This window comes from Humulus lupulus, chromosome 5 (assembly GCF_963169125.1).
Source record: "Humulus lupulus chromosome 5, drHumLupu1.1, whole genome shotgun sequence".
Classification (NCBI taxonomy): domain Eukaryota; kingdom Viridiplantae; phylum Streptophyta; class Magnoliopsida; order Rosales; family Cannabaceae; genus Humulus; species Humulus lupulus.
In genome coordinates this window covers 114,973,261-115,045,349 of record NC_084797.1, presented here as the reverse complement: position 1 = coordinate 115,045,349, position 72,089 = coordinate 114,973,261, and positions in this window count along the sequence as shown.

Here is a 72,089-nt window from a genome sequence, read left to right as displayed (position 1 = left end):
TGGAGTGATCAAAGAAATAGGGTTCAATGAGTTTCACCAACCTCTGAAGAACAAAACAATATATCAAGTATGATAGCTCTTATACACTCGTAAAACTCTAATCTCAGATAATTAGAAAGCCAAAAGTCCCTTCCTTGAGCTATCTTTCTCTATTTATAGGCTCAAGGAAGATTACACTAATTTGTTACAGATATTCTTTCCTAATTAATCGAATAATCAGGAATTATTGGAGACAATCTCGGGATTGACTAAAATCTTTATAAAATTATCTTGAAATACGCGGAATGTACGACCATGCTGGTCGTAGGAAAAACCCAACTGCCTATGCTTGCAATATTTTACTGGTCGATACTCTAACAAATTCTGCCAGGTGTCAGCCATGTGTCCAGAAATCACTTGCCACGTCATCCGTGCCTGTCTTTTGGATAACATTTTCCCCCCAAGTTTATTTATTACGAGCAATAAATAAACTTAAAAGGAAACGACCCTTCAGTTACCCCACCAGACCTGTCAGAATAATTCGTGCAATCTTGGGAAAAGTAACCTACCATTGTCTAATCACGGCTTTTCGGCTCCCAAGTAACCTTTCGACGGCTATCACCCTTCCCAATGCTTCGAAAAAGAGGAAACTGATGATTACTCCCTTTTGATGTCACGGACAAAAATATATATAGTCTCCCCAAAGTCTTCTTTTTCTTTTTACGCAAGCTATTACTCTTCAAGAAACCCCAAAATCAGAGCTTCCATTTTCTTCTGGAGACCGTCTTTCAGAGTTTCAAAATTCAGTCTATGAGTTCTCCGACCTTCGAAAACTCTCTCAAATCTCCACGATCTTTTTTCTAGTAAGTCTCAGAACTTTTATGCTCTATATTTTAGCAGTGCATGCTTCTGTGGATTGACTGTTGAGTTCATTTGTTTCTGGGTTGAGATGCATGACAGTAGGGGGTTTTGTGGGTGATACTGTATAGGATGATATTTCTTCTGCCATTAAGGAGTCACGAGTTAGTTTGATAGTTGAGATCACGACTTTAGGATGTAAAACCGAAGTAAAAATTTGATTTTTATGCCAGTTGAAAAACCAAGTTTTTCCTGCCCTAAAAGGAGTTGAAAAAGCTTTTTCAAAAAACTTTTTGCCTTCACTTTTTGATCTGTTTCTCGAACTATTCGTGCGGAAAAATTAGTTTTTTGTTAGAATGTTGTTGTGTAAAAGCTTAACTTTTATACTCGACCAGTGTTATTCTAAAAAACTTTCAAAATTATTCATCCTCACCTCCCCATTCTTCTGTTCGCAGATTTTAATGCCAGATTTGTGGGGAGGTGAGTGGCCCATCAACGACGATCTTCTTGCACAGCTGCTCGAAGGCGAAGAACAACCGATCTACCGAGTTCACGAGATTCCATTTTCCAGAGTTTCTTCTAGACCTCAACCATCACCACCTCAAATGGCCCGTTCTAAGTCTCCAGGCCAGAAAATAACAAACCCTGAAAACAATCCAAATTCTCCTGCCCAGCCTGATTCGCAGGCTAGGGTTCCCTCGACCAGTGGTCGAGAAAATGCTGCCCCAGACCCTCGTATTCAAATCAGGGCTCGCCCTCGGCATCGAAACCTTCCTGATGTCGAGTGGTATCTCTCTCCTACCAGCCAGGTGACTCCCCGGATGCTTGCCAATTATCGTAGGAAGTATCCTCTTACCGGGGTTAATCTCACAATCCTTGCTGCTGACCAAAGAGCAAACATGCCTGGGGGCGTCTACAGCGCTTGGTCCAAATATCACATAGAGGCGGGGGCTATCCTCCCTCTACATCCATTCCACCAGGGGGTGGCCAACTACTTTGGTGTTGCCCTCTTTCAAATTACCCCAAACGGATATAGAATGTTGGCCGCACTCTATATCCTTTATAAACTCAAAAAATGGCCAGAACCCACTCCTCATGAGGTCAACTTCCTCTTTGACCTTAAGTCCAACCCTCAACAATACGGGACGGGATTTTTTCATCTCTGTCACCAGGAAACAAGCCAAACGTTCCTGAGTGACACTACTCATATTTCCAACGTGGGGCAGTACAATAGAGAGTACTTCCTCACGCCAGATATGACTACAAACAACCTGGCCTTCGCTCAAGGAGGTAAATGCTATTGTCACTGGTCGATACTTTTCCTTAGCAAACTCTTCTGCACTTCTCTAAAGTATATTGTGCCTTTCAGGACCATGGTTACGTCTGAACCCAACACCAGACATGGTGTTGAGGTCCAACGCACTGGCCAGGATGGCAGACGCTGAAATAAGCGTCAAGTCCCTGGTCACTGATGAAAATTTGGGGTTATCTGGCCTCCTGGCTCCTCACCATGAAACAAGAGGACCCATGGTGGCTGATGCCACGGTCGAGAGGGATCTCGAGCAGCAACCTCCAGCGTCTCCTCCCCGAAGGAGGCCAACGGGGGTTACGATCATGGAACCCACTGGCGTCCCTTTAGCAGAGAGGCCTTCTGCGCCCCAAGGAAAGGGGAAACAAAAGGCAACAGAGTCTGTCATAGACCTGGATGAATCCTCAGACGAAAACGGCATTGTTATCTTGCTTTTAAATAGCTTGCCAATTCCCTGTCACTTGTTCGACGGGGACAGCAACTTTACGTATACTCCAAATCTAGGGCCAGACTTCTTCGTGCCAAATAGTGAGTGTATGACTAATAGAGTCAGTAGTATAGCGACCAGTAGTTGTAGCTCGGGTATTAAACTTTGTGACCTCTTTTCTGATTTTCCATGATTTTTTATCCGCCTTTGTCTTACTGTCTGCATGTTTTTCTTTATCTGCAAAGATGGCTTCCCCCAACGTTTTCGATCTGTATCAGACCCAGGAGGAAGAGGAGGTCCCCCTAGTTCGACGGAAATCAGCTAGGAGGCATAATGGCGAATCAAGCAAAGCACCCCCAGCCAAGAAGGGTCGAACAGATGATCCTTCCAAGGACGGACCTACTGGCCAACCTTCTGCCCAGCCTTCTGCTCCTGCTGGAAAGGAGACTACCCCTGCTGCCAACCCTTCGCCTGCGTCCCGATGGGAACAGACCCCGCAAGAAGAACTTCCTGGGACCAAACTCTCGAACCGCTCCATGCGATCAGCTAAGGATCGCCTTGCTCATATCTTGAAGCATGACCGTTGCAGGGAGGCAATGGCTGAAGCTGAGAACATGGGGGTCGATCAGATCCTTAACAGGGCTCTTAATGAAGTGGCCAGTGTAAGTATTCTTCCTCTTGTTCTTTACCTTTCCTTCTTGTAATATAGTCTAACTATTATTCCTTGACTGCAGGCCATGCTGACAATAACTGCCGCTCGCACTCGCGCTTATGCTAGCATCGAGCAGGCTCGGGCAAAGGTCGTCGATGAGTTTTAGGTGAAAGCCATCGAGGAGCTTCAAGCAGTAGAGGCCAGGCATGCTGGGGAGTTGGAGGTGGTCACCCAGCAGAAGGATGCTTTGGTGGCAAAGATGGCGAAGAATGAAGCTTCTCAGGCAGCTTTGAAGAAGCAGAAGGACGATTTCTAGGAGTCCAGTCGAATCTAATATCGTGAAGTCAAGAGACTTAAGGAGGAGCACCTAGCTAAGGAGAAGACCATAGCTGTTCTTGAGAGCCAGGTGGAGCAGCTGAAGCTCATCAATGCTAAAGTTCTGGAGAGGTACAAGAATGCGACACTTCAGTGTTTCTACGACTTTTGGAAACACAACTGGAGTGCCAAATTCAACTACCTTCCAGAGGATGCCAGGAACGCTGAGTTAGCCCACTACACTACTCGGCTGGCTACAGAAGAAGAAAGAGCCAGAGTTCCTGCTTCCCCAAGTATCCAGCCAGCTGCTGGCGCGGAGGAAGGAGGAGTTGTCGAGGATGCGGCTAACCAGAATGCTTAGCCAGACCCTCCTGCTCCTAATGCTCCTTAAACTTTTTATTCTTTTTCTTTTCTTTAATTACACAACCCACGGGTCGTGATGTAAAGACTAAATTTTTATTTTTAAATTTGCTGCATGGGCAGCAAACTTTCCTTTTACTTTAAACAACTACATACAAGCAGTATTGCTCGCGGTGTAAAAGAATGCCTTTTGATATTATAATATTTTTATCTATTATAACATCTGTTCGCATGACCGAACTTAGCATAGTACTTTTGCTTGATTTAACAAAATATAAATTTTGAAAAATACTCTAAGTACCGTAGCATGCTTTCACTCATTTTGTTCATGTGTTTACATACCTCTTGGTATGCTTTGCTATCGATGTACCTTATATGCCCCCAAAGTGATCGAGGAGCTTTAGGTCCTTGGTCACTTGCCTTGACCACGACCTGTGCGAACATTACTGCTCGGTAGGAAACGTAACACTCATAATACAGCAAAACAACACACGTAATGAACAAATACTTGTAAAAATAAATTTACAAAGGTTGGCAAGAATGATTGGCTGCGCAGAGTCCCTTATAATTCTCGTATTAAAAATGGACTAAACATGTCTTTACGAGTGATCTTTAAAAAGATCTTACACTTATAAGCGATTAGCCATACAACGTGGCTAACCTTTTTTTGAAACTTGTAAAAAGTAAAAATTAATATAAGCCAGTCCTTTAAAAAGGATTGTTTATCGGTAAGACTTGTGCAGGTGTTCTCCGTTCCAATAGCGTGGAACGAGATCTCCATTTAAGCGTGCAAGCTTGTAAGTGACTGGATGAAGGACTTCTTCAATCTGGTAAGGTCCTTCCCAATTCGGTCCGAGCACTCCAGCAGTTGGGTCGCGGGTGTTTAAGAAAACTCGTCGTAGTACTAGGTGTCCGACGTTGAACTTTCTTTCTTTCACCTTTGAATTAAAATACCGGGCGACTTTTTGCTGGTACGCAGCTACTCGGAGTTGGGCTCTTTCCCGTTTCTCTTCAAGTGAGTCTAGGGACTCCATCATTAGTTGGCTATTCTAGTCTTGATCGTAAGTAATTCGTCGATGTGAGGGCGGATCTGACTCGACAGGCAACATAGCTTCATACCCGTATGCCAAGGAAAATGGGGTATGACCTGTCGCTGTTCGATGAGACGTTCTATACGACCAGAGTACTTCAGGCGGCTGTTCTGGCCATGCTCCTTTAGCACCTTCAAGTCTTTTCTTCAGGGTATCTTTAAGTGTTTTATTCACTGCTTCAACTTGCCCATTTGCTTGTGGATGCGCAACTGAAGAAAAGCTTTTGACGATTCCATGTCTTTTGTAGAAGTCTGTGAATAAGTTGCTGTCAAACTAGATGTCGTTGTCTGAGACAATTTTTCGAGGCAAACCATATCGGCAAATGATGTTCTTGATGACAAAGTCAAGAACTTTCTTGGTCGTTATGGTAGCGAGCGGCTCAGCTTCGGCCCATTTGGTGAAGTAGTCAACTGCTACGACTGCATATTTTACTCCACCCTTTCCTGTTGGCAGGGATCCAATCAAGTCTATACCCCATACTGCGAAAGGCCAAGGACTCTGCATCTGCTTTAACTCGTTGGGAGCTACGCGTGGGATCTTGGAAAATCTTTTACACTTATCGCATTTTCGCACAAACTCCATTGAATCTTCATTGATAGTCGGCCAGAAATAGCCCTGCCTTAGAATCTTTTTTGCCAAACTTTGCCCCCCAGCGTGATCCCTGCAGAAGCCTTCATGCACTTCTCTCATCAGTTCTTTAGCCTTTTCCGGTGTAATACATCTGAGCAGTGGCATGGAGTATCCTCTTCGGTACAGAACACCATCAAGCAGTATGTACCTAGCAGCCTGTCGTTGAAGAGTTATGGCTTTGTTTCTATCTGCCGGTAATACACCATTCGTGAGATACTCCAAGTATGGTGCCATCCATGTATTCTCCATCCGGATTTCCATATTGGTTTCGTCTGCTCGTATGTTCGGCTCGCACAATCTTTCTACTGGTACAATATTCAAAGTGTCAGCGTCTTTCGCGCTTGCATGTTTGGCTAAGGCATCTGCATTCGAATTCTGATCCCGGGGTATTTGCTGGAGGGTATACTTCTCGAACTGAGCCAAAAGATCTCTAGTTTTGTACAAGTAGGCCACCATTTTGAGGCCTCGTGCTTGATATTCCCCTAGGACCTAATTCACTACCAGCTGTGAATCACTGTAAATATCCAGCACCTTTATACTCATGTCTTCTTCCAATCTTTACCCAGCGAGGAGTGCTTCATTATTTGATACAGTGAAGTCGAACCTAATAGCACAGTGAAATTGATGACCTTCTAGCATTATCAATATCACTCCTGCTCCCGCGTGAGATTCGTTGGATGATCCATCCATGAATAACTTCCACGAAGGAGCTTCAGCTTGGGGCTCAAGCGCTCTAGGCTCTTCGCACTGCTCATTTTCTAGGAGCTCAATGAACTCGGCAATAAGATCAGCCAAGACTTGTCCTTTTACTGCTGCTCGCGGTGAATATGTAATATCGAACTGCCCGAGTTCGACTGCCCATTTTAATAAGCGTCCAGCCGCCTCAGGCTTTTGCAGAACTTGCCGAAGGGGCTGGTCAGTTAAGACTGTGATGGGATGGGCTTGGAAGTAAGGACGTAACTTCCTTGAGGCCAAGATTAAGCAATAGGCTAATCTTTCGATGGGAGGATATCTCAATTCGGCTCTGATTAACCTCTTGCATACGTAGTAAACCGCCTTTTGTACGCCTTCTTCTTCACGTACTAGTACCGCACTAGCAGCAAATTCGGTAATCGCCAAGTAGATGAACAAAGTTTCTCCTTCTATGGGCTTTGATAAAATAGGGGGCTGTGCCATATGGGCCTTAAAGGCCTGGAAAGCCTGCTCACAGTCTCCTGCCCATTCAAACTTCTTGTTGCCTCTAAGTAGATTAAAGAATGGGACGCATTTATCTGTCGACTTGGAGATGAATCTACTTAGTGCGGCAATTCTTCCAGCTAAACTTTGCACATCCTTGATTTTCATCGGCGATTTCATGTCGATCAGGGCTTTTATCTTCTCGGGGTTGGCCTCGATTCCTCTCGAATTAACAATAAACCCCAAAAATTTCCTTGATCCTACTCCGAAGGAACATTTGAGAGGATTTAATTCCTTCTAATACTTGTTCAACACATCGAAACACTCCTGTAAATCCTTCACATGTCCTTCTGCCTTTTTTGACTTTACCAGCATGTCGTTCACGTACACCTCCATGTTTACTCCGATCAACTCCTTAAACATGTGGTTAACCAATCGCTGGTAAGTCGCACTAGCGTTTTTCAGTCCGAAGGGCATTATTTTATAACAGTATAACCCTGTATCGATCTGAAAGCTGGTGTGATCCTCGTCAGGGGGATGCATACTAATATGATTGTATCCTGAGTGTGCATCCATGAAGGAGAGGATCTCATGTCCTGCAGTTGCATCGACCAGCTGGTCGATCTTTGGGAGTGGGAAGCAATCCTTTGGGCAGGCTTTATTAAGGTCTGTGAAATCCACACAGGTTTGCCATTTTCTGTTAGGCTTGGGAACCATTACTGAATTAGAGACCCACGACGGATAAAAAGCTACCCTGATGAACCCATTCTCCTTTAATCTTTCAACTTCTTCTTTTAAGGCTTTCAATCTATCCTTATCGAGCAGCCTTCTTTTTGGTTGCACGAGTGGAAAACTCTTTTCAACGTTCAAGACATGGCTGATAACTGCAGGATCTATCCCAGCCATGTCTTTTTGTGACCAGGCAAAGACTTCCTGGTTCTTTCGCAAAAATTCCACTAATGCATGCTTCGTGGTCGCTTCTAAGTTTTTCCCGACCTTCACAACTCTGGTCGGGTCTTTTTCGTCAAGTTGGACCTCTTCCAGGTCCTTGACGGGTCCAACATCTTCTTCAAAATCCCCAAAGAGAGGATCTAAATCCCTATCCTCACTTTGGGCAACACCCTATTTGGTGACTCCATCACCGGATTGGGCTGGTGTATCAATATCCATCTGCAACCTATCTATGGGAGGGCTCATCGACGTTCCCTTCTTCACCTTTGTGACTGAGGCGTTGTAGCACTCCCTTGCTTCTCTCTGATTACCCAACACGCGTCCTACCCCTGCGTCTGTCGGGAATTTCATGGCCAAGTGCCATACTGAGGTGATGGCCCGAAGATCAACCAGTATGGGCCTTCCAATGAGAGCATTGTACGCCGGAGGACAATCGACCACTATAAAAGTAGCGAGTAATGTCCTGGTAGCGGGCATTGTACCTGCTGTTACTGGAAGTCTGATTGACCCTACTGGGGTGAGTACCTCACCAGAGAAGCCGTAAATTATTTGGCTGCAGGGCTCCAAGTCCTTAACGGAAAACTTCATGTGTTCCAACAAAGATTTATACAGGATGTTCAATGAACTTCCCGTGTCAACTAGCACTCTTTTCACCATCATATTGGAGATTTGAACGTCCATGACCAGTGGATCAGAATGTGGGAACCGGACATGCTGGGCATCGCTATCAGAGAAGGTTATTTCACCCTCCTCTGACCGAGCCTTCTATGATGCCCTGTCCTCCACAGTCATCATCTCGATGTCTTGGTCGTGGCGTAGGGTCCGAGCATATCGTTCCCTCGCCTTTCCACTGCTTCCCGCGAGGTGTGGGCCTCCACAGATGGTGAGTAAAGTGCCAGCTATGGGGTCAGGCGGCAAAGGTGGCGAGCGTTGGCATGTGGACGCATGCTCGTTGCCACCTGGAGCTTCTTGTTGGGAATTTCTCGAGGCCCGTACATATCTGCTCAAGTGTCCTTTTCTAATAAGGAACTCAATTTCATCCTTCAGCTAGTTGCATTCATTGGTATCATGTCCGTAGTCATTATGATAACGACAGAACTTGGTAGTGTCTCTCTTCGAAATGTCTTTTCGAATGGGAGCAGGATTTTTATAAGGCACACTGGAACTCGTGGCCTGATACACCTCTCCCCGAGACTCAATAAGGGTAGTGTAGTTAGTGAACCAAGGTTCATAACGATTACCCTTGGCTCGTTTATTGCCAGAGGTGGAAGGCTCATTATGCGGCTGTTTCCCCCCATTCTTGCCATTGCCATTGCCGTTCCCGTTGCTTTTGTCGTTGTCGTTGGGCTTTGACCCATTGGCGGCTTTGGCGGGCTCGGCAGTCCCCTTATCCTTGCCTGGGGGCTTTCATTCACTGGCGATGGCATCCTCGAGCTTGATGTAGCGATCAACTCGATCCAAAAATTCCTGGGTAGTCCTGACCCATGCTTTCTGAGGCTGTTCCAGAGAGGCGTGCAACGCTTAACCCCTACAGTTATGGCCATCATCTTGCCTTCATCTCCCACAGTTTTCGCTCCAGCAGTTGCTCGCATAAAACCCTGGACATAATCTTTCAATGGTTCTCCGTCTTGCTGGCGTATTTCGACCAGCTGATTTGCCTCAGTTGGGTGCACACGACCCGCATAGAATTGTCCGTAAAATTCCTTCACGAACATCTCCTAGGAAACTATACTTGCAAGAGGGAATTTGAAAAACCACTCTTGTGCAGCATCAGAAAGTGTTGCAGGGAAGATCCTGCACCGAGCATCTTCGGATACTTTCTGAATGTCCATTTGTATCTCAAATTTGTTGACGTGAGATACCAGGTCACCATACCCGTCAAAGTTCAGAAGTGTAGGCATCTTAAACTTCCTAGGAGTTTCTGCCATTGCTATCCTCTGAACGAAAGGAGTGCCCTTTCTCCTATCATGATCGATATAAGATGTTCTTCCCCCGACCAGCTGCTGCACTGTTGGAAATGTGCCCTAAAAGCATATGTAGTAGACATTGTTTTTATGAAATAAATAAATGAATTGAATTTGTTATGCATATATTTTATGGACTATATTATTCTATGATAATATTATGTAAATATCAGGAAAATTCCTAAGTTCATATATGTGATCTCAAACACGTATTGGTACGAGAGGATTGTGTTTGAGATAAATGAACTTGAATAGTTCACAGTAAAATAAAGTTATGGAAACTTTAGATTAATTACTGCAAGTACGGTCCACTAGTATTATGAATACATGTGATCTAGATCTGGATCACTAGTGTGGTCGGACACTTTAGTGGAGGTGCTTTATATATTAGAGAATATATAGAACTGGACCAGATATGTTTATTAATACTTAGTTAAATACCGTTTCGAAGTATTAATCAAATATATCAACTGATGATCATATACAAATAGATCTTAATCCTGAAGTTACTATGAACTCCTGTTTATGTTATATGAGTTCTTTGATTCACTTGTTAGGGTTTGTCAGAATGATCAGGCTAGAAACTTTTGTTTTGGGAACTCATTAATATAGATGGCTGGGGACATAGTACACAGATATGGAATCTATACCTTCTCACAAGAGATTGAATGATGGTTCTCTTAAGGGTTGACTTTTGGGACTGAAAGGTTATTGAGCTTAAATTCATAATTTAGTTATGAATTGACCTTCACTAGTAGAGTCAGCGGTACTTAAGGAAAGAAGAGATAATTAAAAGGGTAAAACGGTAATTTTATTTCCGATTAATTATGAACCATTATTAGAGGGTCAAGTTGTTTGCAATGATTATATCAATGGACGCTTTATGAATATAAAGTACTCAGTAAATGAAATGTCTATAATTATAAGAGTGCACTCTCATATTTATAGTGGAATAATCATGAGATTAATAAATTAAGATTATTTAATTAAAGAGTTTAATTAATAATCTCAAATTTATTGGAGCTTGGAATTATAGGTCCATAGGTCCCCATAGCGGCTCTATCAACACTGTTCAAGGTAAGAGTTGATATGAAGGGAAAATAGTTTAAATACATATTTAAGAAGAAATTTGTTCTTCAGGCCAAATATGCAATTATGTGATAATAGTGATTAATTAATTAATTACAAATTAATTGTAGTTAACAAAATTAATTAATATTTAATTATTTTATAATTTTTGAAATTATATTAAATAATTAAATTAATTTCGAAATTTAATTAAATAAATAATTAATTATAATTCTCGAAATTATAATAAATTAAATATTTATTTTCGAATTTTTGGATTTAATTAATTGGTAGAATTAATTAAATATCTTTATTTGAGTGGGAGAAAATAATCGGATAAGTTCAAATTGGATTTGAATTTAAAAGATTAATATTTATTCAAATAATTAATTATATTTGATAATTAATTAAAGAGATAATTAATTTGAATTCAAATTTGAATTAGTTATCAGGTTGTTAGATCTTATCTGACAAAGTAATTTGAATAAATAATTAAATAAAATTTGAAAAACCAATATCCCTATAAATTAGGAAGCTACACGTTCACACACAGTCCAAGACTGTGTGTGGCGTGTAGGGCCAGCATTTTTAAGGGATGAGATTTTCAATTTTATTTATTTAATTAATGGATAATTCAAAATTTGGATTTTGGATTTTTTCATTAATAGAATAATTAATTAATTAAAAAGTAAATTGTAAAATGGTTATAGATTTATTTTTAAATTTTGAATATTTTCTGTTAAGTATGACTAATCAGAAAATTATTCAGATAAGTGATGTGAGATAGCTCTGTACATTCGCTCTGTGAAAAATAGAACGATAGTTTTCTCTCCCTGAAAATAAAGAACCAATTCTCAGGCCTATTCTCTTGATCCCATGAGTTTAGTACATCAAGTAGAATCACAAATAAACTATCCTTCATTCTCTAAGTGCCCACACATTTCTTGAGGTGTAGAGAACGCTTTGGAAGATCTTGGTGTGAGTACGTGGGAGCGGCTTGGATAGGAAGTTCGTTCTAAATACGAAAAGATAGCAAGGACACTTGATAGGCTTCAAGAGGTATGATTTCTATTATTATCTTGCTTATGATTAATGTATGTATATTAATGGATCTGCATATTTAAAGGTAGTTTAAATATGTTACAAAATTTTTGTTATACACTGGGCCAACCACACCACCATTCCGCTGCATATTAGGAAACTTGTTCCTAACATGCACTGTCTGGTTGAGGGCATCTATATGGGCCTGCACGGCGCCTGGTTGAGGGCATCTAATCAAATTCCTCTTATTAAAACACACTTCACATTTTTTTTTTTACAAAATATCCAGCAATCATATTTATCATTAAAATCACTATTTTAATTTTTTTAAAACTCATATTTTCACCAAAATATAAAAAAAAAATATGTGGGTAATTATTTGTGCAAAAACATCATTTTAAGTGTGAATTAAAACACCATTTTATTCTCACAAACACCACGTATCATTAGAGACATTTCTTATGCATGCATATCATTTTTTCATTAATCTTTTCACCAATTAATCACAAAATCAGCAAGCATAAATCATGGTGAATTTTTATCTTTGACCACATGTCTCACAAAATTCATACAAGGTCATACATGTTTAATTAACATAATAAATCATCAATCCTAACGTGCTCTTATTCAATTACAACCTTACAACACTTTATTCTATTTCCAATGAGTTCATACATGCAACCGAACATTATAATAATAACAACATGCATTAATAACATAAACACCAATATTCATATAGGCCTTTATATTAAACCTAACATGTTTCTATCATTTTTTTCATGCATACCATAATTTATTGTTACATAATCTCATATACACCCTTATCAAATTTCATGGATCCAACCATCAAAAGTCCAAATTATTATTAAACCAAAATTACATAGGTCCTAGAACACGGATCTAACATATTAAAAATCACAAAAACTTAAAACATAGGGAACCCATAGACATGCATAAGTCGAAACCCATATGTACACTATCATGAAATATCATAAATCATCATACATGGCAAATCAATTCTAGATCCCCTTCATGCATTAAACCACAAAAATCCTTCATGCATGATTGCAATAACATACCACCAACAAAATAATAGGAACACTATCAACCTTTTATTTCAATTCATAAACTCTTAATCTCCAAGAAGTCAAGACCAATACATATGTAGAAGGAGGAATCCAATACCTTCCTTGAGAGAACACAAGGACCAACACCCAAAAAGAAACCTCTCTTGAATACCCTAGTTTTTTCAAGAATCAAGGTGGAGAAGAAGATGAACACTAACAATTAGAAATAACCCTAATGATTATACTAGAATTAAAAGAAAGAATCATAAAATAAACACAGAGTCATACCCAAGCTTGACCTCTTCTTCTCCTTTTCTCCCTTTCACGCCTCTCTCTCTCTCCCCCCCTAGGTGGATGGCTGTGGTATAGAGAAGAGATGAGCAAAAATGCTCTCTAGGGTTCTAAGGTTTCATTTATAGTGTCTAGGTTTTTATTTTTCTAAAATAATAAAAGTTAATTTCTTATAAATTTATTTAATTCTAAAATCTAATTAATTAAATAAATACATTTTGATTCACCCAAAAAGGCAGCTGCAATTGTCCACTCCCCCTTTCCTTCCTTGGATTTCTACACTAATAAGGAAAATGTGATTTTCGTAGCTCTAAGGTCCTTTGACTTGGGGCTGGGTTTTGAGCCATTTTAGTTGCGTTTTAGGAAAAGTTTTATTTCATAAAAAATGTAGATAATTTCATTAGCTTTCTATTGGTACTAATTTTGTCTAAATTGAATATACAAAGCCCAAGTTAGGCCTATTTTAATGAGGCTAGGTTTAGGATTACGGGAAATTAGAAAAGGCAACTCCTTTTCTACAATTGTTTCCCAATTCATATATGTGTGAACACAAAAGCTTACCCTATTTACTTTTTCCATTAATTTTGTTTATTCTAAATTACTTAAATAAAATGATATTTCATTTGATATAAAAGGAAGAAAAATATCACTTTATTGTCTATCATCAGTTTTGCATTATCACTATCCACATAAAATAGGAAACTCTCCCCTTAGCATTCCTACTATGCCACACGTCTAAGACTCTCATTTTCCTTTCTTTTTATTTTTTTAATTAATTAATTCCAAATAAAGGAATCTACAAGTGTGTAGAAATTTCTACACATGTGCACCATGCTACCATGCACTAGCACACACTTAATAACTAGGGTGCATCACTACCTACCATGCACCTTAGTACATTCAACAAAAACTCAAATAATCACATTTTAAAACTTAAAATAAATAAATAACATTTAACAAATAATTTCACAAAATTCTACTAAACAATTCTAACAATTAATTTAAACAAACAAACAATTAAATAAAATAAATCACAACACTTAACAATTAAATATAATAAACACAAAAATTCAAACAAAATATAAAAAAAAATTGGTGTGCTACACCTGATCATTCTGACAAGCTTTAACGAGTGAATCAAAGAACTCATGTAACATAAACAGGAGTTCATAGTAACTTCAGGATTAAGATCTATTGATATATGATGATCAGTTGATATATTTAATTAATACTTCCAATGGTATTTAACTAAGTATTAATAAACATATCTGGTTCAGTTCTATATATTCTCTAATATATAAAGCACCTGCACTAAAGTGTCCTACTACACTAGTAATCCGGATCTAGATAACATGTATTCATAATACTAGTGGACGGTACTTGCAATAATTAATCTAAAGATTCCATAACTTTATTTTACTGCGAACTATTCAAATTCATTTATCTCAATCACAATCCTCCAGTATCAATACGTGGTTGTGATCACAAATATGAACTTAGGAATTTTTCTAATATTTACTTAATATTATCATAGAATAATATAGTCCATAAAATATATGCATACCAAATTCAATTTATTTATTTATTTCTTAAAAATAATGTCTATTGCATATGCTTTCAAGGCACAATTCCTAACAATCTCCCACTCGCCCTAAAGAAAACGAGGCATCTCTCTCATTCTCGTTTTTCTTACATGCTCCTTAAAGATTTCATAGATAAAGTCTTTAGAAAAGGATCTGCAAGATTATGCTCTGAAGCTATCTTCGTAACTGCAACATCTCCTCGATGAACTATCTCTCTGATCAAGTGATACTTCCTCTCGATGTGCTTTCCCCTCTTGTGACTCCATGGTTTCTTTGAGTTAGCTACTGCCCCATTGTTTTCATGGTATAGGACTAGTGGCTTATCCACATCTGGCACTACTTCCATATCGGAATAGAAGTTCCTCAGCCACATAGCCTCTTTAGTTGCTTCACAAGCTACTATATACTCGGCTTCCATGGTGGAGTCTGCAATGCTGGTTTATTTAATACTTTGCCAAACTACTGCTCCTCCTCAATGAGTAAACACTGATCCAGAAGTTTATTTCCGACTATCTCTGTCTTATTAAAAATCAAAATCAGTGTAACTAGTGGGGTTCAGGTCTCCACCTGAATATACAAGCATATAATCTCTAGTATTTCTGAGATACTTGAGAATATTCTTCACTGCACTCAAATGACTCAAACCAGGATTGGATTGATAACGACTTACTATCCCTACTGCATAACAAGTGTCAGGTCTTGTACAAAGCATAGCCTACATAAGACTGCCTACCGCTGAGGCATAGGGATACCGTCTCATATCTTCCTCATCCTGAGGTGTTTTGGGACACTGCTCCTTGGAAAGGACTACTCCAGAACGAGTTGTCATTTCACCCTTTTTGGAGTTTAGCATATTAAAGCGTTCTAGCACCTTATCAATATAAGTTGTTTGAGATAGTGCCAAAGTCTATCTCTAAGAATTTGAATGCCCAAAACATACTTGGCTTCTCCCAAATCTTTCATTTGGAATTGTTTATCTAACCATTTCCTTACCTTTGATAATGATGTTACATCATTGCCAATCAGTAATATATCATCAACATAAAGAACGAGGAATACTACTACATTGTTCGTCAACGTTTTGTTCAAAACCAAATTTTTAATTGTGTCATCAAATATAAGATTCCAAGATCTAGAAGCTTGTTTGAGTCCACAGATGGACCTAAGAAGCTTGCAAACTTTTTTCTTTTGAGGTTTTACTTCAAACCATTCTTGTTGAGACATGTAAATGGTTTCGTCAAGGTAGCCATTCAGAAAAGCTGTGTGTAGTCTTTGTCTACAAGCCTTGCTTTGAAAGTCTCTACCTTCCCATCCGCTTCTCTTTTCTTCTTGAATATCCACTTGCAACTAATGGGCTGGATATTCTCAGGTGGATCTTCAAGAACCTGGACAGAATTGGAATACATCGATTTCGTTTCTTGGTTCATGGTGTCTTGCCATTTTTCCTTGTTAGAATCATTCATTGCATCTTTGAATGTCAATGGATCATATTTTTTTATGCCAGACACAAGAATTTGAACTTCATGTTCATAGCATATGGGTTGCTTACTAACCCTCCCAGTACAACGAGGCTCTCTACTATTCTGACTAGAACTAGCAGTTTCCTCTTGCCGTTTTTCCTTGGTTGTTGCTGGTGACTTTGCAACATCAATCGAGACTATCTCCTCCAGTACAACCTTACTGCGATGTTTGTGGTTATTAACATAGTCATGTTCATGAAATGTTGCATTTGTCGATAAAAATGTTTTATTTTCTTTTGGGACTATAGAAAGCTCCACCTCTAGTCTCTTTCAAAGAGCCCACAAACATACACACTTCAGAGTGTGATCGCAACTTTCCGGTCTTTCCTTTTAGCACATGTACAGGACACCCCCAAATGCAAAAATGGTGTAAACTAGGATTACAACCATTCCATAATTCCATGGGTGTCTTTTGGATAGACTTTAATGGAACAACATTCAATATGTATAGAGCACATTGAATCGCATAGCCCCAGAATGATAGTGGAAATGATGAGAAGGTCATCTTTGATCTAACCATATCTAGTAACGTTCTGTTTCGTCTTTCTGAAACTCCATTTTGTTGTGGTGTTCTAGGTGTTGTGAGATGGGATTGAATACCATGCTCATGTAGATGGTCCTCGAATTCAAAATCCAAGTACTCTCCTCCTCAATCAGATCGAAGAACTTTCAATGATTTACCTAATTGTTTTTCAGCCTATGCTCAAAATTCTTTGAACTTTCCAAAAGTTTCAGATTTTCTTTGCATTAAGTATAGGTAACCATATCATGAATAATCGTCAATGAAAGTGATGAAGTATTCGTAACCTCCTCTTGCTTGTACATTAAGTGGACCGCAAACATCCGTATGTACCAGCTGAAGTTGTTCTATGGCTCTTGAAACTTTAGCAGAGAAAGGTCTCTTGGTCATCTTGCCTTCTAAACAGGACTCACAAACAGGGAGAGATCCAATAGATAGTTCTCTTAAAGGACCATCCTTTAGAGGCCTATTCATTCTATCTAGACCAATATGGCCAAATCTCAAGTGCCACAAATATGTTTCACTGTCAAAATCAGTCTTTTGTCGTTTAATAGATCTATGATTAGTTGTTTAAATAATTTAGAATTATAAGCAGATTTCTCTTTAGCTTGCAATTTATAAAGCCCGTCAATAGATTTTGCAGAACATATCTTAAAACCTGTGGATGCTCAAATTCCACCAAGGAGAAATAAGGAGGTCTACCCTCATTAGCCTCAGGCAATCCGAGCCACCCAATATTTATCCCTCAACCCATGTCTCATAGGAAGCCTTAATAAAGATGCTCCAAGAGATCCGAGGGGTCACGCGAGGCCCCGCCTCGCTCCCCAGCACACCCACATGCTCCCCCGCGCGCGCCCACGCAAGGCCCCCACGCCTCGCTCTCAGCGCGCCCACGCGAGGCCCCACATGCTCCTCCACGCGCGCCCACGCGAGGCGCCCACGCCTCGCCCTCAGCACGCCCACGCGAGGCCCCACATGCTCCTCCGCGCGCGCCCACGCGAGGCGCCCCGACTCGCCCTTAGCGCGCCCACGCGAGGTCCCTATGCCTCGCCCTCAGCACGCCCACGCGAGAACCCACACGCCTCGCCCTCAGCGCGCCCACGTGAGGCCATCGGATGCTTACACCCACGCGAGGCCCTCAGGTGTCCACCCTCTCGCGAGGCCGTCAAGCGCGCCCATGCGTGAGGCCACGCGAGGACCCCACGCGCTCCCCCGCGAGGCCCTCGGGCCGTCATCTTCTCGAGAGGCCATCGCGCCATCGCTTCGCACGTCTGGACCCGAACCGCAAGGAGGCAAGTATAGCAAGGCCCCTCGCCACTAGGAGCCTCGCCAGGCTCGGCTAGCGCATGGGTCACTACCGCCTCCCACCTATGCCTCGCAAATAAAGGATACCTGGCGTTGATCTCATGAAGTGAGGTCAACGATTCGCACATAGGTGCCAAGTATTACCGTATACGTGACAGACTTTGATAAAGAGGCCTCAGCTCTCTCCCTAAGATTAGTGCCACCAACGGGGTACCGTATTTCCTATGTGTACGGAATGCACTGACAAAATAAAAGAAGCTGGAGTACGGACATAGTGCCCACACCAGATAAGTAGTGGTAGTACAAGCAAGGTACCTATTGTGGTCCTCACCAGCCACTCCTCTGACACCCGTACTGGGCTAGTAGTGGAGGCACAATCAAGTACTAGAATGGAGGTGCTCCCACCAACCCTGATCATGTATTGGAGCAGATGCCACAACCTCTGAAACCACTCTTCTGATGGTGTACCTATGTACTACCTGGTCCCCTGGACCACAGTGTATCTAGGGCCATTACAGCCTACTATATAATGAACCCCAATTCCCCATGGATGGAGGTTGGAAAATTTATTGTAGCAAGTGCACCATAGTGAATGAAAAACTGATTTCACCAATGATCTTCTGCAATTTTTCTTGGAGTTGACGAGTTCTCACCGTCAACAGTTTGGCGCCGTCTGTGGGAATCCAAGTACCAAGCTACTGTTCCACCATTATTTCCGGCAAGGAGAAATGCCGAGACGTTCAAAGCGACTCAGGGAGCCACGAGAGATGGAGGTCCACCTTAGCGGAGTCCAACTGAAGGCCTCCATGAAGGACCCTCCTCCACCCAGAGATGTAGAGCCCCCAAGGAACCCTGAAGGTCATGAGGGTGATAGAGATGTCACGTCACCGGCCGTCCCGCCTGGAGAGAGTCTTCCAAGGGCACCGTCGGGAAATGCCAACGAGTTTCTGCCTCCTAAACCACCACAAGTACCGTACTCCGGCCGGCAGGACCCGGGCCCCTCAATGCATAAACATGATATGCATCCCCGAGTCCATTCCGTGAGCTCGAGTTCTAAATCTCGGTTCTATGAAGAAGAAATATGTGAGCTCCACCGTAAGAACCAAAGGTTGGAGACCACCCTAGAGAATATGCAAGAGGTGCTGAATGGCCTATTGCAAGGTAAGTCGAGCGTGACCTTGCCCAAGAGAAAAGAGAAAGGTCGGGAGGGGGCAGAGACCACCGTACCAGTAGACGATGGGAGGACTTGACACTCCACCAATATCACCCCCCGAACGAAGCAACGCGAACATCCTGAACCACCGAAGCAGGCCCAGAAACCAGAGTCAAAGACCAATGCTGGCCCTCGCAACGATGACGAGGTCACCTCAAAAAGGGCACCCTCGGATTTACGGGAGGAGCTCAACAAGAAAAGGGCGGGCAAAAGGACCATGCCCCCTATGGTGCCTCGAGAGGGCAAAGGAAAGGGGGATCTTAACCCTTCCGCTTTAAGGGACTCCCTAAGCAAGAGGAGGCAAGACTTGGACACAAAAATGAGGAACCTGCGAAGCAAGATCATCACCGCCTCGGGAGGTCAAGCTGTTGAGGAAGAGTTCGACCATGAGTCACCCTTCATTAGGGAAATCCAAGCCATCCGGCTCCCTGCCAACTTTAAGGAGCCCCATATGACCCCCTACGAAGGAAGCACATATCCAAAATACCATCTAGATACATTTAATGACTTGATGAAGCTGAGGGGAATAGGGAGCGCGGCGAGATGTCATTGCTTCGCCGTCACCCTAAAAGGACCTGCGTACAAGTGGTTCAAAAGACTCAGACCGGGGTCCATCAGGTCTTGGCAACAGCTTTCTGATGAGTTCCTCCAGCAGCACCACGCCGTGTGCGACTACACGATGCCAGGCACCAGCCTCGCAAATGTGAAGCAGGGAGTAAACGAGAACCTAAAGATCTATATTCACAGGTTCAATATGGAGGCAGCTAAAGTAGGAAGCCTGACCCACCGAGAGCTGAAAATGGCCATCACTGTTGGAGTACGCCCAGGAAGCAAGTTATGGGATAACGTGCTCAAGAGGGAGGTCACAGACTTGGATGATTTCTATGAGCGGGCACAAAAATACATTCGCGTGGACGATGGTCATGAGAACCTCAAAGCCGGAAAAGGCCCGTCGCCCCCGAAACCTTCAGCCCAAGAAAACCCAAGCGGTGCAAAGAAGAATGGGATTTATGAGGGAACAAGAGACGATCGACCCTGGAAGCATCAACGCTCTGAGGAGCGCCTACAGGGCCCCTACACCTTTTACACTGACCTCACCCATGCGAGGGAGCATATTTTCGTTGCGAACGAAAACCAGGTCCCTTTCAAAAGGCCCCCGCCAATGAAAAAAGACCGGTCCAAAAGAGACCCCAGCAGGTATTGCCGGTATCACAAGGATGTCGGCCACACCACCGCGGAATGCAACCATTTGAAGGTGGAAATCAAAGAGCTCATTCGCAGGGGACATTTGGGCAGGTACATGCGCAAGGAGAGCCAGAGGCCAGAAGAAGGAGCATCCCCGCCGCAGGCGCAGGAGGTGGCCCTAGAAATACAGGGAGAGGTCAGGACCATATTTGGAGGACCAGGATTCGAAGGCGATTCAAGGAAGGGACAAGATAAATACGTCAAGGAGGCCAGACGAAGTCCACCACCATGCGTTTTAAGTTTTGAGCAACGCCCCCCGAAGAGTTTCAAGGGCGAGAATGACTCAATAACTTTCACTGAAGAAGACGTGCAGGGGGTGTATTTCCCTCATAATGACCCCGTGGTGCTAACTGTCCAGCTTGCAAACATGAGAGTACATCGAGTCCTAGTGGATAATGGAAGCTCTGTGGACATCTTACATCACCCTACTTTGGAGAAGATGGGACTGAGCGTCCGACACTTGAAACCCTGCAATTCCTCCCTTTACGGATTCACAGGGGACTCGATACAGCCCCTAGGTGCAATTGAATTAGCCCTCACCATGGGGGAACAACCCAAGCAAACCACCATAATGGCAAACTTTTTCGTGGTGGATTGTGCCTCAACCTTCAATGCGGTATTAGGGAGACCCTCTCTGAGAGAATTGAAGGCAATAACTTATGTGTATCACCTGGCTATGAAATTCCCAACCCCTGGGGGAGTAGCATGCATGAAAGGGGAACAGAAGGAAGCGAGGGAATGCTATAACATGTCCCTCCGCACAGCCACAAAACCATCGGTGTCGATGGCAATGGTTGTGTATGAAGGCACGATCCACGCAAGTTAGACCCACGAGTTGTAGAACACCTCGAGAAATGGTACCAGTGGGGCTTCGGCCCCCGGTGCACAGAGGACCTATGTTTAAGTTTGTTCTTGGTTATGTTATCATAGTGTGTAAGAATCAAAGAGGCTACCTAGGTAACCTCCTAATTAGATGTCAGCCTTTTTTAAATATGCTGTTGTAAACCACATGCTATGAATGAAACTGTTTGCAACTTCGCGTATTATTTTTCTTCTCTATGCGAGCATCAGTCAAAAGTGCCTGCCGAAATAAATTTCACCAAACACTTGGGGGGCAGGACAGGAGGTAACGACATACAGCAAGCAAAAAAAAAAAAAAAAACGGACCCTCTAACAGGTGGATCCTAAAAAAAAAAAAGGCCCTCAAACAAGAGGAGCCTAAAAAGGTCCCCCCAGCAAATAGGAGGATCCAAAAAATGACCCCTTGCACCAGGATTCTAAAAAGGACCCTTTGCACCAGGAGAATCCTAAAAAGGACCCTCTATCAGGAGGACCCAAAAGGGACCATGACCCTAAAAAGGACCCTTTAATGGGGGGTCCCATAAGGACCCCTTATATCGTGGCCTTAGGCAAGGTCCTTATATGTAGAAAACAAGGAGAGGACCTTGCAAGGCATCCCTTACGTTCACAAGGATTAGCTACCCTTGTGAGCATCAAGGAGGCCAAAGGGTCTTACAACAAAACAAAAATATATATATATAGTAACAACAATAATAAGTCTAGAGCGGCCACCAAGCCGTCTAGCCAAAAAGGGTCCTAAAAGAGACCCTTGCAAAAAATAGTACTATGAATAACGACGAGAAGGACGCTTCTCGCAAAAAATAATAAGCGCGCACAAGAATATATAAAAGGATAGCCAGGACCCAAGGGATTAAAATATCCTTATAAAAGTAATCGAGAGGCACTAAAAGAGGTCCCATTGAACCCTTCCACATGGGCTCCGAAGGACCTCCAGCTTGGTAAATAAAAGAGGGGAACCCGCCGAATCCCATCATACAGGCTCAAAAGGGCCTCAAATGCAGTGGAATAAGAGATAAATAACCACACATGTATATATAAATAAAAAAAAGGGAGTCTTGAGGACATGACAAGATTTACAAAAGAAAAATAGTAATGATAATGATATTACAAAGTCTCGAAAAAAAGCGTACACCCATAGCGGGCTAGCTGACAAAAGTTATGAAATAACAACTTCAGGGCCTCCTACCACGGGCGCTCCACACGGCCGCCCGAGCAACGGCGTGCTCACCGAAAGAAGAAAAATCAAAATTGGGATCCTGCCTCCACACGTTGTAAAGGGCGCGGTCTATGGACCGGTACTCAATGGCAGTCTTCTCCGCCTCTAAGGAAGCATTTGTCTCCTGCAATGAGGCGACATCAGCCCTTGAAGTCTGGAGTTCGCCCCTGGTAGCCTCGACTTCAGCCTCTAAATAAGTAACCCTTTCCTGTGACGCTGCCGCGATAGCCTTGGTCACTTGGAGCTCGCTCTTCAGGCTGGTAACTTGGTCCTTCAGCTTTGTGGCCTTGGCAACCGCCTTCAGCTTCCTTCTCAACGAGGCAGCAAGTTTGGTCCGAACCTTCTTTAGCTCAGTCTGGGTTTCCTCAAGCTCTTTCTCTAGCTCCTGGACCCGGGCCGTAAGGTGGTCCCTCTCAATAGTAGACGCAGAGGGGTTGCTAGACGAGTCAGTAAACCGCAGAGCCACGGTATAGGCCTACACAAGAAAGTTAACAACAACAACAATAAGTAACAAAAAAAAAATGCATGTACATCTATACATAATAAGGCCGACGCAAGGTGCAGGAACTTACCCAAGCCATGGTGCGCCTTAGGGTTTCCCCAAGGTCCGACTGGGCAACGTTCCCGAGACCGTTCCAGTCAGATACGGGGAGGCCCGAGGCAAGTTGGATGTATCGCTGAGCGTAAGACGTCGCCATCCGAGTCACCCAGGGCTCCCCATCCACACCAGGGGCACCTGGCTGAGTGAGGACAGGCGACCGCTCGCCGAAACGGGAAGGGACGCGGTGAAAGTGGAAAAGTGAGGCCCCGGTAGATCAGAGGGAGGCTCCAGAAGATCGGCGAAATAAGTCCCCGATGGTCCAGGGTCGAGAGGAGCCTGAGTGAAGGCGTCGTAGCCCTCAGGGTTAGGACATACAAAACACCCCGGAACGGCCTGCTGGTCTTGAAAATGAGGGGCTATGTCCGGATCATAAAAGTCACATGGAGGGCATCCCCCAGGAGATGGAGGCATCTGGTGAGGTCCCCCACGGTCAAGGGGGGCTTCCTCCTGCTCTTCCTCAGCCTCATCGTCAGCTGGGCAAGGCTCGGCCAATACCCCCTTCATTTTCTTGGACCCAGAGATGGTCCACAGCAACTTGGGGTCCGAGACAAGGGACAATTTATGGAGGTTCAGATTCTTCACGGTGAATAAGTACACCGCCTTTTTCATATCAGGGTCAGCGTGAAGGAACTTCCTCAGATCTCTCGCTTCCGACCCGAAGGCTGTGGGTTTGACAAGTTGCTCTGCACAATACATGCCATGGTCGATATGAGCGTAAGTCATGAAACAATAGGTTGCAAGAAAGTAAAAAAGAGAAAGCGATGCTTAGGGTACTTACTGGGAGTGGCCCGGAAGACCTCGCGGACAGAGAAGGGGCCTTCCACGAAGAAAAAGTCATGCTTCCAAGACCCCGGGTTGGACACCGAGCCCTCTATCAAAGAGGCCTCGTTGTTGGCATTTTACAAATAGTAAAAGCCCTTTGACTTGGGAGTAGGCATGAGGTTGTAGAGGAAATGCACCTCTGACGTCTTAGGAGCGCATTCAAACAGTTTCCTAAACCCAATGAAAAGGCAGCTCAAAGTCAGCCAGCCATTGGGTGCCAGCTGAAGCGGTGCCAGGTCAAAGTAGTTGAGGACCGCAACAAAAAATGGGTGTAGCGGGATGGTACCACCCGCTTTCAGGATGTGCTCGCTAAGGGCCACATGACCAGTCTTGGGGCAGTTGGCCCGGCATGTCTCCAAAGGAGTGTATAGAGCATACTCCAGGGGAACACGATATTGATGCACAATTTCCCTTAGTCTGTTCTCGGACACATGCGACACCAGTTCGGATGCCAGTAAAGGAACATCGTCTGGTTCATGGGAGGCTACCTGTCGTCGTGCCCTCGGCATATCTGCAAAACCAAAAGAAAAAGGTAAGAAAGAGACAGAACACTTGACTCTCCATTTTTTCTTCCTAGCAAGAGTCTTCCATCGGGGGAGCGAATGCGAAAGTGCTAGGCTAGGAAAAACTGAGACTAAGGGCTGAGGAGAAGCGGAAGCAGCCCCATGACAGTCATCAGGCGAGGATGGGCTGGAGGGCTCAGGCGGAAGGAGTCCCTCCATAAACTCCAACTCCCTTTGCAACTCTAAAAGGGTCACCCTAAGGCTCGCTACATGGTCACTAAGGTCTGGGGTGAAAGGTGCTCTGTCTCCTCTCGACACCGAGTCAATTTCGCTCTCCACCACCCAAATTTTACGCCTAAGTTCAGCCATGTGCTCAAGATGGCGGATACGGGCCTGCCTTAAGGAGTCATAGTCCTGGTAAGGGTTTTCCTCAGGGGACTCTGAGTCTAAGGACAGGTCAATAAACTCAACCCCTGGAGGTGTGTCGAACGGACCATCACTAGCCATGAGGCCTCGTCCTGAAAGCTAAAAGGGGTTCGCGTGTAAATGAGGGGATGGCTACAAAACACAAAGGAATGGGCTTAGAACCTCTAGATGCAAACGCCCTAGATGATTCGCTACGGGGTACAAAAAAGAGGGGCATGCAAATGGGCAGACTCACTGCAAGCTTAGGCCAAGGTACCCCATCCCGAGTAATGTTAATTTGGACCCAATGAACGTGAGGGAAAAAGAAAATACACCTCAGGCAGGTGAAATGGAGCGCTGTCAAGGTCAAAAGGAGGTCGAAGGCCAAAAGCACCAAATGGTCGAAAATACGCGTCTGCCAAAATAGACAAAAAGGATGTGTTAGCCTCCAAATAGACATACCAAAAATTAGCTCATATGTAAAAAAAAAATTGAATGAAATGAAATGAAAAAATAAAATGAAGGAAACTATGGAAAAAATGAGGATGTGGGGGATTGAACCTCTCACCTCTTGAAAGAGGAAGGATTCTCAAAACCACTAAACCAAGGGAGTAAGGTGAAAATAATAAGCCATGCATGAAGGCCTATTTATAAGAATCAAGGAGAATAGTCTACAAGAGCACCTGAAGGTCCTCTCCTAGACTGGGGGGCAAGTGTGAATGTTCAAATTCCACCAAGGAGAAATAAGGAGGTCTACCCTCATTAGCCTCAGGCAATCTGAGCCACCCAATATTTATCCCTCGTCCCATGTCTCATAGGAAGCCTTAATAAAGATGCACCAAGAGATCCGAGGGGTCACGCGAGGCCCCTGCCTCGCTCCCCAGCACACCCACATGCTCCCCCGCACACGCCCACGCGAGGCCCCACGCCTCGCCCTCAACGCGCCCACGCGAGGCTCCACATGCTCCTCCGTGCGCGCCAACGTGAGGCGCCCACGCCTTGCCTTCAGCTACGCCCACGCGAGGCCCCACATTCTCCTCCACGCACGCCCACGCGAGGCGCCCCGACTCGCCCTCAGCGCGCCCACGCGAGGCCCCTACGCCTCACCCTCAGCGCGCCTGTTGCGATATTTTTGCTATGCAAGTGCACACAGTCGGAAACTTGTAATAAAATGGTAAAACCAAGTATCGTCCTCAATGACTGATTTATCAATTACCAGTCAATTAATTTCTTGTTCTATTTAATGAATTGAAATTCTTGATTTTTTTGTAAATACACCACAAGAAACTATAAATTGCAGAAACAATAATTAAAAATTGAATAACAACTAATAGAAATACTTTTTAATTTAATCACTGAGAAACAATTAAGATATTCAATCTCATCAACTATCCTCCCTATTATTCCCTAATGCAAAGTGTGAATTCTTCTTCTTTTGACCTAATTCAATTAACAAGTTGATATAGCAGCCTATAATCATACTATGAATTATAAACTCAACCTAGGTGACAATTTCCTATATTTCTATGGTAAATTGAACCACACAGATAGCATTAATCTCACAACTTAATAACAGTTACACAATTAATTCAGATACTTTCGTTCTAAATTGGAATTATGTCCAATATAACCACAGCATAATTAAATCTCACTTCTCAGATTTTGACTTAAAAACATATGTAAATGACTAAAGATGGCCAATCAATAATCAATATATAAGAACAGGTTATATGGAATTGAAGAAGATTGAAGAAGAATAATATAAAAATTGCATTAGTTCATAACAGGGATTCAAGTGATTCAATTAAACATCCTAAACAGAAAATTAGTTCATAATCATAATGCTAATCACAACCAAAATTAAAGATAACATCAGGAAGAAGAAGAAAAACATGTAAAAATACTCTAGGTCTTCAGCCTTCAAAACCAGCATTCATCCACAATCCGTATGTGTCTTCTTTCTTCTTTTTCGCCAAGTTAAAAGCTAAGGTTTCAAATTTTAAAGAGGCGGGCCGCGGCTCTACATACGCTATGTCGCGGCCCGTGTCCAAATTCCTAGGCAAAAAGCCCTTTCCATGCCGCGGCCCTCTGAAGCCATGCCGCGGCCCGCATCAACGAGTTCTGGGCAAAATGCCCATCTATGCCGCGGCTCTCTATAGCCATGCCGCGGCCCGAGGATTTCCTCAAAAACAATGCTTCTGTTTCCCCCCCTAGCCGCGGCTCCACTTTGCTCATGCCGTGGCTCTTAAGGAATTTCTCACTTCTTCAAGTTTTCATCCCAAAATTTCACCAACACTTCCAAATTGTGTTGAGAACCATTCTTTATCAAAATATGATGAAAAACTTGATTATTTCTTCCCTTTCTTTGGCATTTTCTTCCACATGCTCAATTCTTCCTGATATTCACAAAGACAAACAAACAAAGCATAAACCCGCACTAAATGAAAGAAAAACGAAATAAAAAACTACTAAAATCATCACCAAAACATAACAAAAACTAGACTCAACAGCGCCCATGCGAGGCCCCACACGCCTTTCCCTCAGCGCGCCCACGTGAGGCCCTCGGGTGTCCACCCTCTCGCGCGGTCGTCAAGTGCGCCCATGCGCGAGGCCGCGCGAGGCCCCCACGCACGCCCCCGCGAGGCCCTCGGGCCGTCATCTTCTCGGGAGGCCATCGCGCCATCGCTTCGCATGTCTGGACCCGGGCCACAAGGAGGCAAGTATAGCAAGGCCCCTCACCACTAGGAGCCTCACCAGGCTCGGCTAGCGCATGGGTCACTACCACCTCCCACCTATGCCTCGCAAATAAAGGATACCTGGCGTTGATCTCATGAAGTGAGGTCAACGATTCGCACATAGGTGCCAAGTATTACCGTATATGTGACAGGCTTCGATAAAGAGGCCTCAGCTCTCTCCCTAAGATTAGTACCACCAACGGGGTACCCTATTTCCTATGTGTACGGAATGCACTGACAAAATAAAAGAAGCTGGAGTACGGACATAGTACCCACACCAGATAAGTAGTGGTAGTACAAGCAAGGTACCTATTGTGGTCCTCACCAGCCACTCCTCTAACACCCGTACTGGGCTAGTAGTGGAGGCACAATCAAGTACTAGAATGGAGATGCTCCCACCAACCCTGATCATGTACTGGAGCAGACACCACAACCTCTGAAACCACTCTTCTGACGGTGTAAACAAGCTTCTAACACAAGTAAATCAAATTTACCTTTCTTTTTCTCTTTCAGGTCAGCGAGATACTTTGGACAGTTTCTCTTCCAGTGACCATCTACTCCACACTACAAACAAGTCTCTTTAGGTTTCTTCTTTTTGGAGTTCTTGGTGTTCATGTTCTTTTTACCTTTGGATGATTTGTTAGGCTTCTTTGAATTCTTGTCTTTTTCTTTCTCCTTGTCCTTTCTGTATCAATTTTTCCTCTTTTTGTTTTAGCCTTTGAAGAGGATGGGCCAGAATAAGCAATATTTGCCTCTTCTTCTTTCTCAAAACCTTTGTTAAAATATTCATAAGTTTCCAACTCATTCAACAGCTGTGTCATGTTATAGACTAATTTTTTCATGACATAGTTGGTTGTGAAACCTTTAACAGCTGGAGAAAGCGATTCACTTGAGTCCTTTCATCAATGGTTTCCCCATGGATAATGGCATCATTCATTATATTGATCATGTCTAATACATGTTCTCTGACAGAAACTCCTTTCTTCATTTTCTTGGTCATGTAGGATCTGGTGGACTCATGCCTGCACTGATTTGACTGCTGCTCAAACATATCTTGAACTGAATCCTAGATCTCATAAGCATTCTCAATGTCTTCAAACTTCTTTCTGAGCACGTCGCACATACTTGAAAGCATATAACACTTTGCTTTATTGTTTGATAAGATCCAATTATCAAACTTTTCCCTTGCAGTTTTAGCAGCAGTAGCGGAAGGCACTTAATGACACTCCTCAGTCAAGACAAATTTGTGGTTCTCACATATTATTACAATGTTCATGTTTGATTTCCATTTCATGTAGTTTACACTAGTCAACTTTTCATTAGCAAGTAAAGAAGATACATGATTTGAGCTAGACATGATTGCTGAAAATAAATAAATAAACAAAAATGAATTTATGCATATAATAAATATCAGTAATTTTCGGAATAGTAAATGTGATGCATGAATGCAATAATTAAAGAACACATAAAAAAATAATTACTAATTCCACGACTAATTAATTTGAACATTGATGGACCAGCCTTAGGGTAGGTCAGACTAATTCCAAATTAATTTTGAGACAATTTCTCAAATTTATAAGTGAAAACTCAAATCAACATTTCTCATGTGACTTATAAATAACCGCTTGTTTGGTGAAGGATACACTAATCCATTTGAAAGCTTAATGTACCTTGTGAGTGTAACTCATTATTTTAGATCAATGACTTAACTCAAGAGTGTGCCTTGGGGTTAGTCAAACTTGAAATACATCATTAAATCCTATTCTTAAAGAAGTTTGCCTTGAGAATAACACAGTCAGAAGCCTTCCTTAGGGGGACACAAGCAATGGTGTCGCAAGGCCCTCTCTATGTTACCTCGATGCCAACTAATAATGGAGACCATGAGACTTATTGTCATAACTCCCTCCCCCACTCATTATTTGATGAAACCAAAACGGGTATGTTTTAAATATTTATAAATCGCAAGTGCACGAATCGTTCATATAGAATAGTGATCGTGTAAGCAAGGATGTCGAACCCAAAGGAGTTGTCCAAAATCGAAAAGAAAACTATTTTAAACCAAAATTAATAAATTCTAACCTTGCTCCAAAGATTGATAAAAATTTGTAACAATAAAAATAAAATAAAAGACAATATATATATAACATAAATTAATAATAGAAATCAAGATGGTAAAAGAAAGATTATTAACATAATAGAATCCAAAAAATATAAGTTCAATAATATTTATAGGTATATTGATTTCCAAGTTTTAGTAATAGTAGAAATTAATCAAACCATCACTTATTGAAATTAGATATTCTATTTAAGCACAAGTTCTTATAAAAATATAAGATTTATCTTCACTTTTAAAATTATAATTTAAAAGCATTTAGTGTAAATCAACCTAATGAAATAACAAATCAATCAATGAACATTATTTATAAGGCAAAACATAATATTTTTGTTCTAAGCATGAATGTGTATAATTTAATCACACTTCTTACACAAAGAATATTATGTTTGTGCACTAATGAAGAACAAAGTGTAAATATGTGCTAACAATCCAAAAAACATGATATTTAAGATGAAAGAAGATATTTGAAGAAGAAAATTCCATAAACTTTGTTGCACAAAATGGGAAATCAACATACAAAATAAATACTATCTAGTTACATATTATTTCATCATCACCTTAATAATTTTAAAAAGATTAGAAACTCATAACTAGAATAGCAAATACAAACATAAATAGGAAAATTTGGAGGATGAACCTCCAAATTTCTTCTCTAAAAATTCATAGGAAAAATGACCAAAAAGAAGAAAAAGATGAAGAGAATTGAGAGGTTTTGAAAGTGTAGAACTTGTGGTATGGTAACCTCCCTTCAAATGAGCACTAAACTCCCTTATTTATAGCAAAAAAAGTGTATTAAAATAATCAATTTAAATTAATTAAATTAATAATAATATGGCAAATGGGGATAAATTATAGGGCGTAATGATGGTGTTTTGGTAAAATGTGTAGAAAAGTTTGAGTAAAAAATGGTATTTTTGGACAAAGAGACAAGGGGACAATTTGTGCCTTTGTTGGGCTCAAGAGAAAATAAAGAGAGTTGTGGCAGGTGCATGTTGGGCTGCTGGGCTTGGGTGGCTTGGAGGCAGGAGGTGTTGGCTGGTGGGCAAGGAAAGTGGGCTTGGGCAGGTCGCATTGATGCAAGGGGCAGCTTAATAGGTGATGGGCCTTGGGGCTGGTGAAGGACTTCAGTAGCTTCGGGCTTGGCTGAAGGAAAATGCCAATTCCCTATCTTTTTTAACAAAAATGCCACTTTTTTCATCATTTTTATTGCTTTTCAAGAGCAAATAAAATACAACAAATTCCCTATAAAACATATATAAATTAAATTAAAACTAAATATTTTCAATAATAAAATATACAACAAAAGTTCCATAAAAATATTAATTAAAACTTAATTTACTTAAACATTTAAGCTCAATAATACAATATTTTTTTTACCTCAAATTAAACAACAATAATTCAAATAATTAACTACAACATTTTATAACAAAATAATTATAAAAACACACAAATATATATAAAATCAAGATAAACCCAATAAATTCAAAATTACTTAAAAACTTAATAAATCAATTAAAATCTCAAGAATTAAGCAACAATTAGTACATAAAAAGTGGTAAAATAACTCTATTTTGTAGAGCTACCATTATTTTAAAATATGTGTTTTCTCAAAACATCTTATCTTTTTTAATTAGTTTGTAAAAATAAAGTGATTTATTTTTACCAAATGATATTCTAATAATTACTAATCCAATTAAGAAAAATTAAAATTATAGAACTATGCCATAATTAATTCAATTTTAATTTGCTATAATTACTAGGAATATCATTTATTATTTAATAAAACAATTTTATTAAATACTAGAAATTGAACTACTTTTAAAATCTATTTCTGCTCTTGACCTAGTTAAAACTAGATTTATTATTGTATGGTCCATCATATAAAGCATATAATCACAAATGACAATCCTAAGGCATGTTTCTACTCATATGAGATGCATGCTAATTTTAAATACTGTGTGGGTAATATGCATGGCATGTCAAAAATGCATGATAAAGTATTAAACAATTTAATCACATACAAACATTTAAATAAATAAGTACTAATTAAATATATAAAAAAAAAGCAGGTCGGGTGTCTTGGGTATTTCTTAAAAAATTACAACACATGCAAAATTATACACAAAAAAAATGTAAGAAACTAAATAAAACCTAAAGAGATATCTATCTTCAGCTTTGGGCCTTCATAAGTAGTTTTGATCCATTAAGTCATTTATCCATTTAATTTTGAATTAAAATAACATTTAATTGTCTTAAACAAATTTTAAGAATAACTAACTTGGGCTTTAATGCCCAACAAGTTATTAGGCCCACTTTTGAAGTTGGGCTCAAACAATTAATTCAAAAAAATTAATTTTTATTATGGGCTTAAATTTATTAGGCCCATAATTTAAATGGATAACATTGTGCAAACCTTAGGGTTAAGAACCCTAGGGCTAGCGGCACAAGGTGGCTCGGCATGGGGCAGGAGGCATGGCGGGAGGCCACGACAGTGAGTGGCAGCTGCTCGACGGGGTGCGCAGGGGGCACGAGCCAGCAGCTGGGGCCATGGCTGGAAGGCGCACAGTGTAATGACCCAAATATTCCTTTCTAAGACCTTGGACAATTAAAACTACTAGACATAGCTACTATTATTTTCATACAAACATAAGAAATAACTTAACTTTATTGAAAACTTAAAAAAATATTGTATCAAATACAAAGTAAATAAAATATGATATGTTATGGGATCCCATTGTTTATAAAACATAAAAAAAAAACATAAACTTTAATTGTTAATATATTAAATGCGGAAATACATCAAAACATGATTCAAAAGACTAAAAATAAAAATTGTCATCCTCGATCGACATGCAATCCATTCAATCCATTCAATCCATTCATCCTTAACATGCAAGCCAAGTTTCCAAGAATCCTTCCGCCTTCCTAAACTATTTACCTGCATCACACTAAAAAAAATAAAGGAATGAGCCTAATGCCCAGCAAGGAAAATCTACTAAAAACATACAACATATATCATAAACATAAGACTACGTCATATTCAGATATTATAAAACATATGACTATAAACATATATCACATATGACTACAACGTTAATGGCCAATATAAATTATTGGGGCTTGTTTGCTAAACAAGTCTTATGCCCACAATTTTGTGGGGCTTGCTAGCTAAACAAGTCGTATGCCCAATATAACTTCTTGGGGCTTCATTATCTAAGCAAGTCATTTGCCCAATCATCCATTCTTGGGGCTTGTTATCTTAACAAGTCATATGCCCAATCATAAATTCTAAGGGCTTGCTTATCCAAGCAAGTCATGTGCCCAAGCGACTGAAGACATATTCTTGGGGCTTGTAGTTTAAACAAGTCATATGCCCAAGGACTACAAAACATACTATACATATACTTATCATAACATAAACATATCATGACATATATATATATCATAACATATAAGCACATAAAATCTATCCTATTTTCCTTACCGAAAGACGGGATAATTGGAAACAAGAACGGGATTAGAACACTCTTATAAACCAACAGTAAAAAAAAGATGAGAATCTCTAAGAATAAAGATGAATATGAAAACTAAACCATCAAGAAGAAACTTACCAAGAAGGACCTTAAGTCTCAAGAAATTAAATACCTAATCAAGAATCATAAACAAGAGATAGGATCTGAATAAAAGAATCTAAAGAAAACTAAAGGATTATCAAGAACTGAACTTAGGAATGGGAATGCCTAGACTAATCTTATGGATTGATCTAAATCTTAATACCGAATTCACACTATATCTCACTTCACAAGTGTTTAGAAAAGCTTAGAATGATAAAGCTTTTATCCCAAACCCAAGTGTGTCTCTCTATAGTAATACTAGCACCTTAGAGGCTATGATCAAATGCTTGAAGAATGAATAAAATGGCTGAGCACTAGGTCCTATTTATAGAGTTTGAGGAGTGAAACTATCCCATATAAACAAAAAACAATACTTAAATCCTTAAATAAACATGATTATGACAAGTGTCATGCTCTTAATGGCTCTGGAAGGTTCTAGAGTTTCTAAATCTATCTTTTATTTAAACTTAAATCCTTAAATAAACATGATTATGACAAGTGTCATGCTCTTAATGGTTCTGGAAGGTTCTAGAGTTTCTAGATCTTTCTTTTATTTAAAAATAATTAAATCCTTAAATAAACTTGATTATGACAAGTGTCATGCTCTTAATGGTTCTGAAAGGTTCTAGAGTTTCTAGATCTTTCTTTTATTTAAAAATACTTAAATCCTTAAATAAACATGATTATGACAAGTGTCATGCTCTTAATGGTTGTGGAAGGTTCTAGAGTTTCTAGATCTTTCTTTTATTTAAAAATAATTAAATCCTTAAATAAACTTGATTATGACAAGTGTCATGCTCTTAATGGTTCTGAAAGGTTCTAGAGTTTCTAGATCTTTCTTTTATTTAAAAATACTTAATTCCTGAAATAAACATGATTATGACAAGTGTCATGCTCTTAATGGTTTTATCTAAACCTTAGGTTATAATAAATATATTTCTAGGAAAAGAAATATTAATAAACCTTATTTTATATTTAATATCCTTAAACTATAGCTTAAACTTATAAAATTCATAACTATTGCTACGAGTTTCCAACTAAGTCCCGACTTGAACCAAAATCCACGGAATCTAACATACTACTAACTAATACTAACTACTACTACTACTATTATCTAGCTAGCTAAGTAAATATTTTGGGACTCTACAATTCTCCCCTACTACAAAGAATTTCGTCCCCTAAATTTACTTACCAAACAATTCTGGATACCGGGCTAACATGTCTTCCTCCAACTCCCGCGCTGCCTCCCTTTTATAACTATTACTCCATAGGACCTTGACTATCGGAATACTCTTAGATCGTAATTCCTTCATCCCTCTATCTAGGATGCTAATCGGTCGTTCCTGTAACTCAAGTCCTTTTGGAGTTCTATAGTATCATACTTGAGGATGTAAGATGGGTCTAACACATATCAACACAGCATCGAGATGTGGAACACCTTATGGCTATCCGCCGAGTATGTGGTCTTGACTGGAAAAAAATGGGCAGACTTAGTGAGTCTATCTACTATCACCCACACTGAGTCATGTTGGTTGGTGGTCTTAGGCAACCCTACCACAAAATCCATTGCGATGTCCTCCCATTTCCATCCAGGAATGTAGAGCGGTTGAAGCAATCATGCTGGCCTCTGGTGTTCTGCTTTGACTTGCTGGCATGTCAAACATCTAGCAACAAACTCAGCAATGTCCCTCTTCATTCCATTCCACCAATATAATGCCTTAAGGTCTTGGTACATTTTCGTGGACCCTAGGTGCAAGGAATAAGGCGTTGTGTGCGCTTCCTTCATAATAATTTCCTTAATTTCAGCATTGTCAGGCACGCAAATCCTATCCTTGTATCTCAGTAATCCACCATTAGACATTGCGAACTCGCTGCTGCCACCTTCTTGTACCAAAGCCTCTTGTTTCACTAACGCTTCATCCAATTTCTTTCATACTCGAATTTGTTCTAATAGGGAGGATTGCTAAGTGAGGTTCGCCAAACTTCCCGTCACAATTTCAATGCCGGCATTTATGATCTCTTTCTGAAGAGGCATCTCTATTGTATGTAGTGCTGAGACACTCCCATGTCCCAGCCTGCTCAAAGCATCTGCAACCACGTTGGCCTTTCCTGGGTGGTATAGAATCTCACAGTCGTAGTCCTTTACTGATTCCAACCACCTTCGCTGCCTCATGTTCAGTTCCTTTTGTGTGAAAAAGTATTTCAGACTTTTGTGGTCGGTGTATATCTCACACTTGTCTCCATACAGGTGATGTCTCCATATCTTTAGTGCAAACACTACTACTTCCATTTCAAGGCCATGAGTGGGATATCATTGCTCATATTCCTTGAGTTGTCTGGAAGCATAAGCTACCACCTTCCCTTCTTGCATAAACACACATCCCAAGCCATTCTTTGATGCATCACAGTACACCACAAATTTCCCACCCTCAGTGGGAACACAAAGGAAAGGCACATAAATCAGCTTATCCTTCATGGTCTAAAAACTCTCTTCACATTTTTCTATCCATGCAAACTTCAGATGTTTACGGGTTAAGTTGGTCAACGGGGTGGCGATCTTCAAGAAACCCTCGACAAACTTCCTAGAATAACCCACCAACCCTAAGAAACTCCGAACTTCTGAGGCATTCTTTAGCTAGGGCCAGTCTCTAATGGCCTCGATCTTCGATGGGTCTACTGCTATCCCATTCTTAGAAACTATGTGCCCTCAGAAGGTTAGCTGTTCCAGCCAAAACTCGCATTTAGAGAACTTGGCGTACAACTGATGTTGCCGTAATCTCTTCAGAGTCAAACTCAATTGCTCCTCGTGCTCCTCCTTGGTCTTCGAGTAAATGAGGATATCATCAATGAACACTACTACAAACTTGTCCAAGAAATCCTTAAATACCTTATTCATCATGTCGATAAAGGCTGCTGGGGCGTTGGTGAGTCCAAAAGACATCACTAAAAATCCATAGTGCCCATAGCGAGTTCTGAAGGCCATTTTCGAAATGTCTCCCTCTTTCACTTTCAACTTATGGTACCCGGATCGTAGATCAATCTTCGAGAATACCGCTGCCCCTTGCAGTTGATCAAAAAGGTCGTCTATCCTAGGCAAAGGATATTTATTCTTAATGGTGACCTTATTGAGTTCTCGGTAATCAATGCACATTCTCATACTCCCGTCCTTCTTCTTTGCAAATAGGACTGGTGCTCCCCATGGCGAATGGCTATGTCTTATTAACCCTTTATCCAACAAATCCTGTAGCTGGTTCTTAAGTTCCTTTAACTCTTCCGACGCCATTCGATAGGGTGCTTTAGAGATCAGTGCAGTTTTAGGTGCAAGCTCGATTACAAAATCGATTTCTCTGTCCAGGGGTAGTCCTGGTAATTCCTCAAGAAACACCGCCGGGAACTCACAAACAATATGTACATTTTCTGGCCTTAGTTCTGACTCCTTGGACTTATCCACCACACTGGCAAGGAATGCCGAACATCCATGTTGCATCATATTCCGTACTTCCAGTGCAGATATTATGGGTGTTCGAAGGCCCGCTACTTCGCCTCTAAAGGTAAAGACCTCTCCTTCCTTTGGCCTGAACTCTACGGTCTTCTTTCAACAGTCTATCTTAGCCCCATGTTTGGATAACCAATCCATGCCGAGTATGACATCATAATCCGGTATACTCAGTTGTATGAGATCTACTGGGCACTCCCTGTCCTCTACTATTACAGGTGTTGACGGTAACCACTTATTTGACAACATCATATCTCCCGATGGCAACAATGTACTAAAGTTATGTTCAAACATCTTATAAGGCATATTCAATCTATCAATCACATTCATTGAAACATAAGAATGAGTCACTCCAGAATCAATTAAGACTCTACACATTGTACCAGATATAGGGAGCTGACCTGTACCCACGGTGTTTCTATTGGTCGCTTCATTCTGGGTCAAGGCGAAAACTCTTGCTAGCACTAGATTGTTATTGTTATTCTGTCCCGCCTTCCATTGTGTGCAATTCTTTCTCAAGTGTCCTACCTGGCCGCACTTGAAGCATTTGTTGGTACTAGCCTGACACTCTTCTAGGTGCCTCTTCGAGCACTTAGGACAGATAGGATGCTCGACTTGGTTGCCTTGTGGGTTCCCACAGTTCCGGATATTGAAGCGGTTGCTGCGATTGCTATGGTTCTGAGAGTTGTGAATGTTGTTATTCATGGCCGGAGGTCTAGGTCTTTTATCAACCCCACTATTCTACCCATTGTTAGCCTTTCTCTTGTTGCTCTCGTGGATGCACTTGTTGTGGTTGTTCTCTCTTCTAGCGACATTATCCTTCCATATCCGTTCCTCCAAATATTTAGCTTCAAGAGATCTATCCAGTACCTCTACATAACTGACCACTTCAGCACTGGTCATCCTAACGTCCCTCGCGATCATCGGTTTGAGTCCCCTTACAAACCTCTGGACTCGCAATGCATCAGTTGGCACCACTTCATGGGTAAATATGGCCAATCGATCGAACTTCTGTGCATAGTCAGTGACCAAAAGATTCCCTTGTACCAGAGTTATAAATTCATCAACCTTAGTTGCTAGCACAGTTGGACTATAATACTTCTTACTGAATGCCTGGACAAACTCTGCCCAAGTCATAGTATTTGGATCACGGGTCTATTTGGTCACATCCCACCAAATTTGTGCATCCATCTTAAGTAGATAAACTGCGCAGAAAACCCTTTGGCGGTCATCTAACTCCATATGATCAAAAATAGCCTCAATCGACCTTAACCAATCTTCTGCCACCATTAGATCAGCTTTCCCCTCAAAAGTTGGTGGGGCTTGTTTCCTAAAGCGTTCATATACTGGTTTGAGCCCATAGGTTACTGGTAATGGTGCAGGTGGTGGTACTGGCGGCTGGGGTTGCGCCATTGGTACTTGAGGTATCTTGTGTGTTTGGGATGTTTGCGGTGCTTGTCTAGCTTGTGCTAGTTCCTCATCTCTTAGTCTCAACTGTTCTCTTAACCTTGCTACCTCTGCGGCCAGGTCCACAGATGGTGCTGCTGGAGCTGCAGGTTGAACAGATGGAATTTCAACGTCAGGGGTGGTCGTAGTTTCAGACCTTGTGGAGGCACCATTTCCTCTGCCTCTTCCTCTTCCCTTTCCTCCTCTCCCTCTGGTCGACATGATGAAGTTCTAAGGCAATCAAAGGAAAAATCATCAAGGGAGGAACATTGCATATTGGTTTGATAGATATTTGCAAAATCATACATTCAAACTACATCATTCAGAGTTTGCAACAAAATATCCATAGCATTCAAAATGTTTAAATTATTCCAAAATTAAACAATCCCAAAAGTGTTTACTTAATCAAAACATAAATCCTGTAAGGTCTTAGAAAATTATTATTATTCCATCTTACTACTAGCACCCCATGCGACAATTTCAAATTGGACCCTAGTCCTCAACGATGGACTCGTCCCCTGAACTATAATAAAAAACGTTCTCCGGAATGTGGAAATAGCCGGGAGCGCTTTCCATAATCTCCATCCTCGCGGTCAGACTCCATATAGCTCGCAATACTTCCTAAACTGCCAATTCTCCTTCCACATCATGCACCGTCTCTAAACGCTCTTCTATTCCGCCATCATCAGTCTTTACTAACACCAGCTCCAGACGACTAAAATCGTAATATACCAGAAAATCGCGAATCGCAAACTCCATGGTGCTAAACTCCAAGTCTTCTGGCACAACATCATTCCATGATCGATTCACCTGTTGAAGAGCCTCCGAGTACATCGACAAAGCTTCACTCATCACCCAGAATTGCTCTATGGGCCAAAGCAAGGCTCCCCTTTTATTCATCTTCCCTTGGATTCGATCACAGACCTCCTTTGTCGTTTTCAAGACTGCTATGCGCCAATCGTAAGGGTCCTCGTCAAGCTGGACTTTAGGAATCGCGCGGATCTCCTTAAGCAATTGTTTCTTAGTCGTTTTCAATACAGGAGGCATCTTACTACTGCAGTTACGAACTACAAAAATTAAATAAAACGAAAACAAGTAATTGCACATAAACAAATACTTACGACGCGGTGAGGTGAGATTTTCCCGTCTTTAGCGTGTATTGGGGGGGGGGGGGTCCTTGGAAACATGGACAACCGTCTCTGATACCATTTGTAAAACGCCCTAGACTAGTACTTAATAAAAAATTCACAGTTTCATTGGTCTATAAAAGAAAGCCAGTTATTATAAAGGTTTTAGTGGGGTCTTGCTTAAAAACATGCAAGTTGGGCCCAATAGTTTAAAAAAAAAATGTCAGTTTTTATGCAAAGTTCTAAAACAACCAATAATTCAAGTCCCACTAATAAGTTTAAAAAAAAAGTCTCATAAAACATAACATTATTAAAAATGGCGTTTTTAATTGATCGTTTTTCATACATAGGATGCCCCCACGCCATACACACCAGGACGATAGAACTCCCCACATCACCACGAGTGCCACAAAGAAAACCTATTTGCTACCTGGAAGGGAAAGTAAGGGGGTGAGCTCAAAGCCCAGTAAGGAAGTACAAACAACAAGCAAGTAAGATATAACAATTTACAAACACTATCATTCATCTTTATACATCATAGCATCATCGTAAAATTGGCATAAATATCATAAACATAAACATAATGCCACTGTCATATCATAAACATCATAATATCATAACAAAATCATAAACATCATAACATCATAACAAAATCATAAACATCACCAAACATCATAACATAATCATAAACATCACCAGACATCATAACACATTCATAAACAATTCCTTGTGAACATGGCCCGCTAACTTGTCCATGCCACCCTTTGAGGTAAACAAGAGTCTCTAGTCCTTGAATATCCTCGGCGCGTCTGCCCATGGAGTTACGTCTTCATATCCTTAGTAACTCGGGTTATGTCTTCTTTATCCTTAGCAACCTATTTTGATGTGTCGCGTTCATCACGCTAACATCCATTCATATCATACAATATTCATACAAGCCAACATATCATCACATTATGGCATTCGAAATTCATAACATTTCATTCACACAACAGTCTTACCATTCATAATATAACATTCATAAATTCGATCTAACTTCCTTACCTCAGGTCCAAGCTAAGTAAAACCACAACTTCTCAACTAGCCTATACCATAATCAAAACGATATTGCTTAGCTTCATATAATTACTATTTTGCCATCTCATATAACTCATGTGTGCATGGGCCATGCACACATGGTAGGAGTTACCCACAACATACACATATGCTTAATTACACATAAGGTCATCAAAAGAATAATGCTCATTCTACCTATATTGCATGCATGATCTTTCTAGAAAAGCTACATGGTTGCATAATAGACATTATTTTGGACGTAAAAATGAATTTGCATGTAACATGCATACGTGGGAATGTTGCGTAAATGTGGCGTTAAAAACGATAATTCCATGCGTCTACTTCTATCGTTTTAAAATAATAGACTTGTAGCATCTTTTGTTGACCATTGTTTATCTTCTTAAAATTACTAAGTTGATTAAATCTCCCAAGACATTCTTTTTTTTTTATTTCATAAAAACAATTTTATTTAGCCATTAAGAATATATAAAAGACTCATTTATTATTTTTTATTACAAAGAAAAGCAAAGGCATTAGAAATTATTTTAAGTTAATGGAATTTCATATTTGATGTGAGAAAAATATAATTTTAAGTGTGGAAAAAATATATTTTTACTTGAATTATTTTAAGGCTTAATTTTAAGTAACATAAATTCATAAGTGACAATAAAATAATTATTTTAAACTTTTTAAACTAAACTTTCAGCCACTATTTAATTTATTTAAAAATCACAAATAAATTAAATCCAATATTTTTCTTAATCAAAATATAGAAAATCATAAGTATTAAAATAAACACTCATACCATATTAAAAATATCATTTGTAATATTACCATAGTTTAGGATTTTTAATTTATTTCAAATACTAATCAAATTCTTCTTATTGAAACACACTTTACATTTTTTAAACAAAAATTCCAGCAATCAAATTTTATCATTAAAATCACCATCCTTATTTTTAAAAACTCATATTTTCTCAAAAATATATATAAAAAAAAATATGTAGGTATTTATTTACACAAAATATCATTTCAATGCATAATTAAATTTTCCATTAAATTTCTTAAAACATCAAAACATTTGCAAGGTTTATTTAAGCACTCAAAACATTATTTTCACCATAAACAACATTAATTTTGCACATAAATCAGCAAGCACATTAAATCATAAAATTCATTCTTTTCATTATATTCACAAAATTCATTCTTATTTATGTACAATATTCCAACGCAAACCCTAGCATGCTTCTAACCTCTTTAACCATTTTAATCACATCATGAGCATACAATAATTCATCAATCACCTTGAAACTTATTCACAAGTCATGAACAAATAACCACCCTTGATCTTGTGTTAAATATACTCTCAATATATTATTACCATGCAATTTACTCCAAAGAACAAAACCATCATAACTTCATACAAGATCACAACCTATAATGATTTCTAAGATTAAATTGACATTAAAAAAAAATAACCATCTTACTTAAGCATTATCCTAGGTCGAAACACATTTAATAAAAAATTAACCCATTACTTCGTCGATGTAACAATTACTTCGTCGATGAATAATTAATCTATTCTGACATTATACATTTAACCTCACTAAAGTGCCTAGCAAGATATCCCTATCGTCGATGTAACAAGATACGATAACTATTGAATAAAAATATAGAATAACCACTGTCGGGAGTTCATGAATATGATTGATTTCAACTAATGGATAATGATCAGGTATTCTAAATATGGAAAGAAAAACCAATAGGTAAGTCTATCAAACTAATTTATTTATTGTTTTTCTGTCCTATAGAATAATTTCTAAGTGCGACCACCTTGCATAGCTGGCATGATTTTTTTTAAATAATTATAAATCATCATAAAATTTAATATTTTAATGTGTAAACCTAAATTAGAGGGAATGGTATAATGTAAAAGTGACATTCACAAAATTAAATAATTAAGAATTTAGTGAGGTGTATTGAAGAATATACTATGGAAGTTGTTCGAGGTGATGTAAACATTCTTTTTATTTATAATTACATAAAATTTATACAGTTGCAAACATACTCTCCCCAAACCAATATGTAATATTGAACTTGTCCTTCGACGTAGAGATTGGTTCCCTATATGATTACACAATTCACATAGAATATTAGATTTTACTATTCTCTCTTTCCAAGGCGCAATCATGTCAAACAAATCGTATTACGACATGGAAGATCTAATTGATGAAGATCTACTGGATATTTAAATGTAGTTTACAGTAAGTAAAGTTTATTTATCCATTTTCTAACCAAATTCTTTTTTTAATAAGTAAGGTCTCAGTATTATATGGTTCTTTCCATAAAGTATAACGTAGCCCTACCGTAACTTAATATTGGACATATATCACACTGCCTTAGCCAGTGTCATGGCTAGAAACTTAGCATAGAAGAAAAATATATTAATCATATATAAGGACGCATCAGCTTTTGAGTGGACCGAAAAATAAACAATTTTGCTATGATAATTATTAATTCTAATTTTTATTTGCTTCTCTAAAATATTATAAGTCAAACACCCCAAAAAAAAATGAAATCTTCAATCTCCTAATCAAATCATTTTTGTTGAGTTTTCTGACAAATGACATTTGTCTTGGTTGATGTTTTGTCTGCCGTGTGGTGTCAGTTGCCATGCATTTAATTCAACTAAACAAACTACAGTTAAATCATTAAAATATTAATATATCAAGTATTGGTTACCAAAGTTTTCTAACATACATTGAGTTATATACACTAACTATATTGAACTCAAGTTGGAAAACTTACACAACTATCATGGGCTGCAAGTATACAGAGCCTTACTATTTTGTGGTTTTAACTCCATTACTCTTAACTTTATATAAGTGTAGGTTAACCTATTTACACACAACCATCCCCTACCAAAAACTTATTTTTTATTCATGTAATACCCGTCAAAGTGTATCATTTATAATCCTTTTTTTAAACATAAATGAGTGAAATCGAGAACCCTCTTTCAATCCATGATTCACCCACCTTTTAGACGATGGAGTAATGAATGGGGGGGGGGGGGTTCGAGGAGAGTGATTTCGCGGGAGATGTTGGGACTATTTCACCAGAACCTAATATCCTCTTCCCTTCTCCTCATGTTATTGACTTGTCTTACTTCCTAGGAAAGGACCAGTGGATCTCCTCGCAACTTGAATGCACGTCAAATATATCCCATGAATGAAACACAGATACACCAAAATAGAACATCGATTACTACATGCTCTGGGTGATTGGATCACGTACGTTGCTAATTTCTGGTCAACCTTACAAATCACAGGAATTTCGTATGAGGTTTTAGTTGACTTTCATCATGCCACAAGACAAATAGGTATTGCTTCAAAGTATCTTCATTGGCATTATCAAATTGGAATGAGGGAAATTTAAGTGGGCCTCGGCCGTTTGTTTTTTTAGCTTGTACGAGTTATATTATTATAACCAGTCGTGTACCGTGTATCATCACTGGGTTTCATTATATATCCCCTAGCATGAATAGTCAAATTACGTACCCATGAAATTGGGTTTCATTATATATCCCCTATGTTCTTGGATCCCTAAATATCTTGCAAATTATGATGTACTTTAAATGGTGTACTTTGTTTTGACGTGTGCATTGTTCATGCACTTGGAAAAGCTATGGGAGCTTCTTTGTCAATATTATTGGAAGTGAAAAGGTAATTCAAACTTTTATATACTCCCTCATTATGAACAACTGTGTCACACAATTGGGAAATTAAAAACACTAGCAAATACAATGACAAGTATAATTGATGCCCAGTTTAATGGGTTGCCCAATAAGTAGAAGATCATCTTCTATTTGGATCACACAAAATATCACAAAAACAAGTGGATTAATTATAAAACAATGTTTATGCAAACACCACTATAGAAACCACCATGGTTAATATTTTACATCCACTAGTGCACATTTAAAGTGCATGCTTTAAAATACACAAAAATTATAGGGATAAAATCTCAAATTCCAGTTCCGCTGATTGCCAGATTCTTTAAATAGTAATAAACAAGTTAGGGTGAACCCTCCATAATAGATAAGGTGTTTTAGTAACTAGTGCAAAAGGGCCCACATAATTTAAGGTGATTACAAAAACCAAGGTGAAGTGTACACCTTGGTGAAATCGATCGCATATCTTTTGTTAAAATAGTGACATGAAATCATGTATGGTCATGTGAAATCATTGGTAAGTCACATCCCCTATATAGACGAAGTGAACAAACTCTGCAATCTACCCATGAACACACTTACTAGTAAATGTTAGCTAAACAAGTTTCTTTAAACAGTAGAAACTTGTTGGTGAAGGACAACTTGGAAGTGTAAAGGACTACTTTGAAATTGCGGAGTGGTAAGTAACATCTTCATTACTAATTCATTTTGTATTACTAAATATAACTTCTTCTACTCTCTAGTTATGATTTAAACTTAAATCCTGTATTCCCCCTCCCACCCCGGGACATCCGAAAGGTCAGTTGTTAAGTATCAATTAACATGACCGTTTATTTTATTGCCCCTATGATTATTTGACGGAAAATATAGGTAATAGATTTATTGTTGGACTGCAAGTTGTACCCGAAGAGCTTGGGGGGGAGGACTGAGTAGGGAATATTTTTCAAAGTGAGGATGATGCAGAATTATTTTCCATGATGTACACGAGAGTTATGGGATTCCGAGTCTGAAGAGGTAGTAGGAAAAAATCTAGAAAATGGGTGGAAATAGTGAGAACCTGGCTATGCTCCGTGGAAGGGTATCGTTTGAAGAACTTTGATGAGCAAACAGACAGACTACCAGCCCTCAAGGTGATAACTCGTGTATGATGTAAAGCGCAACTATGGATTAACAGAAAGAAAAATGGGGAGTCGTGAGTAGTGAAAGAGTTTATTACCGCCCACACTCACGAATTGCTATCAGACGTGGTTAAGGAAGGAGAAGTGATTGAGGAAAGTGGTATGGTGGGGACATTCCATACATTGTCAAGCACAGGTGATGGGGTGAGAAGAATTTAAGTTGTACCAAGCATTTATATGAGGAGGTCGTCGGTTCACAATCCAATTGGATGACACCTAAAGGGAACGACGCTTTCACAAAACTCGAAGATGGGAATATTGTGAAAAGCACAATGGACCTATTTAGTGAAGATACACGATTGGAGGATGAAATACTGCTAAGCTTAACCTATTTTCCATGGAAAGGGCCAGTTGAGGAAAAGAACTTATGCCATTCCCAATCCCATTATTGACTGGGTTGCACTATAGCATCAAGATAATGGTAGGCAGGTCAAAATAATTAATGACAGAGCACAAGGAGTTTGACATTATGTGTAAGCCCCTCCCTAATAGCTTAGGTGTATTTGATATATATATATATATATATATATATATGTTAGGGTACAGGCTAACCACGGGTGTCTTTTATAAAGGTTTGTTCGAAATGGAGTTTGATAATAAGCGATTGTAATGGACAAAACTATTTTAGGGTTCGTTAGTTAGTTTTTTTTTTTCAGTTCAAATTATGCTACTTTAATTTTCGTATTATGTTAAAGAAAATATTTGTAGTGTCCCATAAGTTTTACTTAGCTAGATAGTAGTAGTAGTTAGCATTAGTTTGTAGTATGTTAGTTTCCATGGATTTTGGTTCAAGCCAGGACTTAGTTGGAAACTCATAGCAACTTAAAGTATTTCTTCATGCAGAAGGATATCAACATGAGGCAGCGTAGGTGGTTATAACTAGTAAATGATTACGACTATGAAATCCTTTACCACCCGGGAAAAGCAAACGTAGTTAGCGATGCACTAAGCAGGAAGAGTTACGGGAATCTAGCGACAATATCTGGAATAGAAAAGTCACTCCAGCAAGAGCTGATCAATGTCGGAATAGAGGTAGTCATTGGTAAACTGGCTAACTTGTCCATCCAGTCAAGTCTGTTGGAAGATATACGGAACGAGCAAGGGCATGATGACACATTAGTATCTCACATAGCTGCTGTCAAAGAAGGCAAGGCCACAAATTTCTCTATATCAGGACAGGGGTTCTTGAGATATAAGGACCAGGTATGTGTGCCGAATGACTATGGGATCAAGATGAAGATTTTAGAAGAGGCACATAATACCACATACTCAGTTCACCCAGGGTCAACCAAGATGACTCACAACCTTAAGGCACTATATTGGTGGCCGAGAATGAAGAAAGACGTAGGAGAATATGTGTCCAAATGCATAGTATGCCAGCAAGTGAAAGCAGAACATCAGCGACCTGCAGGCTTATTGCAACCGCTTAGTATCCCAGAATGGAAGTGGGAAGACATAGCCATGGATTTCATGACAGGACTACCACAAATAAATAAGCAGCACGACTCGGCTTGGGTAGTAGTAGAAAGACAAACCAAGTCAGCTCACTTCCTGCCTGTCAAGACTACGTACACAGCAGACCAGTACGCAGACATCTATGTCTGAGAAATAGTACAACTGCATGGAATCCCTAAGACCATAGTATCCGATAGAGGATCGTTTTTTACATCGAGATTTTGGGGAAACTTGCAGGAAGCCATGGGTACCAAGTTAAGTCTTAGCACGACATTTCAACCTCAGACCGATGGTCAGTCCGAGTGTACCATACATATTTTAGAAGATATGTTGCGCGCTTGTGTACTTGATTTCGGAGGATCATGGAGTAAGTATTTGCCACTGATAGAATTCTTCTACAACAATTGCTACCAGTCAACGATCTGGATGGCACCCTCTGAGTTACTTTATGGAAGGAGGTGTCGATCGCCGTTACATTGGGACGAGTAGGAGAAAGGCAACTTCTTGGACCCGAAGCTTTTAGAGAAGCTAAGGATGCAGTGGCGTTGATTAGAAAGCGTATGCTAGTTGCTCAAAGTCGACATAAAAGTTATGCAGATACCATGCGGCGTGATGTGGAATTCAATGTCAGAGATCAAGTCTTCTTAAAGATATCTCCTATGAAAGGTTTGAAGCGATTTGGGAAGAAAGGCATGCTTAGTCCCCGATTTATAGGTCCCTTTGAGATATTGGAGAAGGTGGGAACAGTTGCATATAGATTAGCCCGACCGCTAGCTCTAGTAGATAGCCATAATCTATTTCACATCTCGACGCTGTGTAGATATGTGTCAGACCCATCTCACGTCCTCAAGTACGATACAATAGCACTCTAGAAAGACTTTAGTTACGAGGAGCGAGCGGTTAGCATCCTAGATAGAGGGATGAAGGAATTATAGTCTAAGAGTATTCCGATAGTCAAGGTTCTATGGAGTAATAGTTCTGAACGAGAGGCAACGTGGGGGTTGGAGGAAGACATGTTGGCACGGTATCCAGAATTGTTTGGCAAGTAAATTTCGGACACGAAATTCTTGTTGGTGGGGGAGAATTGTAGTGTCCCATAATTTTTACTTAGCTAGATAGTAGTAGTAGTTAGTATTAGTTTGTAGTATGTTAGTTTCCATGGATTTTGGTTCAAGCCAGGACTTAGTTGGAAACTCATAGCAACAGTTTTGGATTTTATAAATTTAACCTATAGTTTAGAAATATTAATTATAACATAATGTTTTATTAATATTGCTGGTCCTAGAAATATTATTTATTATATCCGAAGGTTCAGATATAATTTATAAGAGCATGACACTTGTCATAATCATGTTTATTAAGGATTTAAGTATTTTTTATGAATAGTTGAAATAAAAGAAAGATCTACAAGCTCTAGAACCTTCCAGAAGCTGTTAGGATTTCGTTTTGACTCATTCAAAGCTATTTAATCAATTCAAAATATGCTGAAAAAGTGAAAATACGTGATTAATATATCAACGTATGCCGATACATCGCAGCTATAGGGGCCGATATATCGCCTACAGAAGATACGGAAAACACGTCGACTTCGCACGAACGAACGAACGGGGCTCGAGAAAATGGTCTAGGCGATATATTGCCCCTGGTGCATTATTTTTTTTGAAGTTTGGGATTTTAATTTTAAAAATAACCTTAACCACTTAGACCTACCTTTGAACGATTTTGACCGAGTTCTGGGCATCTGTTGAACGAAAATTCAAATCTTTTTCATTTTATATTCATTTATTTATTCAAGTTAAAAGGGGTTAGTTTAACTCCTTGAACTCTATAAATAGGACCTAGTACTCAGCCATTTTCTTCTTTCTTCATTCTTCAGAGCTTCCAAGTTGCTAAGGTTACTATAGAAAGAAACACTTGGGTTTTGGGTTAAAAATCTTTTCCAATCTAAGCTTTTTTAAACACTTGGGAAGTGAGATATAGTGTTATTTCGGTATCGAGGTATAGATCAAGTCATAGATATCCAAGTATTCTTATCTTCAAGTTCAATTATTCAAAGTTCTTTAGTTTTCTTTTAGATCCTAACTCTTGTTTATGATTCTTGATTAGGTGTTTAAGTTTCTTGAAACTTAAAGTTCTTTTCGGTAAGTTTCTTCTTGGATGGTTTAGTTTTCTTTTCATCTTTTTTTCTTTAGAAACTCACCGTTCTTAGTGTTAGTTTAAGAAGTGTTCCAAATCCCGTTCTTGTTCCAAAATATCCCGATTTTTTGTAAGGAAAATAGGATAGATTATGTGTGTTTATATGTTTATGTTATTATATGTGTTATGCTATGATATGTATATGTATAAATATGTTTTGTAGTCACTTGGGGCTTATAGTTGCTTAGATAGCAAACCCCAATTTGTTTTTATGTCTCTTGGGGCTTATAGTTTCTTAGATAGCAAACCTCAATATTTTTATCATTTTCGTGGATTTAGAGTTATGATTTGCCCTAGCTCGATTAGTAGACAGAGGACCTAGATGGGTTATCATATACTACCTTGTGATCCAACCTACCTCGATTAGTAGACTGAGGACCTAAATGGTTTTATCACATGCCACATTAATGAGTTAATGGCCATTAATATTGTAGTCCTATATGATATATGTTTTTATAGTCATATGTTTTATAGTATAAGTTTATGTTATAGTCTTATGTTTATGATGTATGTTATTAGTAGATTTTCCTTGCTGGGCATTAGGCTCATTCCTTTATTTTTAGTTTCCTTTATTTTTAGTTTGATGCAGGAAAATGAAAATAAAAGGCGAGAATGATTCGTGTCAGCTTGGCATGTGTGTTGAGGATAAATGGATTCAATGGACTGCTGCATGATCAAGGATAACATTTTTTTTAGTCTTTTAAATTATGTTTTGAGGTATTTCCGCATTTAGAATTTTAAAAATTAAAGTTTATGTTTAATATTTTATAAATAATTGGATCCCATATCATATCACATTTTATTTTATTTTATATTTTTACCTTATTTTGTATTTGGTACAATATTTTGGGTTTTAAAAAAAGTTATGTTATTTCTTATGTATGTATTCAAATTTGTAGCTGTCATAGTAATTTTTAATGGTCCGAGGTCTTAGAAATAGTCGGGTCATTACAATATTTATGGCTGCCATATATTTATTACGAATTGAATTATGTTATTCTGCTTTGTGGTAATAAAGGTATTAAAAATTTTAACATAACATTTAGCTTTCAAAGCAACATAATGGAACATTCTTCCTAGATTTGGAAAATAAATACATATTAAAATAAAAGATTTCCCTGGCAACTACGATTTATAGCATTAGTTGTAGTTTACCGTTTTTGTTTGTAATTCATATTACTATGTTGTGTGGATGTACGTCATGTGTTTTTAAAATAAAAAAAATGAATCAGTCATTTCGAAACTTTATCAGTGTAGCGTCTTAAATCTACAAAATGAATTCTAAAAACATGTTCTGAGAATAACATATTAACGAACAATTATCGTGTGAATTTGTTCAATTTTGCAAGAACCGTGTGGTTTCTCCTTTTTCTTTTTATCGAAGAATGTAACCAATTACACCCTAAATTCGTACCCCTAACTGTGTAAGACTCTTAAAAAATGTTACCAGTATCACAAATCGTATTGTGGTATTCATTAATGCATTTTGTGTAGTCTTGGGGTGTAACTGGCTACACTTAAATACATCACAGGTAATTTTATTTATTACGTATAGAAACGATAACCGGTTATTGAAAGGGGATAGTGTATTCTTTTCAAGCATCCTATGTAAGTACTTGTTCTAATCGTTTACACTTAAATCTGTCAGGGCTACATGTTTAACACGTTTAAAAATGATTGCCGGTTAGGAAAAACCTTGTGTTTTCCATTAAGGGAATTAATGTGCATTGTATGTAACTGGTTAGACGAAATTATGTCACCGAATATTTGCTTACACATTTAAAAAATGTAACTGGTTACAAAAACGCGAGCCTTTTTCATTATTGGAATTCCATGTGGATTGACGTAACCGATTACACGTAAATAGCTAACCCATTATTTTTTAACACGTTTAAAAAATGTAATCGGTTACAAAAACACGATCCATTTTAATTGATGGAATTACACGAAAATATGTCACAGATTATTTCTTTAACACATTAAAAAATGTAACTAGTTTAAAGTAAATATGTCACCAATAATTTTTTTACACATTTAAGAAATGTAACTGGTTACTAAAACGTGAGCCTTTTTCTTTAATTAAATTCCATGTGGATTGATCTAACCGGTTACACGTAAATAACAGACCAGTTATTTTCTTACACGTTTTGAAAAATGTAACTGGTTACAATAGTGTTGATTTGTCATTAATGAAATTCCATGTGAATTGATGTAACCGGTTACACGTAAATACGTGATCGATGAGTTTTTTTACACATTTAGAAAATGTAACCAGTTAGGAAAATGTGAGCATTTTTCATTAATAGAATTTCATGTCTATTGATGTAACTGGTTACACATAAATAATTGATCGATTATATTTTTACACGTTTAAAATATGTAACCGGTTACACAAAAGCATTACTTTTCATTAATGGAATTCCATGTGGATTGATGTAACTGGTTACATGTAAATATGTGACCGATGATTTTTTTACACGTTTAAAAAATGTAGCCAGTGACAATATCACGTTGCTTTCATTAATGGAGTTCTATGTGGATTGATGTAACTGGTTACACATAAAGATGTCATCGATTATTTTTGTAATATGTTCAAAAAATGTAACCGGTCACAAAAATGCGTAGCTTTTTCATTAATCGAATTCCATGTGGATTGATGTAACAGGTTACACGTAAAGAACTGACACATTATTTTTTTACACGTATAAAAAATGTAACCAGTTACAAAAATGTGAGCCATTTCCATTAATGGAATTCCATGTTCATTGATGTAACCAGTTACACATAAATATGTCACAGATGATTTTTTTAACACGTTCAAAAAATGTCACCAGTTACAAAAATGAATTGCTTTTTCATTAATGGAAATAAAGTACCATTGAAGTAACTAGTTACAAGTAAATATGGCAACAATTATTTTTTACATCGTTATAATATATTAGCAATTATAAAGTACCAGTTTTTTTCATTAATGGAATTCCATATGGATTGATGTAACGGGTTAGATGGATATATGTGATAGATTATTTTGTTACAAGTTTTCAAAATGTAACGGTTACAAAAAATGCGTGGGTTTTTAATTAATGGAATTAATATACATTATATGTAAACGGTTACATGTAATTTTGTGAACAATAATTTTTAACAACCATGTACTGTGACAACTGTCTTGTCAAATTTTTGTCGCTGCATGGTTTATTTAACCTAGACCCTTGGATCTCGAATTGATGTAATCGTGTGGCCTAGATCGATTCCTGAAGTTTACGTATAAATAGGACAACTAGACTTGAACCTTACCACCTTTGCATTCAAAAATCTTCATTTTTCTTCTCAAAATACCTACACAGCCTTCTGTTGGGGCTTTATGCCTTAATTAAAACTCAATTTCTTTGTAATCTCATTTATTATCAATAAAAGAATAGAAATTATTTTTTGATTTGGTCAATCACTTTGTTCACATGTTATATTTTCATGATTATTTGTTTAATATAAACTTCTACTAAATCCTGAGCATATAGCTAATCGTATTTATAGTGATGTAATCATAGTGGAGTATATTTATATTTATATGTTCAAATATAAGTTAGTCCTAAGATTAATCAGTGCACAGGATTTACACTGACTTGCCAATCTATGATATGATCTACTTACACATCGCAGTGTTATGTTCTTTCCAGAACATTAGCAAAGTAGATAAGATCAAATGTATTTGTTACATCGGACTGGAACGATATTGACAGTACAGAGGATAAGTAAACATAACGTTATTATCTATTCTAGTCATATCATATAGTTTACCATAGGTCAATTCAATCTCAATTATGAGTAGTTAGTATTCTAACTAATTGTATTATTCGAGTTCTTTGATTTGTTCGTTACCAGCTTACCGTACGAACTAGCCCATACTTACATCTTGGGAACTCGATAGTATAATTGAGTGGGAATGCTAATCATAGTTATGAACATCTATAGCTTCTGATGAAGAAGTGAAATGATGGCATCCTTTTAGTTTGGTTCAAGGAACTAAATGATAAAGATCTCATTTCAGTAATTAATATTAGTTTACTCTCTCCATACTCATGGTCGGTTGACTTTCTCCTTGCCCTTACCTGCACCACAGAGCACCAGTGAGCCGAAGCCCAGTAAGAAAACCCTCACAAGCAGACAACATATGCACATCAAACACTTAGCATATAAATAGGCCATCATTAAGCTAAACACATACGGCCAAGCCGTCCCAGGTGCTTTACCAGGCCCTGGGTTCGCAGTCCACACCGTGAGGATATCCCAGGTATCCTTTAGGGTCTCGCCCTGGCAACTCGCACTCCACGTGCTCAACGCTGCTCCCGGCCCCTTGCCGCACTCGACCTTGCACTCCACGTGCCTAATGCCGTTCCCGGCCCCTTGCCATTCCCGGCCTTGCCGACCTCGGCCTGCACCGTTCCTGACTCTTGCCGAACATTTACACATATGCAACCATAGCATAATAAAGCAAATGAAAAACCTGAACAAATTCAATCAAAGGGCTATGCCCTGCAACACATTCACATAGGGCTCAGCCTTGCACACAAGCTTTATGGGAACAGTGGTTTTCTTACCTGTAACCGAGCTTCCCAAGCCCCGCGATCACGAGCACAGTCCTCTATCCCGAGCCTAGAAGAAAACCTAGTCACAACGCATGATAAAGGATTCCATATATATTCGAGTGACGGTTTCCAAATATAATTCTAGCTTCCGGGACATTGAATTCCACCAAACACGGTGGTGGAGTCGATCCTGAGCACCCTAGGTTAGGTTCCCGCGCCTAAAACCTCCATTCAGACAAAATTTCCCTTTTGAGCCGCGGCCCTAAGAGTTGGCATCGCGGCCTGCCCCCAAAACAGAGGCTAAAACCTCTCTGATGCCCATTTGAGCTGCAGCCCTGCCCTATGGCGCCGCGGTGCTCCCCAGAGGCAGAGCCTCCCTGGCTCATCAGCTTCGTAGGGCCGCAGCACTCAAGAACAAAGTCGCGACCCAACCCTTCGAGCCCAGAAAATAACACCATTTTCACCTAAAAAATCAGTCCAATTATCCCCAAAATCAAACCAAAAATCCCAACTAATTATCACAATGGTTATACCATAAATTCAACAACAAAACCCAACAAAAAACTTAAGCCAAAACCTTATAAAAATCAAAGTTGAATCCTCATCCCTCCAACATGCAAAACTCTAATATTCAACCTTAAAACCAGATGCAAATTAACACAGTTCCACATATTAGGAGCTTACCTTGATGAGTTTTATTTCTGTGTAGATTCTCTAAGTTCCAAGCTTTAATTCCTCAAGACTATCAGCCCAATTCCTTAGCTTTGGCTAGTTTTTCTCCAAGATGTTCTAAGTCTCCAAGAGTGTAAGAAAACCAGTGAAGGGAGAGGGAGTGAGTCGATTAGAATAAGTCTGGGGGTTTCCTATTTGTTTGTTTTATTTAACTTAAGTCCATATGGTTACCTCAAGGCTCGGGGTACCAAAACGTCCCTGAGGGCAAAACGATAAATTTCCCCAGTATTCATTCCTAGACATTCTAACCTCAAATATATCTCCAAATATTTATTTCTATAACGCAATAACCCCATAAGACATCTAGTACCCAAAATACCCCTCGACTCGCCTTGAGTCGGATTCTCAACCCCGTCGTGACTTTTCGGCTAACTGCTCCCCAGAACTGTCTCGGATCATGCTACACAGATATATCACATACATATCATGTTGATCACATTTATACCCTCAACGGGCTAAAATCACAAACATACCCCTAATATCCAAACAGGGCCCACATGCATATTTATTTCAACTAAACATGCATCCTAACCACATACTTATTATATTCACATATATTAATACATTATAACAATTATTGCCCTCCAGGCACAATAATCAAGGCCCCAAGCCTTATTAGCAAATTTGGGTCGCTACAACAAGGGTGGTGTTCTGAACCCTATAGGCTACACCGATTTAGATTTTCAGACTAATGTCGATGACAGGAAGTCTACTTCTGGAATGGTGTTTACTCTAGGGGGTGGAGCTGTGATATGGAGAAGCATAAATTAGTCTGCGATCTCAGATTCCACCATGGAGGCTGAATACATAGCTGCATTAGAAGCAGCTAAGAAAATAGTCTGGATAAAGAAGTTCTATTCAGATCTTAGTGTTATTCCATAAATGGATAAACCACTTGTGTTGTTTTGTGACAACATAGGATTGATTGCCAACTCGAAAGAACCTCATAGTCACAAGAGGAGTAAGCATATAGAAAGAAAGTATCGCATTATTCGAGAATATGTGGCCAGGGGAGATGTGAAGGATATGAAGATTGCATATGAAGACAATCTTGCGGATCTGTTTACAAAGAAACTGCCAGAAGAAACATTTGATAAGCATATCAAGGAAATGGGATTAGTATAATTAAGGCATTAGTTTCAATTCCTGCAAGTGGGAGTTTGTTGGGGTTTTATGCCCTAATTAAAACCCAATTTCTTTGTAATCTCATTTATTATCATTGAAAAAATAGAAATCATTTTTTGACTTGGTCAATCACTTTGCTCACATGTCTATTTCCAGAATTATTTGTTTAATATAAACTTCTATTAAATCCCGAGCATATAGTTAATTGTATTTATAGTGACGTAATCATAGTGGAATATAAATACGATTATATGTTCAAATATAATTTAGTCCTAAGATTAGTCAGTGCACAGGATTTACACTGACTTGCCAATCTACGATATGATCTACTTACACATCATAGTGTTATGTACTTTCCAGAACAATAGCAAAGTAGATAAGATCGGATGTATTTGTTACATCAAACTGGACCGATATTGACAATAGATAGGATGAGTAAGCATACCGTTATTATCTATTCTAGTCATATTATATAGGTGACCATAGGTCAATTCAATCTCAATACTGAGTTGTTAGTAGTCTAACTGATTGTATTATTTGAGTTCTTTGACTTGTTCGTTACCAGGTTACCCTACGGAATAGCCCATACTTACATCTTGGGAACTCAGTAGTATAATTGAGTGGGAGTGTTAATCATATATATGAACATCTATAGCTTCTGATGAATAAGTGAAATGATGGTTTCCTTTTATTTTGGTTCAAGGTGCTAAATGATAGAGATCTTATTTCAATAATTAATATTAGTTTACTGAAATATCATTTACAAGGAACTAAGTGTTTTAAGGATAAAATACAATGAGGGGTAAAACGATATTTTAGTCCCATCTTATTCTAGACTGTCTATACAGGATTGAGTGACAATTATGGTTGTAACAATGAATAATTAATAACGTATCTATATTTCTTATAGAGCGTTCTATGAATTCAAGAGTGCAATTTTGAGTCTTTAGTAGAATCACAAGGAATTAATAAGTTAGTAAATTTATTTGTTAGATTTATGATAACTTATTGGGGCTTGATTTCATAGGCCCATGGTCCCCACTGTACATTGGATAAAATAATCTAGATAGTCTCAATTAATTGATTTAATTATCAATTAGAAATATAAAAGTTGACGAGGTCAATTTTGGATAGTTTCATAGAGTTATACAATTTAGGGAAGAAAAGAGAAATTAGGGTAGATTTATTAATTAGTATCTAAATTACTAAATAAGTTTAAATCTTAGTTCAATTATAATTAATTAATTTTATAAAGGATTTCAATAATTATTTAATTGATTAAATCAATAGAAAATAATACAGGGCTTGATTTTAAGTCCAACGGGCTTATAATCAAATGGGAAATTTCATGGGCCTAAAGCCCATGATAATTTTGTCCTAGGGCTGTTAGTTGGCTATTATTATATTGAATTTTTAATTAAATAAATGACCTAATTGAGTCTATAAAAGGAATTCAAAGAGGGAGTTTAAAACATAAGTTGAATCACAAGTTTCTAAGAAGATGAGAATATCTATTACGTTTTAGATTCTCTCGACTGCATAAGTCATTTTCTACGCCTCAATTTTTCTCTTCTATTCTTCTTCTCTCTGTATCTATCTCATTTGTTTAGAATCGCCCACCCTAGTCTAGGTGATTCTAAGGATACTTTGGAAGGTTGTGAAGAAAATTGAAGAACGGTTCAATTTCCTGGCAATACTTTGCGACAGAAAAGAGACAAGGGTAGGTCAAACTGAAGGAAGGACTTATTCATTCCCCTGCATACAATGTAAATGTTCTTATTTCTCTTTGTATTCAATTTTAGAAACATGTTCTACGTTGTCTCATATTAACTTGTTTAATATTAGGTCTACATGAAAATAAATATAGATCTTGTATAAGTTTTCCCAACACTTTCTACATTCTTCCATCTTCCAGAAAACAAATATGTAAGTATCTTTATATCCAGTTTAAATTTCATCTTCTTATGTTTCATTAAGTTTTATGAAATTTTCCTGTATATTTCCTTACTTCAGTTAAATTTGAATTTAGTATGGGTTTATGTTAGGCCAAAAACAATAGCACTAGGTCTGATTAGAAATAATGTACAAAAAGAAACGGATGATCTTTTGGGTTTTGAAAGAGGATCGACTGAGTGTGTGTATAAAAATTTGAGGGGTCTTAGGCTCAGTTTTGGGAAGCTTAAGGGTTACGGTTTCTCAAGTGGTTTTGGATTAAACCGCTTTACAAAAAGTTATTGGGTCTTACACATGGACCCCGAAGTATCAGGGCTTTCCCGAGTTTACAGTGCGTGGTCACTAACCGCACCTGCGCACACTTATTAGTGCTAGGGAAAATCTTAGCTCATATATATCTTAGGTCGAATAGATCATGTTCAAACCCTTGGGTTGCCATACCTTTATTATCGTAGCAAGGTTTTATCATAGGGCACTTCTAACAGGCTGCTTTGTCGCCAAGCCAGCTAAATCATGGCCCACCAGAAGAAATCAGTCTCTTCTTTTCAAAGTAAGAGTAAGGGTAAGAAAATTGCATCTAAGACCCTTATTCCCCAATTCGGCCCAGTAGTGGATAGGGAGTTCGTAGTGGACCCCAATTATAGAGTCCAAAGAACTTTACTTAGCTAGTTAGATAGAAGTATTATAGTAATAGTAGTATTATTGTTATGACTGTGGATTTTTGGTTCAGACCGGGATTTATTTGGACACTCATAGTAACACTTGATGATTTTCTAAGTTTAACCTATAGTTTAAGAATATTAATTTTAACCTAAGGTTTGATTAATATGACTGATATTGAGGGTGATATTTATTATATTATAAGGTTTATATAAAGACCCAATAAGATAATAGCACATGTCATGTGTATGTTTAATAATGATTAAGTATTTTGAGGAATAAATTTATTAAGGTTAAAATTTGAATATCCTAGGGTCCGTCAGCAGCTTTGAAAACGTTAGAGGGCTTAGTCAAGGTTGTTTACTCAATTAAAATTAAGCTAAAAATGTGTAATTTCGTGTTTAAATATTCAGTGTATGCCAATATATCGCAGCTATAGGGGGCGATATATCGCAGCACGAAGATACGAAAAACACGAAGCGTTGCACGATTGCCTCGGGCATACTGGCCCAAGCAATATATCGCCCACAGGGGGCGATATATCGCCTCCTTCAGGGCATTTTGAAAGATTTTGAAAATGTTCTCCATTCAAATCTTCAACCTCTTGATAAGTCCAGCATCTTTCTGAATGAGTCTTCAGCCTCGGCTGAACGATAATTCAAATGTTTTTCACGTAAAAAGCCATTATTTTTATTCAAGTTAAATGAAGATCTTTTCATTCCTAAACTCTATAAATAGGACCTAGTACCCAGCCATTTATTCATTCTTCAAGCTATGTTCAGAGGTTGCAAAGTTGCTAGGTTATTGTGAGAGTGTAAACACTTGGGTTGGGGATCATAAGCTTGATCACTATAAGATTACCAAACACTTGGGAAGTAAGGTTTTATAGCATTTCGGTTCAAGGTTTAGATTGACTATAGAAGCATTCAAGGTATTCCACACTCTAGTCCATTTCTGTATTGTTTTCCTTGAAATTCATATAGTTTTCTACTCAGCCCCTAACTTCATTCTTTATTCTTGGATAGGAAATCTAAGTTCTTGAGCATAAGGTTTTTGGTAAGTATATTCTTGATGGTATAGCTCTTTCTTCACTTTCATCCCCTTTCTTCGATATACTCACCCTGTTATAAATGGTTTTTAGGAGTGTTCCAAGGTCCCAAACCTGTTCTCATATCCCAGTAATTTTGGTAAGGAAAATAGGATAGGATTTATGTTATATGATTTTATATGTTATCTTATGATTTTATGTTATGTAATATGCTATGTTAAGTATGTTTGTAGACTTGGGCATATGACCTATACAACTAACAAGCCCCGAATAGATTATGGGCATATGACTTGCTTAGCTAGCAAGCCCCACTAATCTAATGGGCATATGACTTGTTTAGTTTATGGGACCCCAAGTAATAATGGCCATTATAGTATGTATGTGACATAAGTGTTATGATATGTTTTATGTTTCTTTATGAAAATTATGTATATGGTCTATGTGTTAGATTTTCCTTGCTGGGCATTAGGCTCACTCCTTTTATGTTTATATGTGTAGGAAAATAGCTTAGTGGCGGGAAAGGTTCTTGGAAGCTTGGGGAATGTGTATTGAGGCAGAATGGATTTAAAGTGCCGAGAGTTTCGATTCGAGGATGAAGTCTTTACTTATGGTTTTATGTGTATTTTCCCGCACTTATTTATGTAATCTCTTTTTAATTACCATTATGTTATGTTTTGATTTTAAAACAATGGGATCCCATATCCTACTTGAGATTTTATGTAAGTTTAACATTTGTTTTTACAAGTTTTAATAAAGTTATGATCTTCTCACTTGTAAGTTCTGTTAAGGATTAGGGTCTATGTGTAGTTTTCATTAATTGTCCAAAGTCTAGAGTATTTGGGTCATTACAGTTGGTATCAGAGCAACGGGTCCTTCGCATGAAGTTCTCCTTGATACACACACTCAAAGCTCTGAATCTGACCGCCAAGTAAGTATTTAAGTTATAGGTATTTTGCTTATGTGTATAGCTAACGATTTTTAGTATTTATGTTTTCAGTTAAGTATGAATGGAGCATTAACTTATGAGGATATCCAAGCCATTAAGGCTTTAAAGAGAATAAGAGAACCAAGAAACACCATAGGAACACTAGAGAGAATCACTTGAAGATTGCATTTGTTCCACCGAGAGATAGGTCATCTTCAAGAATCTAGGCAAATCATGATGTGAGCAACGGAACAATATGTATTAGTAATTAGACTGTTTAAAGATTTTCATCCTGTAATAGCAGCCTTAGAGGAAATATGGGAAACAATGGATGATGAGGACGAACTACGAGCAGCAATGCGATATTACTTCCTCCTAATTAGGTTCACTTCAAAATCTGAATTTCAGTTTACCAATGAGCAAAAACATAGGATTTTCACAAACCTTCCTAGAGGACATTTTGATGCACATGACAATGAGGATTATGAAGAGCTAGATGATGATATGTTAGATGAAGGGTCGGATGTAGAAGATCCTGATTTTTAGAATAGTAGTTTTCATTGTTTGTTTTATTTATTTCTTTATGGTTGTAATAAGTGAAAAACTATTTTTTTTCCAAATGAATATCATGTTATTTTATTATCATGTATGAGTTTGATTTTATTTTCACAATCATAATAAATAATAAATAAAATGAATAATGACTAAGTTCGGTGAGGGTGGATACAAATCAATGAACCAAGTTTCCTTATTGAGAGTTAGGGGGCCATAGCAGTGGGAACGATTTTACTGATCCCAGCCCTCCCTCAATATTGTTAACTTTGGAACAAAGATAAGTTTCGAGCCTGAGAATTAAGTCATATAGGATGATTAGAAACAGACTTAGAAAATAAAGATGACTCATTTTTCTAAGTATAGATACCCACTCTAAATAATAAATAAAGACCTATATAATTTTTCATAAGAAGTCATAATAAATAGGTCCGAGATATGTTTGTTTTAGAATAAGTTTTTGCCTTAGAGCCTATTAGGTAAAGTTCTAACATGCTTCTTTCAACTGTTAGAACTTTGGTATGATGTCGCTCCGAAGATTTACACACACCAACGGAAACGCCTCCAACGCTGTTCCAGCGAACAATGACGTTCCTCCAGTTCGCAGAAGGGGAGTGCGTGCTACTACTAGCCGCAACGCGCCGGCACCGCCAGCTGACAACACTGCGGAGATCGCCAGATTGCGACAACAAGTCGAGGAACTTTGGCAGCAACAATGCCAATAGGCTCAGACTCAAACTCAGCCTCAGCCTCCACCGCAGCCATAGCCACAGCAAATGGCCTCAGTACCCCCAACAAGTTGGTCCATATGCGGGATGGCCAGTGGCGAATTACGCGCCGTATCCAGTACAACACATGGAGCCAGTGTATGAGAGGTTCCACAAACAACACGCTCCAAACTTCGAAGGGACTACAGACCCCTTTGAGGCAGAAGAATGGCTAAGGAATTTGGAGCCAATTTTGATGCACATGAATCTCAGTAATGCGGACCGCATATCCTGCGTCTCGTCATTACTCAAGAAGGATGCCAGGATATGGTGGGACTTGGTCCAGCAATCGCATGATGTTGCCACCATGACATGGACTCGATTTGTGGAGCTGTTCCACAAGAAGTACTACAATTCGGTTGTACTCGCTTCAAGAGTCGAGGAGTTTGCCAACTTGAAGCAAGGAAATTTATCAATGGCAGAGTATGCTCGTCAGTTCAACCTCTTAGCTAAGTTCGCATCTGAGATGGTTCCAACCGATTTTCTGAGGGTAAACAAGTTTGTTAGAGGACTTCGACTGAAAATCGAGATGGGGGTTAAGTTAGCAAACCCGAGGAATACTACATATGTCGACGTTCTTGAGACGACAATAGAAGTAGAGAGGTTGCAGGCTAATGTAAGTAAAGAGGAAGCCGGTAAGCCTGAACCTAGACAGCAGAGTCAACCTCAGACCAGTCGGAACAGCAATTATAATGGCAACAATCAGTCCGGCAACAACAGTAATAGCCAGAAAAGACGGCATCCGGATAGCAAGCAATTTGACAGCGATAAGAGGGCACGGACGAATAATGGGGGTAATAGGCCGGGTTACGTAGAATACCCGCCATGTGCTAAGTGTCAGAAGAAGCATCCTGGAGAATGTCGCGCAAACACCAAGGAATGTTTTAACTGTGGTCAGGAAGGACATCGAAAAAGAGATTGTCCTCAGCGCAAGCCAGAAGGAAAGAAAGACGACAAGATGGTTCCTGCTAGGGTTTTTGCCTTAACCCAAGGAGAGGCTGATGCTAGCAATAAGGTGGTCACAGGTCAGGTTTCTATCCTCAATAACTTATGTTATGTATTATTTGATTCGGGAGCCACTCATTCGTATATCTCGTTAGGAATGATAGAAAAACTAGACAAACCTTGTGAAAGATTTAGAACTAGGTTTGTAACCGAGTTGCCTTCGGGCAAAGTAGTTCTATCATCACGGATAGTACGAGGCGTACCAAACAAGATTGAGGACATAGAACTAGAAGGAGACCTGATAGAACTAGTGATCAAGGACTTCGACGTAATACTAGGCATGGATTGGCTAGCACGGCATGGCGCAACCATCGACTGCAAACGCAAGAAGGTGATGTTCGAGACTCCTGACGGACAGAGACTATGCTTCATGGGACAAGCTTCAGGATTACGCACCCCGTTAGTATCATCTCTCAAAGCTCAGAGAATGATGGAGAAAGGATGTCAATCGTTCTTAGCCAGCATCACAAATGTGGAAAGGGAGGCACCACTTAAGGTTGGAGATGTCCCTGTTATACGAGAATTTCCAGAGGTATTTCCCGATGACTTGCCAGGATTGTTGCCAACTCGGGAAATAAACTTCACGATAGAATTAGTACCAGGCACCGAGCCTATCTCTAAGGCACCATACTGGATGGCACCTACGGAACTCAAGGAGTTAAAGACGCAGCTACAAGAACTCCTAGACTTGGGTTTTATTAGGCCAAGCCATTCACCATGGGGAGCTCCGGTACTATTCGTGAAGAAGAAGGACAGAAGTATGCAGATGTGTATAGACTATTGCGAGCTGAACAAGGTAACGATTAAGAACAAGTACTCACTACCTCAGATCGACGACTTGTTTGATCAACTCTGAGGCGCAACTGTATTTTCAAAGATCGATTCACGGTCCGGGTATCATCAGCTCAAAGTAAAGGGAGAAGATATTCCTAAGACAACCTTTAGGACTCGTTATGGAAATTACGAGTTCTTGGTTATGTCCTTTGGTCTTACTAACACACCATCCGCGTTTATGGACTTAATGAATAGGGTCTTCAAGGATTACTTAGATAAATTTATCGTTGTGTTCATCGACGATATCTTAGTATACTCCAAGGATAAAGTAGAGCACGAGGAACATTTAAGGTTGATTTTGACGCGATTGAAGGAGCATCAACTCTACGCAAAGTACAAGAAATGAGAGTTTTGGCTTTCGCAAGTGGCGTTCCTTCGGCACATTATATCAAAAGACGGAGTTGCAGTAGACCCATCAAAGGTAGAGGCCGTGAAGGATTGGCCCAGACCAAAGAACGCATCTGAAGTAAGAAGCTTTCTAGGGTTAGCAGGTTATTATAGGAAGTTTGTAGAGGGCTTTTCTAAGATAGCCGCTCCGCTCACCAACCTGACCCGGAAACAACAAAGATTTAACTGGAATGATAAGTGTGAAGAAAGCTTCCAGTTGCTTAAGGATAAGCTTTGCTCAGCACCAATACTCAGTGTACCAACACCCAACGATAAGTTCGTAGTCTACTGCGATGCATCAAAGCAAGGATTGGGTTGCGTGCTGATGAAAAATGACAAGGTGATAGCCTACACCTCACGACATTTGAAGGAGTACGAGCAGCGCTATCTAACTCACGATATGGAGTTGGCAGCGGTGGTCTTTGCGTTAAAAATCTGGCGCCATTATCTTTACAGAGAACGGTGCGAGATTTATACGGACCACAAGAGTTTAAAGTACTTCTTTACTCAGAAGGAGCTCAATATGAGGGAGCGCAGGTGGTTAGAATTAGTAAAGGATTACGACTGCGAGATCTTATACCACTCGGGAAAGGCAAATGTAGTTGCCGATGCGCTTAGTAGGAAAAGTTATGGAAATTTAGCAGCTTTAGCCGGAATAGAAAAGCCGCTACAGTAGGAGTTGATCAGTGCCAGAATAGAGGTAGTTGTAGGCAAGCTGGCTAACTTGTCTATCCAGTCGAATCTGCTAGAAGATATACAGATTGGTCAGAAACATGATGACACACTAGCAGCACCTATGGATGCAGTGAGAGAAGGCAAGACTACAGATTTCTCAATATCTAGTCAAGGTTTATTAAGATATAAGGATCGGGTATGCGTGCCAAATAATCAAAAGATTAAGAGGACGATTTTGGAAGAAGCGCATAGCACCCCATACTCAGTTCATCCAGGGTCTACCATGATGACTCATGACATCAAGACAATCTATTGGTGGCCAGGGATGAAGAAGGACATAGCAGAGTTTGTGTCCAAGTGTCTTATATGCCAGAAAGTGAAAGCAGAGCATCAGCGGCCTGTGGGCTTATTGCAACCACTTAGCATACCAGAATGGAAGTGGGACGATATAGCTATGGACTTCGTGACAGGTTTGCCAAGGACGAATAAGCAGCATGATTCTTCTTGGATAGTAATAGATAGACTAACCAAGTCGGCTCATTTCCTGCCTATTAAGACTTCATACACGGCAGACCAATATGCAGACATCTATATCCAAGAGATAGTACGGTTGCATGGAATCCCCAAGACAATAGTGTCGGATAGAGGATCGGTGTTTACATCGAGATTTCGGGGAAGTTTACAGCAAGCTATGGGTACTAAGTTAAGTCTTAGTATGACTTTTCATCCTCAGACAGATGGGCAATCCGAGCGTACGATTCAGATTTTAGAGGATATGCTACGCGTGTGTGTACTTGATTTCGGAGAATCATGGAATAAGTACTTACCGTTGATAGAGTTCTCCTACAACAACAGCTACCAGTCAACAATCAGGATGGCACCTTATGAGTTGCTATATGGAAGAAGGTGTCGATCACCGTTGCACTGGGATGAGGTAGGAGAAAGACAGCTACTTGGTCCCAAAGCTGTTAGGCAAGCTCAAGAAGCAGTAACGCTTATTAGACAGCGTATGCTTGCTGCTCAAAGCTGTCAGAAAAGCTATGTGGATGCCAAGCGACGCGATGTGGAATTCAAAGTCGGAGATCAAGTCTTCTTGAAAATATTTCCTATGAAAGGTGTAAAGCGGTTTGGGAAGAAAGGCAAGCTTAGTCCCCGATTCATAGGTCCTTTTGAGATATTGGACAAAGCGGGAGCAGTTGCGTATAGACTAGTGTTGACGGTGAAATCTCGTCAACGAAATTAGATCGGAAAACTCAAAGGTAAGTCAGGTGATGTTTATATAAGAACTAAGAATAAACTTTAAGGAAAAGTAAACACAGATAAACAATGGAGCAAGCCTTGGTATATTTCTCAATAGCCTCTGCATACAATGAATTTTCCAACCCCCTTCTTTGTGGAAGTGGGGTTAATTTTATAGTAGGCTCTAATGGCCCTGGGTACATGGTGGTCCAGGGAACCAGATGGTACACAAGTACACTAACAGGAGAGTGGTTCCAGGGGTAGTGGTGTCGGCTCTGGTACAAGGTCAGAGATCATGGGAACACCTCACCTCTTGTACCTGGTCATGCCTCCACTACCTGCCTGGTACGGGTGTCAGAGGAGTGGCTGGTGAGGACAACAGATGGTACTTTGTTTGTACCTCCACTACTTATCTGACGTGGGTACTATGTCCGTACTCTAACTCCTTTCATTTCGTCAGTGGTCTCCGTACCTCATGAGATCAATGCCATGTGACCCTCATTTGCAAGGCATAGATGCGAGGTGGTAATGACCCATGCACTGGCCGTACCTTGCAAGGCTCCTAGTGGTGAAGGGCCTAGCTATACTTGTCTCCTTGCGGCATGGATCCAGACTAGTGATGTGATGGTGCAACGGCCTCCCGAGAAGATGGTGGCCTACGGGCCTCGCTGGGGGCGCGCGCGCATGAGGGCCTCGCTGGGGGCGCGCGGCTGATGGCCTCCCTGGGGGCGCGCGGCTGATGGCCTCGCTGGGGGCGCGCGCATGGAGGGCCTCGCTGGTGGCGCGTGCCTGATGGCCTCGCTAGGGGGTGCGCACGCATGAGGGCCTCGCTGGGGACGCACGGCTGATGGCCTCGCTGGGGGCGCGCGCATGAGGGCCTCGCTGGTGGCGCATGCCTGATGGCCTCGCTAGGGGGCGCGCGCGCAGGAGGGCCTCGCTGGAGGCGCGTCCATGAGGGCCTCGCTGGTGGCACGTGCCTGATGGCCTCACTAGGGGGTGCATGCCTGATGGCCCGAGGACCCAATGAGAGTGTAGGCGTATGGGGGTCTAAGTGCGTTCTTTGGGTCTTTTATAAGCGTGGAATATTGAGCATCCACGGGTGTATGTCCCGGGCATCTTTGGCAGCGTTTACGCGTATGAGTGCATCTTGACCCGTGAGCATGTCTGCCTTGCGCGGGCACGTCGGACCTCACTATGTGAGGGCCTTATGCACCTATCCTCTTGCAGTATTCATTGTGGCCCCTTAGCTTAGCAGGGCCAAACCTTGTGGCTCATAATGTGTTGTTTCTCAGGAGATGATCTCCTATATTCAACAAGGCCTACAGGCTCAAGCCCAATAACATGAATAAGTGACCTTTATCCCTATGTTCCAACCAGGGACTAAAGAGTTTTTATTTGGTGAATTTTTGGCATCCACAACTAGCCCTACCGCCAGCACTAGCAGATCGTCACAATGTGTTCCACATCTCGATGCTACGCAACTATGTGTCAGACCCATTTCACATTCTCAAGTACGATACGATAGCACTCCAGAAAGACTTAAGTTACGAGGAACGACCGGTTAGCATCCTGGATAGGGGGATGAAGCAGTTACGGTCCAAGAGCTTTCCTATAGTCAAAGTCCTATGGAGTAATAGTTCTGAACGAGATGCAACGTGGGAGTTGGAAGAGGACATGCAAGGCCGGTATCCGAAGCTATTTGGTAAGTAAATTTCGAGTACGAAATTCTTTTTAGTAGGGGAGAAGCCAAGGTAACCCATATAGAGAATTGAACCGAGTTGCTGTCAGTTTTAGTCTAGTCTGATTTAACCCAAGGAAGCTTGTGAGTCAACACCCGGTTGATCCAAACCTGAATGTGACACGCATTCAATGTGTGGGTCATTTGGTTGTATGGTACGACCATAGCTACCCCCGATGTCCTGTAGTGTTAGATGATACCCTTCATTTTAGGTCAACCATTTTCGTGGAATAGGGTACAAACATTTTTTTGTTGCCTTCCCTATGTCATGGTGTTTTTACAATGGGTATTAGGAAAGTCGTGCATTAATCTAGTTCAGATGAGGAGTTCGAACCATGTAGGTCCCAAAATGTAATAATATTATAGTCCCCCCTCTTCTAATAGTCCAAAAGTTAGAGGTTTTACCCACCCCGGTATGTAATCTAGAACAGATCATAGTAGTTTCCTCCTCTAGCTCGGAGGGTAGAGTTCTTACTCTATTCTTTGCCTCATCCTTTTGCAGGCAAAGATATAGACCTGAAGTGCGCTTTCAAATCTGGTGGGGTAGGAGCTGGACCAGTAGCGTCTTAAATTTTCTAATAAGGCTTAGGGCCTTGATTAGGGTGCCTGGAAGGCAATAATTGATTTATTATGTTAATATGTGCATTTGATGAATATGTGATTAGAAATGCATGTTTAGGCGAATTAAATATGCATGTGGGCCCCATTTAGTTATTAGGGGCATGTATGTAATTTTAGCTTGTTGAGGGCATAAATGCAATATTTGTATATATTGTGATTGATACCACGTGTGAGTGGTGATATATTTGTGATGCATGATCCGAGACAGTCCTAGGGAGTAGTTTGGCTAGAATGTCACAACGGGGTCGAATACCTAGCTCGGGAGGAGCCTAGGGGTGTTTTGGGTATATATTATGTGTTCCAGAATTATTGAGTAATATAAAGTTATTTATCAATGATTTAGTTATGTCGGGATTCAACTGGGATTTATAAGGAATACTTGGGGATTTAACGGGATTTAGTAAATGACTAAATTTCCCTTGGGTTACTGAAGGGTTAAGGATAAGCTTAAGGGGGCTGTTTGGTCATTTGGCAGGAGTATTACTTAGCTCAGATGATTTCAGAGACCACTGGAATCAAGTAAAGGAAACAGAAACTCTCAGCTTCTTCTCTCTCTCGGTTCTCTCTCATCCTCTGAAAGACACAGCTGGTTCTTGGAATTTTGGAGGATAAATACAGAAATTAAGGCATGGAACTTGGGAAGGATAAGCTTAGGGAGCTAGAGAACTAGTCTAAGCTCGAATTCATCCTTGAGGTAAGAAACCTAGCACTGAATTACTTGAGTTTCTGCTGAGTTTTGGTTCGAGTTATAGGTATGCATGTGGATTGGATTATTGAGTTTAATTTGGTTATTGGCTGAGTTTATGTGATTATTTATGGACTTGTTATGGAGCCTAGATTGTGTGGAAGGGAAGTCAAGGCTTAATTCTGGGTTTAGATATTGAGTTGGGTTGATTTTAGAAGAATTGTCTTGAAGAAAATGCAGAAAAAATGGAGCTTTTCTGGGTTTGGAGGTTCGAGCCGCAACCCGAGGCTGGGAATGTTGTGGCTCGTGTGTGCGTGAAGGCCTGGGGAGGCCTCTGTTCTTGAGGTGCGCCACGGCCCTAGGAAGGGTATACCGTGGTCCATGTCTCCTAGCAGGGAGGCATTTTTCCTCTATTTTGGGGCGCGCCAGGGCCCTTAAGGGGCTGGGCCGCGAACCTAATTCAATGTTTTGGCTATTTGAAAGATTTTGGCTCGGGAACCCAAAAGTTAAGGCTTGGAAAGGATTTTACCACCCAGATTGGTAAAATCTATGGTCCCAGAGACGAGAATTATATTCCAAAGTTATTTAATGGATTAGAGCTTGATGGATGGCCACTGTTGATGTGTTATGACTAGGTTTTAGGTGATGTTCCGGTCAGAGGACTATGCTCGGGATTACGGTGCTCAAGAAGCTTGGGACACAGGTAAGAAAATTGTTGTACCCGTAGAGTAGGGCGTGGCCCTAAAGTTTTTATGGCATGGCCCTATATGATTGACTTGCAGGGCGTAGCCCTATTGATTATGTTTTGTATTTCTTTAGGTATTTGTTGATTATGTGCTATGTATTGCATATATTTTAATGAATGGTGAAGGTCGAGAACGGCACAGGCCGAGAACGGCAGGAAGCCGAGTATGGCAAGGGGCCAACAACGGCGTTAAGCACGTGGAGTGCAAAGCCGAGTACGGCAAGGTCCAAGAGCGGTGCTAGCATGCGTCGTGTGAGATGTTAGGGCGAGACCCTTCTCGGATGCTGGAGTCATCCTCACGGTGAAGACCACAAACCCAGGGCCTGGTAAAGCGCCTGGAACGACATGGCCGCTATGTGTTTAGCATGTTGGTTGTTTTGTTATATGTTGATTGATAGATATGCATATGTTAATTGTTTTGTGTTGAGTTTTCTTATTGGGCTTCAGATCATGGGGGCTCTATGGTGCAGGTAAGGGCAAAGGAAATGTCGACCAACCATGAGTACGGAGAGCGTGAAGCGACATGTACATGTTCGGTCTACCTGGCTGTCATGGCTTGGGGTATTTTTGGAAAAGTGATGTATTAACCTAAATTTTGTCGCCTAGTCGACCCTTAATGTATTTTGAGTTGTAAATATTTTCTAAACAGTATTTTGGGATCCCAAATGTCTAACTTTTAGTATTTTCAATGAATGACTACATCTTTATATTTAATGTCTTAAAACGACCTTCAACACAATTAGCTACACTTTTAACCTAAAACCTCGATTAGCGAGATATTAGCATGTTTTAAACTCACTTAGTAACGGCTCTAAGGAAGTAGGGCGTTACAGGACCCGTCATCAAGAAGCCAAGAATATCAAAGAAAAGCACTTCCAGAGATGGAGCTGCCACCAGATCCCCTTCAAAGGATAAAGGTTCATGCTCCACTCAAAAGCAGCAATAGAAAAAACAGCCACTAGCTGAGGTAACTACAGTTACCACGCATGAAGCTCCTCCTGCTCATTTTTGCGAACATGCTCTAGTTCCTCAAGCTGCTTAAGGCAAGGCCCCATCTACTCAGCTACCAGACACGCAGTCTGTGGACTTGCAACACCCAATCAAGCCACTCGAGGATGCAAGAATCACGGAAGCGCTTCGTGGCCCTACACGACATGGTGAGTCACATGGTTGGTCATGCCAACCAAGTGAATGTCAAGGACCTGAGGTCCATAGTGGATCATTCCCCAGGGGACATCCTAAAATCAGCCTTGGGAAAGAATCTTACTGTGAGTTATCCTCTTCCCTCCTTACATTATGTTATTTCCCCCTTTTTCTTTACATTTCTGCGAGCTAATCCTGCCATGTATTTCTCTTTTGTAGTCTTCATTAGATCAAATCCACTACATTGCTCGAATCCGAGCTCACAGACATAAGCTTAGTGTCTCCCTGGCTGCTAAGACATCAAGCAAATTGCAAAGGAACAGGTCATTGAGGTGAGCCAACACCGATACCAACTGCAGGTCGAGGCAAACACCCTTAACAAGAAACTTGAAGAATTCGATGTGATAAAAAATAAAACGCCTGAGGTCAAAGTTAAAGCCAAGGGGAATGTCGAGAAGATGAAGTAGGATGTCGAGCAGGCGAAGCTAGATGTTGCCGAGGCAATGAACGGCCTGGAGGAGATGCTATACCGGTGTTGGGCATACAACCAGGAAAGATATTTCTCCTTTCTAGATGCGGTGCCTTGAAGACATTATGTTACCAAGTTCCAGGGCCAACTCTCGCAAGAGCCCTCCGAGGCCGTGGAGGCTTCTGGAGCTACTAGAGGGGGTGGCAATGAGGTGACATCACAAGGGCAAGTTACCGGAGCTCAGTGATGTTTAGGGCGCCCTTATCTTTTTTTATCTGTCTTATTTCCTTGTAATTATGCTTTCAAAAGCTGAAACAATCGCCTTCGGGCTCAATTCAAGGTTATTTCTCCTCAAGTTATTCATATGCTTATTAGTACATGTTCATTACTTTATAATCTATTTTTATTCCCCTTAATCTATTATCTTGCTATTCTCATGAACTTTAAGTCCTTCCATGCTCGCAATCGTAGGGTTTATCTTTCGATCGAGATAGATGTCTAATGGCTCGACCAATCATTTTTGGTCGATGTCCTAGTTATATCCAGGAATTTGCTCGCCCATAGTGTTATACCTGTTAGGAATCAGGCGTAGAACCTGGTTATATCCATGATTTCCTAGTTGAATTCTAGGTTTTCTTCCTTTGAATTTTCTTAACTTATTTTGTAGTCAAAATTTCTTTGAAAATTCGAGCTTTAAAAAGTTGTTGAATAATCAATTTTCCGAATTCTAACTTTCAAATTTTATCCAATGTGCTAAATACTTTTAAAGTCTATTTGAGGGTTATATACCCCCCAAGCGTTAAGAATTTATGAATATTCTAGTTTGCTTTTACAAAATGAGGAAGTGATACATTGCAATAATAAGATAAAAATATTTGTTCTGCATTTAAATTACGTAGCAATCTAGTGTTATTAGAATAGAATGACTTTTATAAATAATACTTACACAAAAAAATACTAAAAACATTTAAAATTAGCAAAGTCATCTTATTATTGATAGTACATTTTATGATGTAGAGCATTCAGGTCTGTGGGACCAACTCTCCACTTAACCGAGCTAGTTTGAAGGTTCATTCAG